The sequence below is a fragment of the Somniosus microcephalus genome, chromosome 18 (genome assembly GCF_052327205.1).
Source record: "Somniosus microcephalus isolate GS21.2 chromosome 18, FLI_Smic_1.0, whole genome shotgun sequence".
NCBI lineage: Eukaryota > Metazoa > Chordata > Chondrichthyes > Squaliformes > Somniosidae > Somniosus > Somniosus microcephalus.
Window position 1 is genome coordinate 78457721 of NC_141004.1, and position 72089 is coordinate 78529809.

Consider the following 72089-nt stretch of genomic DNA (forward strand, 5'->3'; position numbering starts at 1 on the left):
TGGCATAGTGGTTAGCACTGTTGCCTCACAGCGCCAAGGACCCGGGTTCGAATCCGGCCTCGGGCGACTGTCTGTGTGGAGTTTGCACATTCTCCTCGTGTTTGCGTGGGTTTCCTCCGGGCGCTCCGGTTTCCTCCCACAGTCCAAAGATGTGCAGGTTAGGTTGATTGGCTATGATAAATTGACCCTTAGTGTTAGGGGGATTAAATACGTGGGGTTACGGGGATCGGGTGGGATATGTGTCGGTGCAGGCTCGATGGGCCGAAATGGCCTCTATCTGCACTGTGGGGTTTCTGTGATTCTGTGATGTCATGAAACTCCAGTACGATTTGGACAGGTTGGGTGATTGGGCAGAAACATGGCAAATGCACTATAATGTGGATAAATGTGAGGTTATCCACTTTGGTGGCAAAAACAGGAAGGCAGATTCTTATTTGAATGGCAATTGATTGGGAGAAGGGGAAACATAGAAACATAGAAACATAGAAGATAGGAGCAGGAGTAGGCCATTCGGCACTTCGAGCCTGCTCTGCCATTCAATGTGATCATGGCTGATCATCCAAATTCAGTACCCTGTCCCTGCCTTTTCCCCATATCCCTTGATTCCTTTAGCCTCAAGAAATATATCCAACTCTTTCCTGAATATATTTAATGAACTACCCTCCACCGCCCTCTGTGGCAGAGAATTCCACAGGTTCACCACTCTCTGGGTGAAGAAATTCCTCCTCATTTCAGTCCTAAATGGCTTACCCCTTATCCTTAGACTATGACCGCTGGTTCTGGACTCCCCGGCCATCAGAAACATCCTTCCTGCATCTAGTCTGTCCAGACCTGACAGAATTTTATAGGTTTCGATGAGATCCCCTCTCAATCTTCTAGACTCCAGTGAGTATAAGCCCAATTGTCACAATCTCTCCTCATACGTCATTCCTGCCATCCCAGGTATCAGCCTGGTGAATCTTCGCTGCACTGCCTCCATGGCAAGAACGTCCTTCCTCAGGTAAGGTGACCAAAACTGCACACAATACGCAAGGTGCGGTCTCACCAAGGCCCTGTACAACTGTAGCAAGACATCCTTGTTCCTGTACTCGAACCCTTTTGCTACGAAGGCCAACATACCATTTGCCTTCTTAATCGCCTGCTGCAGCTGCATGCTTACCTTCAGCGACTGGTGCACAAGGACGCCCAGGTCTCTTTGAACTTCCCCTCCTCCCAATCTATTGCCATTCAAATAATAATCTGCCTTCCTGTTTTTGCCACCAAAGTGGATAACCTCACATTTATCCACATTAAAGTGCATTTGCCATGTTTCTGCCCAATCACCCAACCTGCCCAAATCGTACTGGAGTTTCCTGACATCCTCCTCGCAGCTTACCCTCCCGCCCAGCTTTGTATCGGCTGCAAATTTGGAGATATTACATCCAATTCCCTCGTCCAGATCATTAATATATATGGTGAACAGCTGGGGTCCTAGGACCGATCCTTGCGGTACCCCACTAGTCACTGCCTGCCACTCAGAAAATGACCCGTTTATTCCAACTCTTTGCCTTTTGTCCGCCAACCAGTTCTCTATGCAAGTCAATACCTTGCCCACAATCCCATGTGCTTTAATTTTGCACGCTAATCTCTTGTGTGGGACCTTATCGAAAGCCTTCTGAAAGCCCAAATACACCACATCCACTGGTTCTCCCCTATCTATTTTTCCAGTAACATACTCAAAAACTTCCAGTAGATTAATCAAGCATGATTTACCTTTTGTAAATCCATGTTGACTTTGTCCGATCCTATCACTGCTTTCCAAGTGCTCTGCTATTACATCTTTTATAATAGACTCTAGCATTTTCCCTACTACCGATGTCAGGCTTACCGGTTTATAATTCTCTGCTTTTTCTCTACCACCTTTTTTGAATAGTGGGGTAACATTAGCTACCCTCCAATCCATGGGTACCGTTCCAGAGTCTATCGTGTTCTGGAAGATGACCAGTAATGCATCTACTATCTCTAGGGCCACTTGCCTAAGTACCCTGGGATATAGACCATCAGGCCCTGGGGATTTATCGGCCTTTAGTCCCATCAATTTTCCTAACACCATTTTCCTACAAATACTGATTTCTTTCAGTTCCTCTCTTTCATCAGACCCTATGTTCCCCGGCATCTCTGGGAGGTTATTTGTGTCCTCCTTTGTGAAGACAGAACCAAAGTATGTATTTAGTTGGTCTGCCATTTCCTTGTTTCCCATTATAAATTCCCCTGATTCTGACTCTAAGGGACCTACGCTTGACTTCGCTAATCTTTTTCTCTTCACATATCTATAAAAGCTTTTACAGTCAGTTTTTATGTTCCCTGCTAGCTTACTCTCATATTCTATTTTCCCTTTCTTAATTAACCCCTTTGTCCTCCTTTGTTGAATCCTAAACTGCTCCCAATCCTCAGGATTATTGCTTTTTCTAGCCAATTTATATGTCCTCTCCTTGGATCTTATGCTGTCCCTAATTTCCCTTGTTAGCCACGGTGGATTCGCCTTTTTTGTTTTATTTTTATGCCAAACTGGGATGAACAAATTCTGTCGCTCATCCATTCGGTCTTTGAATGTTTGCCATTGCCTATCCACTGTCAACCCTTTGAGCGCCATTCCCCACTCAATCCTACCCAACTCGCTCCTCAGACCATCGTGCAAGTGCAAAGAGACCTGGGTGTTCTTGTGCACCAGTCGCTGAAGGTAAGCATGCAGGTGCAGCAGGTGGTTAAGAAGGCAAATGGTATGTTGGCCTTCGTAGCAAGAGGGTTCGAGTACAAGAACAAGGATGTCTTGCTGCAGTTGTACAGGGCCTTGGTGAGACCGCACCTTGAGTATTGTGTGCATTTTTGGTCACCTTACCTGAGGAAGGACGTTCTTGCCATGGATGGAGTGCAGCGAAGATTCACCAGGCTGATACCTGGGATGGCAGGAATGACGTATGAGGAGAGATTGTGTCAATTGGGCTTATACTCACTGGAGTTTAGAAGATTGAGAGGGGATCTCATCGAAACCTATAAAATTCTGTCAGGTCTGGACAGACTAGATGCAGAAAGGATGTTTCTGATGGCCGGGGAGTCCAGAACCAGGGGTCATAGTCTAAGGATAAGGGGTAAGCCATTTAGGACAGAGATGAGGAGGAATTTCTTCACCCAGAGAGTGGTGAACCTGTGGAATTCCCTGCCACAGAGGGCAGTGGAGGCCAGTTCATTAAATATATTCAAGAAGGAGTTGGATATATTTCTTGAGGCTAAAGGGATCAAGGGATATGCGGAGAAGGCAGGAACAGGGTACTGAATTTGGATGATCAGCCATGATCTCATTGAATGGCGGAGCAGGCTCGAGGGGCCGAATGGCCTACTCCTGCTCCTATCTTCTATGTTTCCATGTTTCTTTTTGCCTTCATAAAAATGATACCAAGTAAAGAGCGCCTGCTGTTACTCCATCTTTTATGATAAATTTAGAACACCTAGAGGAGAGACATGGTTCTCTAGTGACTAAGAATTGCAGGGTCAGCAGAAAAATGGCTAGAGATAATTAGCCTACATCAGCAGAAAACCTTAAAGGAATTACCAGTGGAACAGGGTATAAATATTGAACCATCAAATGGGATAGTAGACTCGCTTAAAGGGGCAAAGTGATTCTTGGCTTCAGAGCCAGCTCTGTAAGTCTCCAACTCTTTGTACCTTGGGGATCAAAGGTACTTTATTTGATTTTGGTGGATATCCTGAATAAAACTAGGAACTGTAAAACTTCAGCGAAGTTAAGATTTGAGAGTAGCTTCTCTGCCAATAAAATTGTAAGCTTTCTAGTTACAGTCTAGCTAAACTGATTAAAATTGCTATCTGGAGGATGATAACATTTTCAGGTTGTGTGACAGTATAATACATGGTGCGGGACAGTGTAATACACGATGTGTGGGACTGTAAAATAAATGGGGAGTGGGACAGTAAAATGCACAGGGTATGGGACAGTATAATACATGGGGTGCGGGAGAGTATAATGCACGTGGCATTGGACAGTATAATACACGGCATGTGGGACAGCATAATACACGGAGTGTGGGACAGTATAATACATGGGGAGTGGGACAATAGAATACACAGGGTGGGACAGTATAATACATGGGGTGTGAGACAGTATAATACATGGGAAGTGGGACAGTATAGTACACTTGTAATGGGACAGTAAAATACATAGGGTGTGGGACAGTATAATACATGGGGAGTGGGACAATAGAATACACAGGGTGGGACAGTATAATACATGGGGTGTGAGACAGTATAATACATGGGGAGTGGGACAATAGAATACATAGGGTTGGACAGCATAATGCATGGGGTGTGAGACAGTATAATACATGGGAAGCGGGACAGTATAGTACACTTGTAATGGGGCAGTAAAATACACGGGGTGTGGGACAGTATAATACAAGGTGCGGGACTGTATAGCACATGGGTGCATGACAGTAAAATACACGAGGAGTGGGACAATATAATACACGGGGAGTGGGACAGTATAATACATGGATTGTGGGACAGTATAATGCTCGTTGTGCAGGACAGTGTAATACATGGGGTATGGGACAGTTAATGTATGGGGCGTGGGATAGTATAATAGACGGGGTGTGGGACAGTATAATACACAGGGAGTGGTACAGTAAAATACACGGGGTGTGGAACAGTATAACACATGGTGTGTGGGACAGTATAATACATGGGGAGTGGGACAGTAGAATACATGGGGTGTGGGATAGTATCATATACAGGGTGTGGTTGAGTATAATACATGGGGAGCGGGCCACAAAATATATGGGGATTAGGACAGTATAATACATGGGAGTGGGACATTAGAATACATGGGGTGTGGGACAGTATAAGACACGGGGAGTGGGACAGTATAATACATGGGGAGTGGGACAGTATAATACATGGGGAGTGGGACAGTATAATACATGGGGAGTGGGACAGTATAAGACATGGGGAGTGGGATAGTATAATACATGGGGAGTGGGACAGTATAATACATGGGGTGTGCAACAGTATAATACATGGAGATTGGGACAGTATAATACATGGGGTGCAGGGCAGCATAATACATGGTGTTAGACAATATAATACATGGGGTATGAGACAGTATAATACACAGGGTGGGGGACAATATATTACATGGGGAATGGGACAGCTTAATACATGAGGTGTGGGACAGTATAATACATGGGGAGTGGGACAGCATAATACACGGGGTGCACGACAGTATAATGCACGTGGTGTGGCACAGTATAATACACGGGATCTTTTACATTTAATACACAGGGTGGGTGACAGTATAATACTCAGGGTTTGGAACAGTATAATACATGGGGTTTGGAACAGTATAATACCTGTGGTGTGGGACAGTATAATTCATGGGGAGATTGCCAGTTTAACACACGGTGTGTGGGACTGTGTATATCAAGGTGCAGGACAGTATAAAACATGGGGTTTGGAACAGTATAATACACGGGGAGTGTGTCAGTATAATATATGGGGTGCAGTCCAGTGTAATACACAGTGCGTGACAGTATAATACATGGTGCGGGACAGTATAAAATATGGTGCTGGACAGTATAATACACAGTGCGTGACAGTATAATACATAGGGCAGCACAGCATAATACATGGGGTGTGACACTGTATAATACACGGGGAGTGGGACATATAATACACAGGGAGTGATACAGTATAATACACATTGCGTGACAGTATAATACACAGGGCAGCACAGTATAATACATGGGGTGTGACACTGTATAATACACGGGGAGTGGGACATATAATACACGGGGAGTGATACAATATAATACACATTGCGTGAAAGTATAATACACAGTGCGCGACAGAATAAAACTCGGAGTGCAAGACAGTATAATACACAGTGTGGGACAGTATAATAAAGGGTGCACGACAGTATACTACATGGTGCGGGACTGTATAATACATGGGTTGTGGAACAGTATAATGCATGCGGTGTGGGACAGTATAATTCATAGGCTGTGGGACAGAATAATGCAAGGTTGGGACAGTATAATTCACGGGGTGTGTGTCAGTATAATACACGGGTTGTGGGAGTGTATAATACACGGGGTGTGGGACAGTATAATACACGGGTTGTGAGACAGTATAATACATGGGGAATGGGACAGTAAATTACACAGGGCATGGGACAGTATAATACAGGAGGTGTGTGACAGTATAATACAAGGTGTGTGGGAGAGTAGAAATACACGGTGTTTGGTTCAGTATATTACACGGGGTATATGACAGTATAATACACAGGGTGTGGGACAGTATAATACAAGGTGCAGGACAGCATAATACATGGGTTGTGAGACAGTATAATACACGGGGTGTGGGACACTAGAATACATGGGTTGTGAGACAGTATAATACACGAGGAATGGGACAGCATAATACATGGGGTGTGGGACAGTGTAATACACGGGGTGTGGGACAGTGTAATACACGGGTTGTGAGACAGTATAATACACGGGGAATGGGACAGCATAATACACGGGGTGTGGGACAGTATAATACATGCGGAGTGGGACAGTATAATACATGGGGTGCGGGCAGTACAATATATGGGATGCGGGACAGTATAATACATGGTGTGTGGGACAGTATAATACACGGGGTGGGTGACAGTATAATACACGGCATGGGTGACAGTATAATACACGGGGTCTGTGATAGTATAATACACGGGGTGTTGGTCAGTATAATACACATTTTATGGAAGAGTATAATACACGGGATGTGGGTCAGTATAATACATGGGGTGTGTGATAGTATAATATATGGGGCATGGTGCAGTTTAATACCTGGTGTGTGGGACAGTATAATACACGGTACGGGACAGTTTAATACATGGTGCGGGACAATATAATACAGTGCGGGACAGTATAACACACAGTGCGGGACAATATAATACACAGTGCATGACAGTATAATACACAGTGTATGACAGTATAATACATGGGGTGCGGGACCTTATATTACACAGTGTGGGACAGTTTAATACACACTGCATGACATTATAATACACGGGGTGCAGGACAGTATAATACACAATGCGTGACAGTATAATACACAGTGCATGAGAGTATAATACACAGTGCATGACAGTATAATACACAAGGCAGGACAGTATAATACACGGGGTGCAGGACAGTATAATACGCAATGTGGGGCAGTATAATACATGGTGCAGGACAGTATAAAATATGGTGTGAGACAGTATAGTACACTTGTTGTGGGACAGTATAATACATGGGGTGTGTGACAGTATAATTCATGGTTTGTGGGACAGTACAATTGACGAGGTATGGGCTGTATAATGCACGGGGTGTGGGAAAGCATAATATACGGGGTGTGGGACAGCGCAATAAACAGCTTGTGGGACAGTATAATACATCAGTTGTATGAAAGTATAGAACATGGGGGACAGTGTAATACACGGTATGAGACAGTATACTACATGGTGTGGGACAGTATAATTAATGGGGTGTGGGACAGTATAATACACGGTACGGGACAGTTTAATACATGGTACGGGACAGTTTAATACATGGTGCGGGACAGTATAATACACAGTGCGGGACAGTATAATACATGGGGTGCGGGACCTTATAATACATGGTGTGGCACAGTTTAATACACACTTCAGGACATTATAATACACGGGGTGCGGGATAGTATAATACATTGTGCGGGACAGTATAATACACAGTGTGGGACAGTATAATACACAGTGCATGACAGTATAATACACGGGGTGCGGTACAGTATAATACACAGTGCAGGACACTATAATGCACTTGTTGTGGGACAGTTTAATACACGGGGTGTGGGACAGTATAATTCATGGTTTGTGGGACAGTATAATTGACGAGGTGTGGGCTGTATAATACATGGGGTGTGGGACAGTGCAATAAACGGCTTGTGGACAGTATAATACATGGGGGGTGGGTCAGTATAGAACACAGGGGGACAGTGTAATACACGATAAGAGACAGTATAATACACGGTGTGGGACAGTATAATTAACGGGGTGTGGGCAGTATAATTCACGGGGTGTGGGAGAGTATAATATATGGGGTTGGTTCAGTGTAATACACCGGGTGTGGGACAATATAATGCACAGTGCAGGATAGTATACTACACGGTACGGGACAGTTTAATACATGGTGTGGGACAGTATAATACACGGGGTGCGGGATAGTATAATACGCAATGTGGGGCAGTATAATACATGGTGCAGGACAGTATAAAATACGGTGCGAGACAGTATAATACACTTGTTGTGGGACAGTATAATACACGGGGTGTGGTACAGTATAATACGCAATGTGGAGCAGTATAATACATGGTGCAGGACAGTATAAAATACGGTGAGAGACAGTATAGTACACTTGTTGTGGGACAGTATAATACACGGGGTGTGGGACAGTATAATACACGGGGTGTGGGACAGTGCAATAAACAGCTTGTGGGACAGTATAATACACGGGGTGTGGGACAGTGCAATAAACGGCTTGTGGGGCAGTATAATGCACGGGGTGTGGGACAGAGCAATAAACGGCTTGTGGCACAGTATAATACATGGGGTGTGGGTCAGTATAGAACATGGAGGGACAGTGTAATACATGGTACGAGACAGTATAATACATGGTGTGAGACAGTATACTACAAGGTCTGGGACAGAATAATTAATGGGGTGTGGGTCAGTATAGAACACGGGGGTACAGTGTAATACATGGTACGAGACAATATAATACATGGTGCTAGGCAGTATAATACAAGGTGCTGGACAGTATAATAAATGGGGTGTGGGAGAGTATAATACATGGGATGTGTGACAGTATAATTCACAGGGAGTGGGACAGTATAATACAAGAGGTGTGGGAGACTATAATGTATGGGGTTGGCTCAGTGTAATACACGGGGTGTGGGACAGTATAATGCACAGTGCAAGGCAGTATAATAAATGGGGTGCGGGACAGTATAATACACAGTATGGGACAGTTTAATACATGGTGTGGGACAGTATAATACACAGTGTGGGACAGGATAAGAGAGTGCAGGACAATATAATACACAGTGCATGACAGTATAATACACAATGCATGACAGTATAATACACGGGGTGCGGGACCTTATAATACACAGTGTGGGACAGTTTAATACATGGTGTGGGACAGTATAATACACAGTGTGGCACAGTTTAATACACACTGCAGGACAATATAATACATCGGGTGCAGGACCTTATAATGCACAGTGCGGGACAGTTTAATACACAGTGCGGCACAGCTTAATACACATTGCAGGACATTATAATACACGGGGTGCAGGACAGTATAATAGATAGTGCGGGACAGTATAATACACAGTGCTTGAGAGTATAATACACAGTGCATGACAGTATAATACACAATGCAGAACAGTATAATACACGGGGCATGGGACAGTATAATACACAGTGGATGACAGTATAATACACAATGCAGGACAGTATAATACATGGGGTGCGGGACAGTATAATATGCAATGCGGGGCAGTATAATACATGGTGCAGGACAGTACAAAATACTGTGTGAGAAAGTATAATACACTTGTTGCGGGACAGTATAATACACGAGGCGTGGGACAGTGCAATAACCGGCTTGTGGGACAGTATAATACACGGGGTGTGGGTCAGTATAGAACACAGGGGGACAGTGTAATACAAGGTATGAGACAGTTTAATACACGGTGCGAGACAGTATACTACATGGTGTGGGACAGGATAATTAACGGGGTGTGGTGCAGTATAATACAAGTTGCTGGACAGTATAAAACATGGGGTGTGGGATAATATAATACACGGAGTGTGAGACAGTATAATACATGGTGTGGGACAGTTTAATACACGGGCTGTGAGTCAGTATAATAGACAGGGTGTGGGACAGTATAATCCAAGGTGCGGGACAGTGTAATACATGCGGTGTGTGACAGTATAATACACGGGGTGTGGGACAGTGCAATACATGGGTTGTGGGACAGTATAATTCACGAGGCATGGGTCAGTATAATACACAGGATGTGGGTCAGTACAAAATATGGGTATTGTGACAGCATAATACACGGGGAGTGGGACAGTTTAATACATGGGGCATGGGACACTGTGATACACAGGGAGTGGGACAGTATAATACACAAGATGTGAGACAGTATAATACAGGGGGAGTGGGACAGTATAATACATGGGGAGTGGGACAGTATAATACATGGGAAGTGTGACAGTATAATACATGGGGAGTGGGGCAGTATAATACATGGGGAGTGGGACAGTATAATACATGGGGTGTGGGACAGTATAATACATCCGGAGTGGGACAGTATAATACATGGGGAGTGGGACAGTATAATGCACGAGGTGTGAGACAGTACAGTACACGGGGAGTGGGACATACAATATATGGGGTGTGGGGCAGTGTAATACATGATGTGTGGGCCAATGTAATACATGAAGTGCAGGACAGTATAATACACAGGGTGTGGGACTGTATAATATATGGGGTGTGGGACAGTATAATACACGGAGTGTGGGACAGTATAATACATGGGGAGTGGGACAGTGTAATACACAGGAAGTGGGACAGTATAGTACATGGGGACAGTATAATATACAATGTGGAGCAGTATAATACATGGTGCGATACAGTATAATACAAGGGTTGGGCCAGTATAATACACATGGTGGGGCAATATAATACAGGCTGGTGTTGGACTTCATCATCAATGTCTGCCCTTGTTGACAGTAGGCTCCCGAGCTGTGGAATGTTATCCACATTGTCCAAGGCCTTGTCATGCATTTTGATAATCAGGGGGCAGTACTGCATGGTGGGGGTAGGTTGGTAGAGGGCCTTTGTCTTACGGATGTTTAGTGTAAGGCCCATGCTTTGGTGAATGTGTTGATGATGGTTTGGAGTTTGAACTCCGAGTGTGTGCAGACACAAGCGTCGTCTGCTTACTGTAATTCGATGACAGAGGATGGGATGACCTTGGATCTGGACTGGAGGTAAGGGAGGTTGAACAGTTTCCCGTTTGATCTGTAGATTAGCTCCATTTCAGCAGTGAGCTAACTGAGGGTGAGATGGAGCATTGCAGCAAGGAAGATTGAGAAGAGCATTGGTGCGATGACACAGCCTTGCTTGACCCCAGTCCATATGTGAATTGGGTCCATGGTGGATCCATTGGTCAGGATCATGGCTTGCATGTCATTGTGAATCAGGCGGAGGATGATGACAAACTTTTGAGGGCAGCTGAATTTGAGGAGGACACTCCATAATCCCTCATGATTGACAGTGTTGAAGGCCTTTGTGAGGTTAAAGAAGGCCATGTACAGCGGTTGGTGCTGTTCCCTGCATTTCTCTTGGAGTTGACATGTGGTGAAGACAGTATAATACACAGTGCAGGACATTATAATACACGGGGTGCAGGACAGTATAATACATTGTGTGAGACAGTAAAATACACGGTGCGAGTCAGTATAATACACAGTGCAGCACAGTATAATACACAGTGCAAGACAGTATAATACCCGGGATGTGACAGTATGATACATGGTGCAAAACTGTATAATACACGGGGTGCGGGCCAGTATAATGCACAGGGTGGGACAGTATAATACACGGGGTGCGGGACAGTATAACACACATTGCTGGACAGTATAATACATAGTGCAGGACAGTATAATACAAGGGGTGCAGGACAGTATAATACACAGTGCTGGGCAGTATAATACATAGTGCAGGATAGTATAATACATGGTGTGCAGGACACTATAATAGACAGAGCTGGGCAGTATAATACACAGTATGAGACAGTATAATGCACATTGCTGGACAGCATCATACACAGTGCGAGACAGTATAATGCACATTGCTGGACAGTATAATACAGAGTGTGAGACAGTATAATGCACATTGCTGGACAGTATCATACACAGTGCGAGACAGTATAACACATGGTGCGGGACAGTGTAATACATGGTGCGGGACAGTATAATACATGGGTTGTGGGAAAGTATAATGCATGGGCTGTGTGACAGTATAATGCAAGCGGTGTGGGACAGTACAATAAACAAGGTGTGGGATATTATAATACATGAGGTGTGGGCAGTATAATTCACGAGGGGAGGAACAGTACAATAAATGGGGTGTGGGACAGTATAATTCATGGGGTGTGGGCAGCATAATACATGGGGCGTGGGACAGTATAATACATGGGTTGGGTGACAGTACAATACACAGGGTGTGAGACAGTATAATACACAGTGCGGTTATGTATAATACACAGTGTGTGACAATAAAACACACGGGGTGCAGGAAAGTATAATACATGGGGTGTGGGGCAATATAATACACGATGCATGGGACAGTATAATACCTGGGGTGTGGGACAGTATAATACATGGGGTGTGGACCAGCATATTTCACGTGGTGTGGGCCTGAATAATACAGGGTGTGGGCCAGAATAATACAGGGTGCGAGACAGTATAATACACAGTGTGGGACAGTAAAATACACGGTGCGAGACATTATCATACAGAGTGTGGGACAGTATAATACACGGAGGGGACAGTATAATTCATGGGGTGTGTGAGAGTATAATACACGGGGTGTGAGACAGTATAATACACGAGGTGTGAGAAAGTATAATACACAGGGTGTGAGACAGTATAATACACGGAGGGGACAGTATAATTCATGGGGTGTGTGAGAGTATAATACATGGGGTGTGAGACAGTATAATACACGAGGTGTGAGAAAGTATAATACACAGGGTGTGAGACAGTATAATTCACAGGGTGTGTGACAGTATAATACACAGGTTGTGAGACAGTATAATAAATCGGGTGCGGGACAGTATAATACACAGTGTGGGTCAGTATAATACATGGAGGGGACAGTATAATTCATGGGGTGTGGGACAGTATAATTCATGGGGTGAGACAGTTTAATACACGGGGTGTGAGAAAGTACAATACACAGGGTGTGAGACATAATAATTCACAGGGTATGTGACAGTATAATACACAGGCTGTGAGACAGTATAATAAACCGGGTGTGGGACAGTATAAAACACAGTGTGGGTCAGTATAATACATGGGGTGTGGAACAGTATAATACATGGTGTGTGGGACAGGATACTAAATGGGGTGTGTGACAGTATAATGAATGGGGTGTGGGACAGTACTATAAACAGGGTGTCGGACAGTATTATAAACGGGGTGTGGGCAGTAGAATTCACGGGGTATGGGACAGTATAATAAATGATATGTGGGGCTATATAATACATGGACTGTGGGGCAGTATAATACACAGGGGGGACATTATAATACATGGGGTGTGTGACAGTATACTACACAGGGTGTGAGACATTATAATACAGAGTGTGTGTGACAGTATTATACAAAGGGTGTGAGACAGTATTATACACAGGGTGAGGGACAGTATAATACAGAGTGTGGGACAGTATAATACACAGTTCTGGGCAGTATAATACATAGTGCAGGACAGTATAATACACGGGGTGTGGCACACTATAAGAAACAGAGCTGGGCAGTAAAATACACAGTGCGAGACAGTATAATACATGGTGCGGGACAGAATAATGCATGGGTTGTGGGAAAGTATAATGCACGGGCTGTGTGACAGTATAATGCACGGGGTGTAGGATAGTACAATAAATGGGGTGTGGGACATTATAATGCAGGGGGTGTGGGGCAGTATAATAAACAGGGTGACGGACAGTATAATACATGAGGTGTGTGCAGTATAACTCATGAGGGGTGGAACAGTACAATAAATGGTGTGTGGGATAGTATAATTCATGGGGTGTGAGCAGCATAATACACAGGGCATGGGACAGTATAATACACGGGTTGGGTGACAGTACAATACACAGGGTGTGGGACAGTGCAATACACAGTGTGGGAATGTATAATACACAGTGTGTGACAATAAAATACACGGAGTGCAAGAAAGTATAATACACGGGGTGCGGGGCAATATAATACATTGGATGTGGGCCAGTATATTTCACGGGGTGTGGGCCAGTATAATGCATGGTGCACGACAGTATAATACATGGTGCGAGGCAGTGTAATACATGGTACAAGACAGTAAAATACACAGGTCGTTGGACAGCTTAATACACACGGTGTGTGACAGTATTATACATGCGGTGTGAGACAGTGAAATACAGAGTGTGGGACAGTATAATACACAGTGTGGGACAGTATAATATATGGGGCGGGACTGTGTAATACATGTGGTGTGGAACAGTACAATACATGGGGTGTGTGACAGTTAAAGTACATGGTGTGAGACAGTATAATACACAATGCGGGACAGTATAATACATGAGGTGTGGGACAGTATAACACACAGTGTAGGACAGTATAGTACACAGAGGGGACTGTATATTTCATGAGGTGTGTGGCAGTATAATACATGGGGTGTGAGAAAGTATAATACACGGGTTGTGAGACAGTATAATACACAGAGTGTGTGACAGTATAATACACAGGTAGTGAGACAGTATAATAAACTGGGTGTGAGACAGTATAATACACAGTGCCGGTCAGTATAATACACGGGGTGTGGGACAGTCTAATACATGGGGAGTGGGGCAGTCTAATACATGGCGAGTGGGACAGTATAATGAATGGGGTGTGTGAAAGTAAGATACATTAGCGAGGGACAGGATAATACTTGGGGTGTGTGACAGTATAATGAATGGGGTGTGGGACAGTACAATAAACAGGGTATGGGACAGTATAATAAACGATATGTGGGACAATATAATACACAGGAGGGACATTATAATACATGGGGTGTGTGATAATATAATACATGGGTGGTACAGTATAATACACGGTGTGGGACAGTATAATACATGGTGCAAGACAGTATAATACACAGTGCGAGACTGTATAATACACATTGTGGGACATCATAATACATGGAGGGGACAGTATAAAACACGTGGTGCGGGAATGTGTAATACACGGTGCGAGACAGTATGATACACAGTGTGTGGCTGCATAATACATGGGGTGCGGGACAGTAAAATACATGGGGCATTGGACAGTATAATACACACAGGGTATGACAGTATTATACATGGAGTGGGAGACAGTATAATACACAGGGTGTGGGACAGTATAATACAGAGTGCAGGTCGGTATAATACACAGTATGCAACAATAAAATACATGGGGTGCAGGAAAGTATAATACATGGGGTGTGGGGCAATATAATACATGACGCATGGGACAGTATAATACCCGGGGTGTGGGACAGTATAATACATTGTGTCTGAGCCAGTATATTTCACGGGGTGGGCGAGTATAATACATGGTGCAGGGCAGCATAATATACGGTGGGAGACAGTAAAATACATGGGGTGCGGGACAGTAAAATGCATTCTGCAGGACAGTAAAATACACGGGTCGTTGGACAGTATAATACACACAGTGCATCACAGTATTATTCATGGGGTATCAGACAGTAAAATACAGAGTGTGGGACAGTATAATACACAGTGTGGGACAGTATAATATATGGGGCAGGACAGTATAATAAATGAGGAGTGGGACAGTATAATACATGGGTGAGGGACAGTATAATACACAGTGCAGGACAGTATAATATATGGAGCAGGACACTATAATACATGAGGAGTGGGACAGTGTAATACATGGGGGGTGACATTATAATACTTGAGGTGAGACAGTATAATACACAGTGCGAGACATTATAATACAGTGTGGGACAGTATAATACATGGAGGGGACAGTATAATCCATGGGGTGTGTGACATTATAATAGATGGGGTGTGAGAAAGTATAATACATGGGGTGTGAGACAGTATAATACACAGGATGTGTGACAGTATAATACACAGGGTGTGAGAGAGTATAATAAAACGGGTGTGGGACGGAATAATACACAGTGCAGGACAATATAATACACATAGTGTGTGACAGTATAATACACGGTGAGTGGGGCCGTATAATACTCGGGGTGTGGGGCAGTATAATACATGAGGTGTGGGACAGTATAATACATGGGTGGTACAGTATAGTACATGGTGAAAGACAGTATAATACACAGTGCAATACAGTATAATACACCGTGTGTGGCATCATAATACATGGAGGGGACAGTATAAAACATGTGGTGTGGGAATGTGTAATACACGGTGCGAGACAGTATAATACACAGTGTGTGACAGTATAATACATGGGGTGCGGGATAGTAAAATACATGGGGCGTTGGACAGTATAATACACGTGGGGTACGACAGTATTATACATGGGGTGGGAGACAGTATAATACACAGGGTGTGGGACAGTTTAATAAGCAGTGCGGGGCAGTAGAATAAACAGTGCAGGACAGTATAATACACAGTGTGGGATAATTAAATACACGAGGTGCAGGAAAGTATAATACATGGTGTGTGGGGCAATATAATACACAACGCGTGGGACAATACAATACCCGGGGTTTGGGGCAACATAATACATGGGATATGAGCCAGTATATTTCATGGGGTGGGCGAGTATAATACATGGTGCAAGACAGTATAATACAGGGTGCAAGGCAGTAAAATACATGGGGTGCGGGACAGTAAAATGCACAGTGTGGGACAGTAAAATACACGTGTCGTTGGACAGTATAATACACACGGTGAGTGACAGTATTTACACGGGGTGTGAGTTAGTGAAATACAGAGTGTGGGACATATAATACACAGTGTGGGACAGTATAATATATGGGGCGGGACTGTATAATATATGTGGTGTGGGAAAGTATAATACATGTGGTGTGGGAAAGTATAATGCATGGGGTGTGGGACAGTATAATACATGGTGCAAGACTGTATAATACAGTGTGGAACAGTATAATACACAGTGTGGGACATTATAATACGTGAGGTGTGGGACAGTATAATATATGGGGCGGGACTGTATAATATATGTGGTGTGGGAAAGTATAATACACAGTGTGGGACATTATAATACATGGGGTGTGGGACAGTATAATACATGTGGTGTGGGAAAGTATAATATATGTGGTGTGGGAAAGTATAATACATGTGGTGTGGGAAAGTATAATACATGTGGTGTGGGAAAGTATAATACATGGTGCAAGACTGTATAATACAGTGTGGAACAGTATAATACACAGTGTGGGACATTATAATACGTGAGGTGTGGGACAGTATAATATATGGGGCGGGACTGTATAATATATGTGGTGTGGGAAAGTATAATACACAGTGTGGGACATTATAATACATGGGGTGTGGGACAGTATAATACATGTGGTGTGGGAAAGTATAATATATGTGGTGTGGGACAGTATAATACATGGTGCAAGACTGTATAATACAGTGTGGAACAGTATAATACACAGTGTGGGACATTATAATACGTGAGGTGTGGGACAGTATAATATATGGGGCGGGACTGTATAATATATGTGGTGTGGGAAAGTATAATACACAGTGTGGGACATTATAATACATGGGGTGTGGGACAGTATAATACATGTGGTGTGGGAAAGTATAATATATGTGGTGTGGGACAGTATAATACATGTGGTGTGGGAAAGTATAATACATGTGGTGTGGGAAAGTATAATACATGTGGTGTGGGAAAGTATAATACATGGGGTGTGGGACAGTATAATACATGGTGCAAGACTGTATAATACAGTGTGGAACAGTATAATACACAGTGTGGGACATTATAATATATGGGGCGGGACTGTATAATATATGTGGTGTGGGAAAGTATAATATATGTGGTGTGGGACAGTATAATACATGTGGTGTGGGAAAGTATAATACATGGGGTGTGGGACAGTATAATACATGGTGCAAGACTGTATAATACAGTGTGGGAAAGTATAATACACAGTGTGGGACATTATAATATATGGGGCGGGACTGTATAATATATGTGGTGTGGGAAAGTATAATATATGTGGTGTGGGACAGTATAATACATGTGGTGTGGGAAAGTATAATACATGGGGTGTGGGACAGTATAATACATGGTGCAAGACTGTATAATACAGTGTGGAACAGTATAATACACAGTGTGGGACATTATAATACGTGAGGTGTGGGACAGTATAATACTCGGTGCAAGACAGTATAATACAGTGTGTGACAGTATAATACATGGAGGGGACAGTATAATTCATGGGGTGTGTGACAGTATAATACACGGGGTGTGAGAAGATATAATACACGGGGTGTGGGACAGTATAATACACAGAGTGTGTGATAGTATAATACACAGGGTGTGAGGCAGTATAATACACAGGGTGTGGGACAGCATAATACACAGTGCGGGACAGAATAATACAGTGTGGGACAGTATAATACACAGTGCGGGACAATATAATACACAATTCGGGACAGTATAATACACAGTGTGGGACGGTAAAATACAAGGGCTGCGGGAAAATATAATACACAGGGTGTGAGGCTGTATAATACATGGGGTGTGGGAAAGACTAATACATGGAGAGTGGGACAATATAATACACAATGCGGGACAGTATAATATATGGGGTGGGATACTATAATACACAGCTAGTGTGACAGTAAATACACGGGGTGTGGGACAGTATAATAAATGGGGTGTCAGACAGTAGAATAAACGGGGTGCGGATCAGTATAATGCATGGGGTGTGTGGCAGTAAATACACGGGTGTGGGACAATATAATGTGTTGTGTCTGTGTGTTGGTAGAGACACTGAAGACAGGAGTTGGTTCATAGGTGTTTACTAAGCAAAGTCTGGAGGGGAACTAACGGATATAACACAATATACAGGCTTATATAGCCCGAGTGGCCATTACCAGCATTACAGCACACATGGGGCTCTTAAAGGCACATACACTACAATTCCTCCCCTTTTAGCTAACCAGTACATAATATTTTAAGTAATTATTAATTACATATTATAAGAAAAATAATATACACATTGCTGCAGTTAATTAATTATAAGTCAGTCTCTCTGGATAACGCCTCGGTGGTGTAGTAGTTTCTGTTGGTGTAGTAGGTTCTTTTGGCAAGGCTGATTCGGCTTGAATGCCAGTGTCAGGTTCATCGGGTTCCAGTATCACCGGATCGGAGGTAGATATGGGTATCTCTACTTCATCGTTAGGCGTATAGAGTTGTGGTCTAGGTTGTCCCTTTTCAGATGACTCTATGACTTGGTCAGCATGGCGCCTTATTATGCTTTCTCCGATGTCCACGGTATACATCAGTGGTCCAAGTCGTGTGCTGATAGTTCCAGGCTGCCATTTCTTGGTACAGTAGTCCCGGGCCAAAACTTGTTGACCTATCTGGAAGGTTCTAGTTGGCCTTTCATTCATGCCTTGAAATTGCCGGTTCTCCACATCCCTTCTGATGTTGGGCTTGATCAAATCCAGCCGGCATCTTTGGCTTCTATTGAAGAACATCATGGCGGGAGTTTGGTTGGTAACCATATGCGTTGCATTCCTGTATGCGAACAAGAAGTTATCCACCTTGTGCTGAAGTTTTATGTCTTCATTACCCATGGCCTTTATGGCCTTCTTGAAGGTCTGGACAAACCTTTCAGCCAATCCATTGGTGGCGGGATGGTATGGGGCGGACATGTAGTGCTTAACCCCATTGTTTTTTAAGAACTTCCTGAATTCTTCGGACACAAATTGCGGTCCATTATCAGAACAGATCTGTTCCGGCAGCCCATTCCTGGCAAATATGGTCCTTAATACTGTGATGGTTTTTTCCGTGGTGGTGGAGGACATCTTTATTACCTCCGGCCACTTGGAGTGTGCATCAACCGCGATTAAGAACATTGAGTCCATAAATGGACCAGCAAAGTCGATGTGTACCCTTTGCCAGGGAGATGAGGGCCACTCCCATGGATGTAGAGGGGCTTGGGGTGGAGCGTTTTGGACCTTCTGGCATCCTAGGCAGCTCTTGGTCATTTCTTCTATGTCTCCATCGATACCTGGCCACCATACAAACGCTCTGGCTAGGTTCTTCATTTTCACTCAACCCAGATGCCCCTCGTGAAGCTCCTTTAGCACTTTATCCTGGAGTTTGGGTGGAATCACCACTCTGGATCCACACATCAAGGTTCCTCGGCATACTGACAGCTGTTCTCTTCTTTGCGAGAATGCTGGCAACAGTGGTTCGCCATGTGCTGGCCATCCCTTCACCGTTAAGTCGTAGACTCGTGAGAGAGTCGGGTCATTTCTCGTTTCCTTTTCAATGGCAGAATTTGCTACTGGTAGACATTCCACTATGGTTGAGTGGAACATCTCCACTGGGTCTACTGTAGCTGCCTCTTCTACCATTGGCAACGGTAGGCACGATAAACCGTCAGCATTCCCATGCTGTTTTGATCCTTTGTATTCTATGTTGTATTGGTGTGCCCCTAGAAAAAGGGACCACCTCTGTAGCCTTTGCGCTGTCACAATGGGAACACCCTTTTTAGGGTTGAATATGGAGATGAGGGGTTGATGGTCAGTCAACAAGGTAAATTTTTGTCCGTGTAGGTAATGGTTGAATTTCTTCACTCCCCATACCAGGCTGAGTGCTTCCCTGTCGATTTGGGCATAGTTACGCTCAGCTGAGTTCAATGAGCGTGATGCAAAAGCTATCGGCCATTCCGAACCATCAGGGAATTTATGCGATAATACTGCTCCTATTCCATAAGGGGATGCATCGCACGCCAGTCTGATTGGCAGTGATGGGTTGTAATGAGCCAAAACTTCTTTGGATGTGATTAAGTCTTTGCATTTATAGAAGGCACGTTTACAGTCTTCGCTCCATTTCCAAATTACTCCTGTTTGTAGCAGTTCATTAAGAGGGTGTAGAAGAGTTGATAAGTTCGTTAAAAATTAATGATAGTAATTTATTAATCCCAGGAACGACCTTAATTGTGAAACATTTTCAGGTGCTGGGGCTTTTATGACCGCTTCAATTTTTTCAGGTGACTTATGCAACCCTTCCTTATTAATTATGTGGCCACAATATGATATTTGATTTTGGAAAAATTCGCACTTGGTGCGATTTGCTCGTAGGCCCCGTTCTCTCAGCCTAGTGAGCACCTGCTCCAAATTGGCAAGGTGCTCATTGTCATTTTCTCCTGTTACAAGGATGTCGTCTAGGTAGCATTGAGTACCCGGAATCCCTTGGAGGACTTGCTCCATAGCTCTTTGCCAGATAGCTGGAGCAGATGCTACTCCGAAAACCAGTCGATTGTACTGGTACAGACCTTTGTGTGTATTTATCGTGAGATATTTTTTAGACGCCTCTTCAACCTCCATCTGTAGATATGCCTGTGCCAAGTCAATTTTGGTGAAACGTTTCCCTCCGGATAGTGAGGCAAAAATATCTTCTATCCTCAGAAGAGGACACTGTACTGTGTGAAGGATTGGGTTTACCGTCACCTTGAAGCCTCCACAGATGCGAATTTTTCTCTGTTCTTCAGATTTATCATTATTCAATGCTTTCTTCATGACTGGAACGATGGGTGTTGCCCACTCGCTCCAATCTATTTTGGATAATATGCCTGCATTTTCCAAATTCTCCAGCTCTGCCTCGACTGCTGGACGAATTGCGTATGGCACTGGTCTTGCTTTAAAAAACTTGGGAATTGCTGCATCTTCCACTTTTATTGAGGCGGTGATGCCTTTCAAGGTTCCTAGTTTCTCTTGAAACACTTCTTTGGCATTGGCCAAGATGTCTTTTAATCGTTCAGGTATGACGTTATCATCGTTTTTTTTCTTACTGGTCACCGTCAGTGCCTGAATGGAGTGCCAGTCTGAACGTATTTTCCTGATCCATTCACGTCCTAACAGCGGTGGGCCACCATCTTGTAGAATGTATAAATACAACTTTTGTATTTCCTTGCCGTTGTGTACAACAGGCACCCTTATTTTTCCTTTGGGGTATACTTTCTGCCCCGTATATGTTTTTAAGATAATGGATGTGTCTTTTAAAGGTATATGCGGAAATAGCCTCTCCTAATCCCGTCGATTTATTACGGTCAGAGCTGATCCTGTATCTAGCTCCATTTTAACTGGGGACCCTGCTATCGTGAGGGTAACCCAAATGGTCTGGTAATCATCTTTGGCAAGTACATTATGTAATTTGAGACAGCTTAGTCTCTTGTTTTCGGAGTCGCTATCGCTCTTCTGGTCTTCGGAGCTACTGTCCGTCATCATTTGTACCTTTCTGTACTTTTCTTTATTGATTTTTTTTTTCCTGTCTGTGGATTTATTTTGTCCAGATCGGCATACCCGTGCAATGTGTCCAATCTTTCCGCATTGCCTGCATGCTTTGTCCTTGAACCAGCAGTCCCTCTGGTCATGGGTGGGTCTGCCGCAGCGAAAACATCTCTCGAAACCCTGTGTCATTTCATGGGTGCCGAAGTCCTGTGTCTTTTGTTGTATTTCTGCAGCTCCTCTTGCGGCTGCTACATACGATACAGCCATATTGAAAGCCTTGTCCAGTGTTAAATCTTTTTCAGAAAGCAGCCTTTTCTGTGTTCCTTCACTTAAGAGACCGCAGACGAATTTGTCTCGAAGATAATCTGCTAGTCCTGTCCCGAATTGGCAGTGTTTTGATAGCTTTCTTAATTCGGTGAGGTAATCAGCGTTACTTTCGTTCTTGTGTTGATTTCTCTTGAAGAATTTGAATTGTTCCACTATCAGCAGCGGTGTTGGGTTTAAGTGTTCCTGTAGGGTATCCACAATTTCTTTAAAATCCTTGTCCTTTGGTTTGGCTGGAGTGATTACATTTCGTAACAGCCCGTATGTCTTTGCACCCATTAGATTCAGCAGTACTGAAGCTTTTTTTTCATCTTCTATTCCATTTGCAGTGCAATAGACCTCCACTCTTTCCACATATGTGGTCCAATCTTCTATCTCGCTATCCAAAGCATCAATATTGCCAGGCTTAGGCATCTTAGAAAAGATATGGCGCTTCCCGTGCTTTTCTTTCTTTTCTGCAGAAAAGATATGGTGCTTCCCGCGCTTTCCCGCCACTGCTGCCGATGACAACGCTGTTTCCCGCGGTTTCCGTTCTTTTTTTATTTATTTATTTACAGTTGGAGACTCGTTCCCACCGGACTTTCTCTCTAGGTCTGAACGCTGACCTTTTTGCAGCGCCGGCCATCTCCCGAGTGCTCCCTCCCCGTCTGTTATTGCTTGCCTCTGCTTTTGCTGCTTGGCCCAGCTGTAAAACCAGCCGCTGGAGCCCCAGCCTGACACCCAGGAAGGATTAGCACAGTACCTGCCACCAGCTTGGCCAGCTGGTGAAACCACAGATTTTTTCACTTTCTTGATTCTTCTGGACGCCAGAGGAATCGATGTCCTTGAGGTGCTGTCGAATTGCAGGAAAGTCCGTTTCCACTTCATTGCCACTGTTGTGTCTGTGTGTTGATAGAGACACTGAAGACAGGAATTGGTTCATAGGTGTTTACTAAGCAAAGTCTGGAGGAGAACTAACGGATATAACACAATATACAGGCTTATATAGCCCGAGTGGCCATTACCGGCATTACAGCACACATGGGGCTCTTAAAGGCACATACACTACATGATGCACAGGATGTGGGGCAGTGTAATTCATGGGGTGTGGGACAGCAAATAAAAAGAGTGTGGGACAGTATAATTCACGGAGTGTGGTACGGTACAATAAACGATATGTGGGACAGTATAATACACATGGTGTGCGACAGTATAATACACGGGGAGTGGGGCAGTGTAATACATGGGTGGTACAATATTATACATGGTACGAGACACTATAATACACTGCGAGACTGTATAATACAGTGTGGGACAGCGTAATACATGGAGTGGACAGTATAATACACTGGGTGAGGGACTGCATAATACAGGCTGTGGAACAGCATAATACACAGTGCGCGACAGTATAATACACATGGTGTGAGTGTATAATACACGGGGTGTGGGACAGTATAATTCACGGGGTGTGGGACGGTATAATACACCGGGTGTGAGACAGTATAATACGCAGGGAGTGGGACAGTATAATATACGGGGTGTGGGACAATATAATGCACAGTGCGGGACAGTATAATGTATGGGGCGGGATGCTATAATACACAGGTAGTGTGACAGTAAATACACGGGGAGTGAGACACTATAATACATGGGGTGTGGGACAGTATAATTCATGGGGTGTGGGACAGTATAACACACGGGGTCTGAGGCAGTATAATACACGGAGTGTGAGACAGTATAATACACGGGGTGTGGGACATTATAATACACGGGGTGTGGGACAGTATAATACACGGGGTGTGGGACAGTATAATACACGGGGTGTGGGACAGTATAATTTACAGAGTGTGGGACAGTATAATACACAGGGTGTGCAACAGTATAATACACGGGGTGTGAGACAGTATAATACACGGGGTGTGAAACAGCATAATACACGGGGTGTGGGACAGTATAATTTACAGCGTGTGGGACAATATAATACATGGGGTGTGGGATAGTATAATTCACGAAGTGTGGGACCCAATAATACACAAGCTTTCTGAAAGAATAATACACGGGTGTGAGGGTGCCGGGCAGTTCCTTCAGTAACCCCTAGATGGCACCTTCACTGGTTGGTTTCCCTTTGTTAATTGTTACTTATTTCTCCTCTTTTGGTGGGGCCAAATTTAAATTAGACAAATAAACTGTAAATAAACCTCTAAAAAGACTTTAACTAAACCTTAGTAAATCAAATTAAAATTTGGTTGTCCAACCCAACTATGCACTCCAGTCCCCGCGGCACCCACCGGTCACGGAAGTGCTTGAGCGCGCCGGCGGACACCGCGTGCTCCATCTCCAGGGCCACCCGGGTGCAAACATGGCCGCGGAAGAGATGGAGGCAATCTGGCTGGATGACCCCCTCGACCGCCCGCTGCCTGGACCAATTGATGGCTTTTTTCACCAGGCCCATGAGCAGACCCACGAGGAGGTCCTCCAACCTGCCCGCTCCCCTCCGCACCGGGTGACCGTAGATCAAGAGCGTGGGACTGAAGCGCAACCAAAAATTGAGGAGCAGCCCCTTCAAATAATGGAAGAGGGGCTGCAACCTCTCACACTCAACATAAACATGAAAAACGGACTCCTCCAGACCGCAGAACAAACAGGCGGTCTGGGAGTCCGTGAACCTATTTAACAATATGTTGCATGGGACTGCTCCGTGCAACACCCTCCAGGCCAAGCCCCCAATAGAACAAGGGAGGACTCCCGCATAGAGAGCCCTCCATTGGGGACCGCCGCCTCCGCCGGAAGGCAAAACGGCACGTCTGGACGGCAGGCGAAGATGACAAAGTGAAAAGTGTGCAGGAGCAGCCCGTACATGAAACCCCTCCGTGCGGAATGAAAAGGCATGGAGGGCATCTCCTCGAGGCGGCTCAAGTTGTGAGGCGTCGGTTCCCGAGGGGGGTTTCGGGGCAGGGCGCCGATAAGGAATTCCGTCCGAATGGGGGAAAGCTCAGACAGGATCGCCCCACGCACTTGAGCCGCTTCGATACACCTCGTGGCGCCGGGGTGCAGCGTCGCTTTCACCGACTCGATGGCATCGACCGCGAGCCGGACGTTGTCCCAAGACATGCGCCACGCCAACTCCTCCGGCACCATCCAGCCCGCTCCTCCGCCATCGAGTAGGTCCCTGACTCTAGTCACCTTGCCAGGCACAGCCCTGCGTTCCGCCAGCCACCCGAACTCGCGGACGTGGAGGTGCGGATTCCTGAACAGCGGCTTCCGAAGGACAGCCGCCATTCCTGACGGGGGAGAGCTCTGCCTGGAGGCGACATAGTTCCAAACACATAGCAGTTCCTGGTAGAAGACAGGCAGCTCCCGCAGGCTGGCACGCCTGCCGCCCACTTCCAAAAACAGGAGCTGCATGTCTTAATTGAGGCCGTGCAGCTGGTGGCAAAAGTACGTCGCCAGCGCACACCATCTCGGAGGATTCTCGACGTACAGGTATCTCTGCAGCGTCCGAAGACGGAAAGTCGCAGCCTGGGTGCGGAGGCACACCAACGCCTGACCGCCCTCCCTAAGCGGGAGACTCAGAACCACGGCAGAGACCCAGTGCATCCTTTTGTCTCAGAAGAAGTCAACGAGCTTCTTCTGTATCTTGGCGACAAACGCAGGGGGAGGGATCAAAGTGACGAACCGGTACCACAACATGGCGGCCACCAGTTGGTTTATAACCATCGCTCGACCCCTGTAGGACAACACTCGGAGCAATCCTGTCCAGCGTCCTAAACGAGTGGTGATTTTGGCCTCCAACTCTTGCCAGTTCGCCGGCCAGGCGTCCTCGGCAGGGCTGAGGTAGACTCCCAAGTAGAGGAGGTGCGTGGTGCTCCAGGCGAAGGGCCTGAACTCCTCCAGCAGGGAGTCCACCTGCCACTGACCCACCAGGAGTCCAGAACATTTCTCCCAGTTGATCTTGGCGGAGGATGCGTCCGAGTAAATCTGCTGGCATTCCCGCATCCTCCGCAAGTCAGCAGGATCTGTGACCGTGAGGAGCACATCATCAGCGTAAGCCGAGAGGACAACCTCCACGCCCGGCCCTTGCAGAGCCAGTCCCATCAACCTCTTCCGCAAGAGGCGCAGGAAAGGCTCTACGCAAACGGCGTATAACTGGCCGGACATGGGGCATCCCTGACGCACCCCCCTCCCGAAGCGAAGGGGCGCCATCAAGGACCCATTAACTTTAATCAGACACTCTGCGGCAGCGTACAGAAGTCAGATCCGGGCGACAAAATGCGTCCCGAACCCGAAAGCGTGCAGAGTCCCGAAGAGATACTCATGATCCACCCTGTCGAACGCCTTCTCCTGATCCAGGGAAAGGAAAGCGACTGACAGACCAGCCCTCTGGGAATGGTGGACCAGGTCCCGGACCAGATGGATGTTATCGTGGATGGTCCGGCCCGGGACCGTGTAGGACTGGTTGGGGTGGATCATGTGGGCCAGCACGGCGCCTAGGCGAGCAGACATAGCCCTGGCAAAATTTTTATAGTCCGTGCTGAGGAGGGAGACCGGGCGCCAGTTCTTAAGGAGGTGGAGATCGCCCTTCTTAGGCAGCAGGACAATAACCGCCCTGCGCCAAGAGAGGGGCATCTCCCCGATCGCCAAACTTTCCCCCAGGACCAGTGCGTAGTCGCCCCCCAAGACGTCCCAGAATGCCCCGTGGAACTCCACGGTCAGACCGTCCAGTCCCGGGGACTTTCCCCTGGAGAGCTGGCGGAGGGCACCGGTCAGCTCCTCCAGACTCAGAGGAGCGTCCAATTTTTTGGCGCCCTCCAGGCCGACCTTCGGCAGGTCCTCCCACAAAACTCTGCATGCAGCCTCGCTGGACGGATCAGGAGAGAACAGAGCCCCGTAATAGGCGCGGGCCTCCGCACTGATTCCCTCCGGATCTGAGACCAGAGATCCATCGTCGGCCAGCAGCCCCAAGAGCTGCTTACGGACCCCCTGTCTTTTTTCCAGCGAGTAGAAGAAGGAGGAGCCGCGGTCCAGGTCCCGCAGGAACTGGATCCGCGACCTCATGTATGCGCCTCGGGACCCGACAAGCTGCAGGTCCTTCAGCGCGCCCTTCTTCTCTTCATACACCATCCGCAGGGCCGGGTCCTTGAAGACTTGACCGAGACGGGACTCCAGGTCGAGCACCTCCTTCTCCAACCGCCCGAACCGGGCCTCCCGCCTCTTGGTCGACCCCTTCGCATACTCCTGACAGAAGAGACGGACGTGAGCCTTGCCCACATCCCACCATAGCCTCAAGGAGGGGAAGCCCCCCCGCTTCCTTCTCCAGTCGGCCCAGAACCGGCGAAACGAATCCTGGAACCGCGCATCCTCCAGCAGCCGGTTATTAAAATGGCAGTACGCGGACCCCCCCAGCGCGCGCAGCGGAGCGAGCTCCGCCCACACCAGGTGGTGGTCCGTGCACGGCACCGGCCACATGGAAGCTGCTGGAATGCAGGAGATGTACGCCCGGGAAATATAAAGGCGGTCGATTCTGGACCATCCTCCTCCAGACCTCACGCTAGTGAAGGCGCTGTAGTCGGCGTGGAGATGTCGCCAGACGTCCACCAAGTCGAAGGACCCAACCAGGTCCCTCAACTTCTCCATCGCTGCCGGGCATCGCTGGGGGGCTGGATGGTCCCTCGCCTCGAGGGTGCAGTTAAAATCCCCCCTGAGGGTGACGCACTCGCCCACGTCAATGGAGCCTAGAAGAGCGGACACTTCTTCAAAGAAGCGCACTTGCTACGCACCGGCCTGAGGGGCGTACACGTTCACTAGATGGAGCGGCACGCCCCCCAGGCGCACAGTGACCTGGAGCAAGTGGCCCGGCACGAGCTCCTTGACCCCCAAGATCTCCGGCTGAAAATGCGGTGCCAGCAAGATAGCCACCCCGCTGGAAACACTGGGGAGGGGATTCATGCTGACCCCTCCTTGTCACTCCAGGAGCCACGTGGCCTCGTCTCCCAGAACGGTGTGGGTTTCTTGCAGGAAGCACACCGCATACTTCCCATCCCGAAGGACCGAAAGGTTATTAAATCTGCGGCGAGCCTCCCTGCTGCCGTTGATGTTGAGGCTGGCTATGGTTATCTTCATCTCAGAAGCATAGTGCAACCTCTACCTACAACTAACGGGGGGAGGGAGCGCAGCCGCTAGTCGACCGCCACTCCCTCAGCAGCCCAGTGAGGAACGACCTGAGCTGACGCAGCTCGAGTGGGCTCACGTTCGTGTCCGCGCCCACGGCCTTGACGGCGGCGCGGACTGACCTGATGAGCAGCGCCAGCTCCAACCACCTGGCGAGGGTCAGCTGGGTCGCATTCTGATGACCCTGGCATGCGGCCACAAAATCCCGGAGTTCCCTGATGGGAATGAGGGGGGACTCGGCGAGGGGCACGAGGTCATCCATCGCCCCGTCGGCGATGGAATCCAACTCGTCCTCCATGCCCATCACCGAGTCCCCATCCTCCTCCGGGGTTCATCGCCGGCGGCCGACCCATCCGTCGTGCAGTGCACAGCGAAAGGCTCGGCCGCAACAGCCGGCCCCGTCTCTGCCCAGACCCCACCCCCAGGATCGGTGGCAGAGGAATCCTCCCTGGGCTCCTCTGGGGGTGCCGGGCCAGAAGACGGCGGCGGTTCGAAGCCCCCCTCCGCCTCAGATGCCTCAGACGCCAGAGGAATCGGGGAAAAAACAAAACCCAACTCCTCCAAGATGTCCGGCGCTGGAGACACAGTCAGAGGGCCCTCCTCTTCCCCGCCGCCGGCCTCCGACCCAGCAGATGGGGTGACCTCGGCCAAAACCTCGACCAGGTCGAGCAGCCCCTGGGAAATGTCCGGGTCGCTTTTGGCGAGCTTACTTCCATCAAACTCGCCCGGCCCAGACCCCAGGCCGCCCGACCCATCGAGGGGTAACGGCACCGAGAGATAATCTACTTCTGCCGCGGGTTGTTCCGCGACCCCCCCCACAGGCAGGGTCTCGTCCCCATCCCCGGGAGGCGCGTGCTGGACAGACACATCTGCCTCAGCCTCCCGAGGGACAGGCGACCCCTGCCAAATGCCAGAGATGGTGACAGCGGGGGGGGGGGGTGCGCAGTACCCATGGCAGGCGACGACTCCCCCTGTTCGGAGGGACCTTCCTCCTCCCGGTCCTCCTCCTCATCCAGGGGGTCGCGCCTTCTTTTTAATGTGGAGGGAGCGAGGGAGACCTCCATGCCTGTAGAGGCCCCATCCCCTGCTCCCTCCAGCGGGGCAGGTTCATCAGGTGCCTCGGGCCCGAGCCCGGCCGCAGGTATTAACGTTTCCGCATCGGCGGCGGCGGCCACAGGCTCAGGCACGAGGCCCCTCCCACCGTCATCTGCCCCGACCAACTCCGCAATGCGCGCGGGTGTCAAGGGCTCTAAGTCCAGGGGCACGCCTTTTTTCTGCCCGGACGCACTCCCTCCCCCCCGCCGGAGGCCTTGATGGCATCGGCGTCCGACGACGACCGGGCATCAGTTGTTTGGGGGGCGCGGCCAGACCCGGGGAGAGGAGCGGTGGCGGCACCAGCCTCGGCCACGCCAGACGATCTGGCGGCCTTGGAGGCGGGGCAGTTCTTTCTAATGTGCCCCACCTCCTTGCAGGCATGGCACCGCACACCGTCCGACGTCCAAAAGGCACGGTAAGCGGTCATGGAGGATGACAAATGCCCCATCGGTGTCCTTCTCCCACGCCAGCTGGATGTAGACCTGCCGCCGGAAGGAGAAAACGTGCCGAAGGCTGGCTTCCCGGCAGCCGAGCGGGATAGACGCAATCCCCAACCTCACCTCCCCAAGTTGGCGCAGGTGGGGGAGGAGGAGCTCGCCAGAAATGTAGGGCGGGACGTTGGAGATCACGACCCTCCGCGCGGTGGCCTCAAGAGGATCCACCGGCAGGAATGTCCCACCCACGGCGAGCCCCTTGGCGATGGCCAGGGACACCGCCCGCTCTGACCCCAGGAAGAACACAGCCTTCCCATACATTTTTGAGGTGGCGAGGATGGCTGAAGGGCCGACAACCCCAGCCATGGCCTTAACGCAAGCCTCAATTGTCATGTTGGGGTGGGTGTAGCTCTTCAACCCAAGCTTTTTGGTAATAAGTTTAAAAGGTGATGGGGCAGCAGAAGAAGCGGGAGCGGCTGTGGCTGTGGCTGCCACTCTCATGTATGACCTGGCTGACCCCGCCACCGGCGAAGATGTACTTGCCATTATGGGGTGGTTCTTTTTTTTTTAAAAGAGAAAGCTACACTCCCCCCAAGTCACAGGCCTGAAGGTGTTAAAAGGCCTCCGGAAAATTAAAGTCTTCCCTTGAGCAGAGGGAGCTGTTAAACTAAAGGCCCGCCTCTCCCCTTGTTAATTGGAATTGGGAGAGGGGCCTTCACCCCTCTGCTCAAGTGGCAATTAGTAAAAAGTTTTGAAACAGAGGTGCCTCCTGAGAGACAGGGAGAGAGACAGAGAGAGGGAGAGGGGGGGTGCAGGAAGGAGGGAGGCCGCAAAGGCAGGGGCACCACTCAGGATGGCAGGTGGTTGGGTGTCGGCAGGGGGTGCACTCCCCGATGGAAAAATAAAGTCTCTTGTGGGTGGTCTTCGGGCAGGGGGAGAAGCTGTCTTCACCTGGGAAAGCTGGAGAAAAGCCCAGGCTCAGCCCCACACGAGGTCTTCGTGATGTACTGAAAAGGCTTCACCTGGGCAGCTCCAGCTAACCCAGGCCAGGCAATGGAAGGGGCCTTTGACACCCCTTGGTCTTCCGGCCCGGTCTTCTTTCCTCCCCCTACCCACAATACAAAGTCTTTGGGGAATGCACCGAATGAGACCCCCCTGCAGAAGTTCAAATAGAAAAGAAGTTGCTCCTACCCTCCTTCCAAGCAGTTGATGTTGAATGCCGCTCCTCTCCCCTTTATCCCTCTCCTGGAATGAAGGCCAATCTGGGGAGGCAGTGATGTAAAGGCCTCTCCTGTTGTAAATGCTGGCCTCCTTTTTCCCTCTCCTCCTCTCTCCCCAGGCACCTCGGTAGATGAAGTTGGTACATGGTTGAAGGTAGTGGTGGACTGGGGTCTCTCCTTCCCCTCCACTCCCTGGTCAAGGAGTCCACCACTTTCCCCTCTGCTGCTGCAGCACAACCTGCTCCACAGAGAGCAAGGTCTGGAATGAGTGTGGGGGTGCCAGTCAGTTCCTTCAGTAACCCCTAGATGGCACCTTCACTGGTTGGTTTCCCTTTGTTAATTGTTACTTATTTCTCTTGTTTATTACTTAACTGCCTTTCATCTGGTTTATTGCTTTCACCTGTTTTTGCTTGTATTTAAGTTCTGTGGTTTCTTCCCTCTGGGTTCAGTCCTGACAAGGGAGTTAGTCTTGACAAGGTGCTCTGTCTTGACTAGGTGTTCAGTCTCGACAAGCCTGTTGCCCTGTGCTAGCTTGCCTTGACAAGTCGGTTGCCTTAGTGGTTGCTTGTCTTGAGCTCCTATGTCTATAACTGTTTATCTGTGTTATGTTTTGCTTGTATTTAAGTTCTGTGGTTTTTCCCTTTGTTCTCGGTCTTGACAAGGTGCTGACAAGTTGCTCTGTCTTGACTAGGTGCTCAGTTTTGGACAAGCTCGTTGCCCTGTGGTAGCTTGTCTTGAGCTCAGTTTGGACAAGCCGGTTGCCTCACGGCAGCTTGCCTTGAGTTCCTATCTTGACAAGCCGGTTGCCCTGGGGTAGCTTGTCTTAAGCTCAGTCTTGACAAGCCAGTTGCCTCATGGTAGCTTGTCTTGAGTTCCTATCTTGACTAGCCATTTGCCTATGTGGTAGCTTGTCTTGAGCTCCTATGTTTCGTAACTGTTTACCTGTGTGATTCTAGTAAAGTACTGTTATTTAAGACTGCGTATCTGCTTCTCGCCTCATCTGTCTGCACTTGGGTCCAGAACCAGCCTCGCCCGGACAGCACGGCCCCGTGTCTACACGGCCCCATGACAGTCAGCCATGACAGTCAACCTTGACAGTAGGACTGAGCCAGTATGGACCCAGCAGCGATGGAGGAATTTTGTTCTATTCTCGTCCGTTAAGGTACTTTCCTCACCCTTCTTGTGTCCCTTCGGGATATAATCCATTGAGCGTGCTAACGCTGGAAAATGATGGCTCTGTCACTTACAAAGAGTATGATCATATGATCGCCATGACATGTACCTGCCGCTAGTGGATGAGGAGGATGATTCTGTCTTGAGATTTCTGAACATCTGCAGTTCGTGATCAGTCGGAATGGGAAATATTATTGCTTGAAAAGTCAAGAAAATTCGCTATGTGTACTAATACAGACTTTTTCATTTTTGACTTCTAGTTTTAAATGCCCAGGAGGGTGTCTGGCTGGTTACTGTTGTACACGTGTGACTGTGACTTCAGATTTATCAAGTTTGAGCCTTTTAAGTCTTTTCCCCCCTTGGGTATCCATACCACTATAATACAGAAGTGTGGATAATTTAAGCATATGCTCTATTTTCATTTAAATGATTATTCTGTGCCTTATGTCTTTATAATGAAACGAGGGCCATTTTATAATTGTCTGTTTCTGGTTATGTGCTTTATGGTTTGTTTTGAGCAATTTTTTGCTGCTTGCTTGATCTCATGTTGCTGGATACCCAAATTGCAGGAGGTGTAGTGGCCATTTCACCACTGCTCTTGCACAGCTAGCTTTCTGGTTTTTTTTTTTGTTTTGCTAAATGTGCTCTTGGTAGTTCTGTTTTGAGTAATAGAAACAGAGAAACATAGAAGATAGGAGCAGAAGTAGGCCATTCGGCCCTTCGAGCCTGCTCCGCCATTCAATGAGATCATGGCCGATCATCCAAATTCAGTACCCTGTCCCTGCCTTCTCCCCATATCCCTTGATCCCTTTAGCCTTAAGAAATATATCCAACTCTTTTTTGAATATATTTAATGAACTGGCCTCCACCGCCCTCTGTGGCAGAGAATTCCACAGGTTCACCACACTCTGGGTGAAGAAATTCCTCCACATTTCATTCCTAGATGGCTTACCCTTTATCCTTAGACTATAACCCCTGGTTCTGGACTCCCCGGCCATCATAAACATCCTTCCTGCATCTAGTCTGTCCAGGCCTGACAGAATTTTATAGGTTTCGATGAGATCCCCTCACAATCTTCTAAACTCGAGTGAGTATAAGCCCAATCGACACAATCTCTCCTCATATGTCATTCCTGCCATCCCAGGTATCAGCCTGGTAAATCTTCACTGCACTCGTTCCATGGCAAGAACGTCCTTCCTCAGGTAAGGTGACAAAAACTGCACATAATACTCAAGGTGCGGTCTCACCAAGGCCCTGTACAACCGTAGCAAGACATCCTTGTTCCTGTACTCGAACCCTCTTGCTATGAAGGCCAACATACCATTTGCCTTCTTAACTGCCTGCTGCACCTGCATGCTTACCTTCAGTGACTGGTGCACAAGAACACCCAGGTCTCTTTGCACTTACCCTTCTCCCAATCTATTGCCATTCAAATAATAATCTGCCTTCCTGTTTTTGCCACCAAAGTGGATAACCTCACATTTATCCACATTATAGTGCATTTGCCATGTTTCTGCCCAATCACCCAACCTGTCCAAATCGTACTGGAGTTTCACGACATCCTCCTCACAGCTTACCCTCCCACCCAGCTTTGTGTCGTCTGCAAATTTGGAGATATTACATGCAATTCTCTCGTCCAGATCATTAATATACATTGTGAACAGCTGGGGTCCTAGGACTGATCCTTGCGGTACCCCACTAGTCACTGCCTGCCACTCGGAAAATGACCCGTTTATTCCAACTCTTTGCTTTCTGTCTGCTAGCCAGTTCTCTATCCAAGACAGTACCTTATCCCCAATCCCGTGTGCTTTAACTTTGCATGCTAATCTCTTATGCGGGGCCTTATCGAAAGCCTTCTGAAAGTCCAAATACACCACATCCACTGGTTCTCCCTTATCTATTCTACCAGTTACATCATCAAAAAATTCCAGTAAATTAGTCAAGCATGATTTACCTTTTGTAAATCCATGTTGACTTTGTCTGATCCTGTCACTGTTTTCCAAGTGCTCTGCTATTACATCTTTTATAATGGACTCTAGCATTTCCCCCACTACCGATGTCAGACTTACCGGTCTATAATTCCCTGTTTTCAATCTACCACCTTTTTTAAATAGTGGGATTACATTAGCTACCCTCCAATCCATGGGAACTGTTCCAGAGTCTATAGAATTTTGGAAGATGACCAGCAATGCATCTACTATTTCTAGGGCCACTTCCTTAATTACCCTAGGATGTAGATTATCAGGCCCTGGGGATTTATCGGCCTTCAATCCCATCAATTTCCCTAACACCATTTCCCAACAAATATCGATTTCATTCGATTCCTCCCTCTCATTAGACCCTATGTTCCCCGACATCTCTGGGAGGTTATTTGTGTCTTCCTTTGTGAAGACAGAACCAACGTATGTGTTTAATTGGTCAGCCATTTCTTTGTTCCCCATTATAATTCCCCTGATTCTGACTGCAAGGGACGTACGCTTGACTTTACCAATCTTTTTCTCTTCACATATCTATAGAAGCTTTTACACTCAGTTTTTATGTGCCTTGCAGGCTTACTCTCATAATCTATTTCCCCCCTCTTAATTAATCCCTTTGTCCACCTTTGCTGAATCATAAACTGCTCCCAATCCTCAGGTTTGCTGCTTTTTATGGCCAAATTATATGCCCTCTCCTTGGATCTTATGCTATTCCTAATTTCCCTTGTCAGCCACGGTTGAGTCAACTCTTTTGTTTTATTTTTATGCCAAACTGGGATGAACAAATTCTGTAGCTCATCCATTCGGTCTTTGAATGTTTGCCATTGCCTATCCACCGTCAACCCTTTGAGTGCCATTCCCCAATCAATCCTTCCCAACTCGCTCCTCAGACCATCATAGTTTCCTTTATTTAAATTGAGGACCCCAGTCTCCGAGTCAATTACTTCATTCTCCATCTTAATGAAGAATTGAATCATATTATGATCGCTCCGACCCAAGGGGCCTCGTACAACAAGATTGCTAATTAATCCTTTCTCGTTACATAATACCCAGTCTACGATGGCCTGATCTCTGGTTGGTTCCTCGACATATTGGTCCAGGAAACCATCCCGTAAACACTCCAGGAATTCCTCCTCCACAGTATTGTTACTAATTTGGTTGGCCCAATCTATTGATCTCGTGTTGTGTTTTTTTTTAAATGTTTGAAGCTGAGTGTTTTAAGGTGGAGGCAATGACTGTGCTAAATGACGCTTTTTTGGCCGTACAGGCATGGAGTTTTGTACACCAGGACCAGGAGTACTGCATTATCAGTCCTTTGGTTCCTGCTTCCAGACCTCTCCCTCCCCCCCACCCTGCATGATTGAAGATCAGCAAGCCTATACTGTTCGTCGCCTCCTTGATAGTCGCTGGGTTAGGAGTAGCATTCTATAACTGGTTGACTGACTGGGAGGGTTATGGTCCTGAAGAGTGTTCCTGGGTTTCGGCCCGGGACATTTTGGATCCTGAACTCATCAGGGATCTTTGCCGTCACCACCCTGATCGTCCAGGAGGAACTTCAGGAGCCGTTCCTAGGGGAGGGGGTCCTGTGAGGGTGCCGGCCAGTTCCTTCAGTAACCCCTAGATGGCACCTTCACTGGTTGGTTTCCCTTTGTTAATTGTTACTTATTTCTCTTGTTTATTACTTAACTGCCTTTCATCTGGTTTATTGCTTTCACCTGTTTTTGCTTGTATTTAAGTTCTGTGGTTTCTTCCCTCTGGGCTCAGTCCTGACAAGGGAGTTAGTCTTGACAAGGTGCTTTGTCTTGACTAGGTGTTCAGTCTCGACAAGCCTGTTGCCCTGTGGTAGCTTGCCTTGACAAGCTGGTTGCCTTAGTGGTTGCTTGTCTTGAGCTGCTATGTCTATAACTGTTTATCTGTGTTATGTTTTGCTTGTATTTAAGTTCTGTGGTTTTTCCCTTTGTTCTCGGTCTTGACAAGGTACTGACAAGTTGCTCTCCCTTGACTAGGTGCTCAGTTTTGGACAAGCTGGTTGCCCTGTGGTAGCTTGTCTTGAGCTCAGTTTGAACAAGCCGGTTGCCTCACGGTAGCTTGTCTTGAGTTCCTATCTTGACAAGCCAGTTGCCCTGGGGTAGCTTGTCTTAAGCGCAGTCTTGACAAGCTGGTTGCCTCACAGTAGCTTGTCTTGAGTTCCTATCTTGACTAGCCATTTGCGTATGTGGTAGCTTGTCTTGAGCTCCTATGTTTCGTAACTGTTTACCTGTGTGATTCTAGTAAAGTACTGTTATTTAAGACTGCGTATCTGCTTCTTGCCTCGTCTGTCTGCACTCGGGTCCAGAACCAGCCTCTCCCGGACAGCACAGCCCCATGTCTACATGGCCTTGTGACAGCTAGCCTGACACACAGGTGGGGCAGTATAATACTCAGGATGTGAGACAGTATAATAAATGGTGGGTGGGACAGTATAATACATGGGGTGTGTTAAATGTTTTAATACATGGATTGTGGCAGTATTTAATAAATGCAGTGCGGGACGATATAATACATGAAGGGTGGGACAGTATAATACACAGGGTGTGGGACAGTTTAATGAACGGGGTGTGGGACAGTATAATACTCGGGGTGTGAGACAGTATAATACGTGGTGCCTGGGAAAGTATAATACATGGGGTGTGATAAACAGTATAATACCTGGTGGGTGGGACAGTATAATACTCGGGGTGTGTTAAATATTATAATACACGGATTGTGGCACAGTATAATAAATGCAGTCTGGTACAGTATAATACACGGAGTGTGTGACAGTATAATACATGGAGTGCGGGACAGTATAATACACGGAGTGTGGGACAATATAATACACTGTGTGTGTGACAGTACACCACATGGACTGTGGGACAGTATATTACATGGTGGATAGGACAGTATAATACACGGGGTGTGGGGCAGTACAATACACGGGGTGTGGGGCAGTCTAATTCATGGGGTGTGGGACAGTATAATACATGGGGTGTGGGAAAATTTAATTCACGGAGTGTGGGACATTAAATTACATGCGGTTTCTGACAGTAAAATACATGGTGGCTGGGACAGTATAATACATGGGGTCATAGAATCATAGATAGAGTCATAGATTTATACAGCACAGAAAGAGGCGCTTTGGCCCATCGTGTGCACACCGGCCATCAAGCCCTATCTATTCTAATCCCATTTTCCAGCACTTGGTCCATAGCCTTGTATGCTATGGCGTTTCAAGTGCTCATCTAAATGTTTCTTGAAATTTGTTAGGGTTCCTGCCTCTACCAACCTTTCAGGAAGTGAGTTCCAGGTTCCAACCACCCTCTGGGTGAAAAAGTTTTTCCTCAAATCCCCTCTAAACCTCCTGCCCCTTGCCTTGAAACTATGGCCCCTGGTTATTGACCCCTCTACTGAGGGGAAAAGTTCCTTTCTATCTACCCTATCTATGCCACTCATAATTTTGTACACCTCAATCAGGTCTCCGCTCAGCCTTCTCTGCTCTAAGGAAAACAACCCCAGCCTGTCCAGTCTCTCTTCATAGCTGATGAACTCAAGCCCATGTAACATCCTGGTGAATCTCCTCCGCACCCTCTCCAGTGCAATCACATCCTTCCTATAGTGTGGCGACCAGAACAGCACACAATATTCCAGCTGTGACCTAACTAGCGTTTTGTAAAGCTCCATCATAATCTCCCTGCTCTTATATTCTATGCCTCCGCTAATGAATCCCATATGCCTTTTTAACCACCTTATCTACCTGTCCTGCTGCCTTCAGGGATCTATGTACATGCACACCAAGGTCCCTCTGATCCTCTGTCCTCCCTAGGATCCTACCATTCATTGTGTATTCCCTTGCCTTGTTAGTCCTCCCAAAATGCATCACCTCACACTTTTCGGGGTTAAATTCCATTTGCCACTGTTCTGTCCATCTGAGCAACCCATCTATATCGTCCTGTAGCCTGAGGCTTCCCTCCTCACTATTTACCACTCCACCAATTTTTGTGTCATCTGCGAACTTACTGATCATACCTCCTACATTCATATCTAAATCATTAATGTACACTACAAACAGCAAAGGGCCCAGCACTGATGCCTGCAGTATACCACTGGACACAGGCTTCCAGTCACAAAAACAACCTTCGACCATTACCCTCTGCCTCCTGCCATTAAGCCAATTTTGGATCCAATGTGCCAAATTGCCCTGGATCCCATGGGCTCTTACGTTCTTGACCAATCACCCATGCGGGACTTTGTCAAAAGCCTTACTGAAGTCCATGTAGACTACATCAACTGCACCACCCTCATGCATACACATCATCACCACCTCGAAAAATTCAATCAAATTGGTCAGACATGATCTCCCCCTGACAAAGCCACGCTGACTATCCTTGATTAATCCTTGCCTCTCCAAGTGGACACTATTTTTGTCCCTCAGAATTTTTTCCAATAATTTCCCTACCACTGATGCTAGTCCCACTGGCCTGTAATTCCCTGGTTTATCCCTACTACCCTTCTTGAATAATGGTACTGTGTTAGCTGTCCTCCAGTCCTCTGGCACCTCCCCTGTGGCCAGAGAGGTTCTGAATATTTGTGTCAGAGCCCCTGCAATCTCCACACTTGCCTCAAACAGCAGCCTGGGATACATCTCGTCTGGGCCTGGGGATTTATCCACTTACAAGCCTGCTGAAACCGCTAGTACCTCCTCCCTCTCAATACTAATTTGTTCAGGTATATCACAATCCCCCTGCCTGATTTATATGCCTACATCGTCCTTTTCCATAGTGAACGCAGATGCAAAATATTCATTTAAAACCTCACCCACATCTTCCGGCTCTACACACAGATTGCCGCTTTGGTTCCTAATGGGCCCTACTCTTTCCCAGTTATCCTCTTGCCCTTAATATACTTATAAAACACCTTGGGATTGTCCTTTATTTTGCCCACCAGTGTTTTTTCATGCCCCCTCTTCGCTCTCCTAATTTCTTTCTTAAGTACACCCCTGCACTTTCTATACTCCTCTTGGGCTTCCACTGTTTTTAGCCCTTTTTAGCTGCCAAAAGCCTCCCTTTTTTCCCTAATCCATTCTTGTATATCCCTTGACATCCAGGGTTCCTTGGGGTTGTTGGTTCCACCTTGACCTGTTGGTGTAGTACTCTCTCTGTTTCCTTTCTGAAAGACTCCCACTGCTCTGATGTGGATTTTCCGACAAGTAGCTTATCTCAATCCACTTTGGCCAGATCCTGCCTTATCATATTAAAATCGGCCTTCTCCCAATTTAGAACCTTTATTTCCAGTCCATCTTTGTCCTTTTCCATGACTACCTTAAATCTCACCGAATTATGGTCACTGTCACCAAAATGCTCTCCTACTAACACTTCTGCCACTTGCCCGGCTACATTCCCTAGAATTAGGTCCATACTGCCCCCTCTCTTGTAGGACTTTCTACACGATGGCTCAAACAGTTCTCCTGGATGCACTTTAAGAATTTTGCACCCTCTAAGCCTTTCACACTCTGACTATCCTAGTTAATATTGGGGAACTTGAAATCCCCTACTATTATTACCCTATTATTTCTACACTTCTCTTAGATTTGCCTACATATCTGTTCTTCTATCTCCCCCTGACTGTTTGGGGGCCTATAGTACACTCCCAGCAAAGTGCTTGCACCCATTTTGTTTTTAAGTTGGCCTCATTAGAGGAACCTGCTAAGATATCATCCCTTCTTACAGCAGTAATTGACTCCTTAATTAATATTGCGACACCCCTTCCTCTTTTACACCCTCCTCTGTCTCACCTGAAGATTCTATACCCCGGAATATTGAGCTGCCAGTCCTGCCCCTCCCTCAACCATGTCTCTGTGATAGCAACAATATCATACTCCCATGTGTTCATCAACACCTTCAATTAATCTGCCTTACTCGCAAGACTCCTTGCATTAAAATAAATGCCATCCAGCCTTGCCATACTCCCTCATGCCATTGCATATTTGCTCTGCCTTCCAGGCTGACTTGCTTTTTTCCTCTATATTTGGCTGTGCATCACCCCCTACTATAGCTCCACTCTGTGACCCATCCCCCTGCCAGGTTCATTTAACCCCCCCACCCCGCAACAGTACCGGTTCAGGTGCAACCCGTCTGACTTGTACAGGTCCCACCTTCCCCAGAAGCAGACCCAGTAATCCAAGAAACTAAAGTCCTCCCTCCTGCACCAACTCTTTAACAGCGCATTCATCTGCTCTATCTTCCTATTCCTATATTCAGTAGCACGTGGCACCGGGAGTAATCCAGAGATTACAACCTTTGAGGTCCTGCTTTTTAATCTGCTACCTAGCTCCCTAAATTCTTGTTGCAGGACCTCATCCCTCTTTCTACCTATGTCATTGGTACCAATGTGAACCACGACCTCTGACTGTTCGCCAACCCCCTTCAGAATGCCCTGCAGCCATTCAGTGACATCCTTGACCCTGGCACCAGGGAGGCAACATACCATCCTGGAGTCATGTCTGTGGCCACAGAAACGTCTATCTGTTTCCCTTACGATAGGATCCCCTATCACTATTGCTCTCCCACTCTTTTTCTTCCCCTCCTGTGTGGCTGAGCCACTCGTAGTGCCACAGACTTGGCTCTTGCTGCATTCCCCTCAGAAAGCATCTCCCCCCGCAGTATCCAAAACAGAAAACCTGTTGGAGAGGGAGATGGACCCAGGGGGCTCCTGCACTACCTTCCTGGTTCTGTTACTCTGTCTGGTGGTCACCCATTCCCTGTCTGCCTGTGCACTCTTTACCTGCAGTGTGACCACGTCGTTAAACGTGCTATCCATGAAGATCTCAGCTTCGCGGATGCACCACAGTGACTCCAGCCGCAGCTCCAGCTCCAAAATGCGGATTTCGAGTAGCTGCAGCTGGAGACACTTCCTGCATGTGTGTTCGCCCTGGACACTGAAAGTGCTCCTGACTTCCCACATAACACAGGAGGAGCACTCCATGCTGCCGAGCTGCCCTACCATGTCCTAACATTAACTTACTGCCTTTACTTCCTTTAAATTAAAGAATATTAAATACACTAGGGATCTTACTTACTTTAAACACTACTTACTCTGAACTAGAGACCTTACTTTTACTTCAAAACTGGACTGTAGAAATACTCACCAGGCCCTACTGACCATTCAGCTCCTTCCCTGGTTGTGACGTCACTTTAGCATTGTCACAGTTATTGTTGTTTGACTGCTCCCGCTCTCAGACCCTTGCCCAACTCGCAGTGCTCCTTTATGGCCGCTCTGCCTTCTCTCAGGTCCCACTACTGCTCCCACACAGGTCCGCTTCCTCCGGTGTCGGGCCTCCTTTGCCTGGGTATGTTAAACAGTATTGTGGGACAGTATAATACACGGGGTGTGAAGCAATATAATACACGGGGTAATACACGGGGTGTGGGATAGTATAATACACGGGGTGTGAGACAGTATAATACACGGGGTGTGGGTCAGTGTAATACACGTGGTGTGGGACAGTATAATACACGGAATGTGGGACAGTATAATACACGGGGTGTGGGACAGTATAATACACGAGGTGTGGGATAGTATAATACACGGGGAGTGGGACAGTATAATACACGTGGTGTGAGGCAGTATAATACACGGGGTGTGGGTCAGTGTAATACACGGGGTGTGGGACAGTATAATACACGGGGTGTGGGACAGTATAATACACGGGGTGTGGGACAGTATAATACACGGGGTGTGGGACAGTATAATACATGGTGGGTGTGACAGTATAATACACGTGGTGTGGGACAGTTTAATTCATGGAGTGTTGGATCGTACAAGACATGGAGTGTGGGACAGTATAATACACGGGGTGTGTGATCATATAAAACACGGAGTGTCAGACAGTATAATACACGGAGTGTGTGACAGTATAATACATGGGGTGTGAGGCAGTATATTATAAGGAGTGTCGGACAGTATAATTCACGGAATGTGGGACCGTATAATGCATGGGGTGTGCGGCAGTATATTATAAGGAGTGTCGGACAGTATAATTCACGGAATGTGGGACAGTATAATTCATGGAGTGTGGGACAGTATAATTCATGGAGTTTGGGAACGTATAACACACACTGTGTGGGACAGTATAATACACGGGCTGTGTGACCATATAAAAACGGGGCATGGACCAGTATAGTACATGGGATGTGGTGCAGTATAATACACGGGTATTTGACAGTACAGTTCACGGGGTGTGGGACAGTATAATACATGGAGTGTGGGACAGTATAATTCATGGAGTTTGGGACAGTATAATTCATGGAGTTTGGGAACGTATAACACACACTGTGTGGGACAGTATAATACACGGGCTGTGTGACCATATAAAAGCGGGGCATGGACCAGTACAGTTCATGGGATGTGGTGCAGTATAATACACGGGTATTTGACAGTACAGTTCACGGGATGTGGGACAGTATAATACACGGGTATTTGACAGTACAGTTCACGGGGTGTGGGACAGTATAATACACGGGTATTTGACAGTACAGTTCACGGGGTGTGGGACAGTATAATACACGGGGTGTGGACCAGTATAGTACATGGGATGTGGTGCAGTATAATACACGGGTATTTGACAGTACAGTTCACGGGGTGTGGGACAGTATAATACACGGGTATTTGACAGTACAGTTCACGGGGTGTGGGACAGTATAATACACGGGTATTTGACAGTACAGTTCACGGGATGTGGTGCAGTATAATACACGGGTATTTGACAGTACAGTTCACGGGATGTGGTGCAGTATAATACACGGGTATTTGACAGTACAATTCACGGGGTGTGGGACAGTATAATACACGGGTATTTGACAGTACAGTTCACGGGGTGTGGGACAGTATAATACACGGGTATTTGACAGTACAGTTCACGGGGTGTGGGACAGTATAATACACGGGTATTTGACAGTACAGTTCACGGGGTGTGGGACAGTATAATACACGGGTATTTGACAGTACAGTTCACGGGGTGTGGGACAGTATAATACACGGGTATTTGACAGTACAGTTCACGGGATGTGGTGCAGTATAATACACGGGTATTTGACAGTACAGTTCATGGGATGTGGTGCAGTATAATACACGGGTATTTGACAGTACAGTTCACGGGGTGTGGGACAGTATAATACACGGGTATTTGACAGTACAGTTCACGGGGTGTGGGACAGTATAATACACGGGTATTTGACAGTACAGTTCACGGGATGTGGTGCAGTATAATACACGGGTATTTGACAGTACAGTTCACGGGGTGTGGTGCAGTATAATACACGGGTATTTGACAGTACAGTTCACGGGGTGTGGTGCAGTATAATACACGGGTATTTGACAGTACAGTTCACGGGGTGTGGGACAGTATAATACACGGGTATTTGACAGTACAGTTCACGGGGTGTGGGACAGTATAATACACGGGTATTTGACAGTACAGTTCATGGGATGTGGTGCAGTATAATACACGGGTATTTGACAGTACAGTTCACGGGGTGTGGGACAGTATAATACACGGTTATTTGACAGTACAGTTCACGGGGTGTGGGACAGTATAATACACGGGTATTTGACAATACAGTTCACGGGGTGTGGGACAGTATAATACACGGGTATTTGACAGTATAGTACATGGGATGTGGTGCAGTATAATACACGGGTATTTGACAGTACAGTTCACGGGGTGTGGGACAGTATAATACACGGGTATTTGACAGTACAGTTCATGGGATGTGGTGCAGTATAATACACGGGTATTTGACAGTACAGTTCACGGGGTGTGGGACAGTATAATACACGGGGTGTGGGACAGTATAATACACGGGTATTTGACAGTACAGTTCACGGGGTGTGGGACAGTATAATACACGGGGTATTTGACAGTACAGTTCACGGGGTGTGGGACAGTATAATACACGGGTATTTGACAGTACAGTTCACGGGGTGTGGGACAGTCTAATTAATGGGCTGTTGGACTGGACAATACATGGAGTGTGGGAAAGTATAATACACGGGGCATGTGACCAAATAATACAAAGCTGGGTGGGCGTGTGTGCTGTGAGGAGGATGCAGATACTCCAGTATGATTTGGACAGGTTGGGTGATCGGGCAGATGCATGGCAGATGCAGTATAATGTGGATAAATGCGAGTTTATCCACTTTGGTGGCAAAAACAGGAAGGCAGCTTATTATCATAACAGCAATAGATAGGGAGAAGGGGAAGTGCAATGAGACTTGGGTGGCCTTGTGCACCAGTCACTGAAGGTAAGCACGCAGTTGCAGCAGGTGGTTAAGAAGGCAAGTGGTATGTTGGCCTTCGTAGCGAGAGGATTCGAATACAGGAGCAAGGATGTCTTGCTGCAGTTGTACAGGGCCTTGGGGAGACCACACCTTGAGTATTGTGTGCAGTTTTGGTCGCATTATCTGAGGAAGGATGTTCTTGCCATGGAGGGATTGTAGTGAAGATTCACCAGACTGATACCTGGGATGGTAGGAATGATGTATGAGGAGAGATTGGGTCGACTGGGCTTGTATTTGCTGGAGTTTAGAAGAATGAGAGGGGATCTCATTGAAACTTATAAAATTCTAACAGGACTAGACAGACTAGATGCAGGAAGGGTGTTCCTGAAGGCGGTTGAGTCCAGAACCAGGGGTCACAGTCTAAAGATAAAGGGTAAGCCATTTAGGACTGAGATGAGGAGGAATTTCTTCATCCAGAGAGTGGTGAACCTGTGGGATTCTCTACCACAGAAGGCAGTTGAGGCCAATTCATTAAATATATTCAAGAAGGAGTTATATATATTTGTTAAGGCTAAAGGGATCAAGGGATATGGGGAGAAAGCAGGGACAGGGTACTGAATTTGGATGATCAGCCATGATCTCATTAAGTGGCGGAGCAGGCTCGAGGGGCCGAATGGCCTACTCCTGCTCCTATCTTCTATGTTTCTATGTTTAATACATGGGTTGTTGGACAGTATAATACACTGAGTGTCGGACAGTATAATACACAGAGTGTGGGACAGTATAATACATGGGGTGTGAGGCACTATAATAAATAGAGTGTGTGACAATATAATACACGGGTTGTTTGACAGTATAATACATGGTGTGTTGGACAGTATAATACACGGAGCGTGGGACACTATAATACACGTGGTGTGATGCATTATAATAAATCTAGTGTGGGACAGGATAATTTACGGGTGGTGAGGCAGTAAAATACACGGAGTGTGAGACAGGATAATTCACGGGGTGTGGGACAGGATAATGGACGTGGTGTGGCACAGTATAATTCACGGGGTATGGGACAGTATAATTCACGGGGTGTGGGACAGTATAATACACGGGGAGTGTTAAACAGTATAATACATGGGGTGTGAGACAGTATAATACACGGGGTGTCAGACAATATAATACGTATGGTATGTGACAGTATAATACATGGAATGTGGGAAAGTATAATATTCGTGGTGTGAGACAGTATAATATACGGGTAGTGGGACTGCATAATACACAGAGTGAGGGACAGCGTAATGCACGGAGTGTGGGACAATATAATACATGGTGGGTGGGACAGTATAATTCACGGCGGTGTTAACAGTATAATTTACGGAGTGTTGGTCAGCATAATAAACCCAGTGTGGGACAGTATAATACTAGGAGTGTAGGACAGTATTATAGACGGAATGTGGGACAGTATACCAGACAGGATATGTGACATTATAATACATGGAGTGTGGGACAGTATAATACACGGGGTGTTGGACAGTATAATATTCGGTGTGTGAGACAGCATAATACATAGTGTGTGGAACAGTATAATACACGGGTTGTTGGACAGTATAATACACAGTGTGGGACAGTATAATACACGGGGTGTGAGACAGTATAATACACGGGGTGTGGGACAGTATAATACACGGGTTGTTGGACAGTATAATACAGTGTGGGACAGTATAATACACGGGGTGTGAGACAGTATAATACACGGAGTGTGGGACATTAACTTACATGCGGATTCTGACGGAATAGTACGCGGGGTGTTGGACAGTATAATACACGGGGTGTGGGAGAGAATAATGCACGGGGTGTGGGACAGTACAATACTCGTGTGCGAGACAGTATAATACATGATGGGTGGGACAGTATAATACACGGGGTGTGTTAAATATTATAATACACGGGGTGTGTTAAATATTATAATACACGGAGTGTGAGACATTATAATACACGGGGTGTGAGACTATAGTACACGGAGTGTGAGACAGTATAATACACGGGGTGTGAGACAGTATAGTACACTGGGTGTGATTCAGTATAATACACGTTGTCAGGGACAGTATAATACAAGGGGTTCGTGACCATATAATACACGGGACATCGGTAAGTTTAATACATGGGATGTGGCGCAGTATAATACATGGTTTGCTGGACAGTATAATTCACGGGGTGTGGGACAGTCTAATTCACAGAGTGTTGGACCGTACAATACACGGAGTTTGAGACAGTATAATACACGGGGTGTGGGACAGTATAATACATGGAGTGTGTGACAGTATAATACACGGGGTGTGGGACAGTATAATACATGGAATGTGGGACAGTATAATGCATGGAGTGTGGGACAGTATAATACACGGGGTGTGGGACAGTATAATACATGGAGTGTGTGACAGTATAATACACGGGATGTGGGACAGTATAATACATGGAATGTGGGACAGTATAATGCATGGAGTGTGGGACAGTATAATACACGGGGTGTGGGACAGTATAATACATGGAGTGTGGGTCAATATACTACATGGTGTGTCGGACAGTAAAATATACACACTGTGGGTCAATATAATACATGGAGTGTGGGACAGTATAATTGACGGGTTGTGAGGCTGTATAATACACCGGGTGTGGGACAGTATAATACATGGGGTGGGGGACAGACTTATTCATGGAGTGTGGGACAGGAAAATACACAGGGTTGTAAAGGAAATGCCATATTTCAGAAAGAGACACCATCCTATGAACAGAATTCTGACCTTATTAAAACATGACATACTGGGTTTAAAAATCTAAAAAGCCTCAACGACACAAGCTGTGAATGCAGGCTTCTGTGATAAGATGAACTATTAACACAAAAGTTGTAAACACCATACAATCTTTTGAAATGGGAATTGATTGTTGATACTGAGACAAAGGCTCTATTGAAGAAGCAAAGGCTTGCTTCCAAGGAGTCTGCAGTTTGGAACCAACACAATAGTGATACCCAGTTTAAAGTGTTAAAGACTGACACTTCGAACAGAAACACAGAACATTAAAGAACCATGTGCCTTCGATAAATATGGCATCAAATGAAACTGGAAGTATGATTATATTTACAACCAATTGAAGTAGCTAAAAATGCAAAGGACACCCTAGATGAAGTGTTTTTAATTTACATGTTGTAAAAGATACCTACAGAACACTTTGAAGATATGATATCAATAGATGACACCAAGCAATCACATGGTTTTTGTATTGAAAATGAAACAGTTAGGAGACACAACGTCTGATTATAACCAATTTAGCCAATATTAAGAATTGAATTGAAGTCCTTCGTAAGAATGGCATCAAAGAGATAAATCTGTAATAACCATTTTATATGGTAAGTTTTGAAACACCGATACAGCAGACAGGATTCTGAAAGTTAACAGCTGAATTGACAATAAGAGTAGAAAGAAGTAAACAGAGAATGACTAGAGATAATTAGCTTATACCAGTAGAAAACTTCAACGGATTTACTACTGCAAAAATGATATAAAATATGGAGCTTTCAGATAGAAAGTCAGAAGTCACTGGAAAGGGCAAGCGCTTCTCAACTTCAGAGGCAGGCTCTGTAAGTTTTTAACTCTTTGAGTCTCAGGGATCAGAGCTGGTATAAAAACCGGAGAGAGGCGAGGCCCGAGACCAGTCGGGACCAGCGGGAGCAGCGAGGAGGAGCTCGGGAGAAAACCCGGCGACCAGCGAGGCCCGAGACCAGTCGGGAGCAGTGATTCAGAGCCGGTATAAAAACCGGAGAGAGGCGAGGCCCGAGACCAGTCGGGACCAGCGGGAGCAGCGAGGAGGAGCTCGGGAGAAAACCCGGCGACCAGCGAGGCCCGAGACCAGTCGGGAGCAGTGATTCAGAGCCGGTATAAAAACCGGAGAGAGGCGAGGCCCGAGACCAGTCGGGAGCAGTGATTCAGAGCCGGTATAAAAACCGGAGAGAGGCGAGGCCCGAGACCACAGCTGGGGCAGTCGGGAGAGCAGGAGGCCAGTAACTGCTGGGGCAGTCGGGAGAGCAGGAGGCCAGTAACTGGTGAGTTTAAAAGCTCACCTTTCGCGGGCTTTTTCTTTCACAGCTGGTGCAGTCGGGAGAGCAGGAGGCCAGTAACTCTTATATAGGTGGAGCTGTTGCTAAACCCGAAACACTACAGTGTAGTGTCTCCCACCCTTCCACCTCCTCTAACCTTTTAGGGGTTAGGGGAAGTTGAAAAGGTAGGTTCAATTTATTTTATTTCAGGAGCCTAACCGAGGTGGAGAAGGTTCCAGGACAGGAGGCGGCAGTGAAAATACAACACCAGAAAACAGGTAGGTGACTGGTTGGTGAGTACTTTCACAAACTTATTCTAAGTAGAATTCAATAATTAAGCTAAATCGTAGTAAATAAAAGGGTATTGTAAGGGTTAAGTCATGGAAGGGCAGCTCGGACCCGTGTCATGCTTCTCCTGTGCCATGTGGGAAATCAGGTACACTGTCCCTGACAACTATGTGTGCAGGAAGTGTGTCCAGCTGCAGCTCCTAGCAGACCGCATGGCGGCGCTGGAGCTGCGAATGGACTCACTCTGGAGCATACGCGATGCTGAGGATGTTGTGGATAGCACATTCAGTGAGTTGGTCACACCGCAGGTAAAGGCTAGCTCAGACAGTAAATGGGTGACCAAAAGGCAGGGTAAAGGCAGGAAGGTAGTGCAGGAGTCACCTGCGGTCATCTCCCTCCAAAACAGGTTTACCGTTTTGGGTACTGTTGGGGGAGATGACTTATCAGGGGAAGGCACCAGCAGCCAGGTTCAGGGCACCATGACTGGCTCTGCTGCACAGAAGGGCGGGAAAAAGAGGGATAGGGCTATAGTGATAGGGGATTCAATTGTAAGGGGGATAGATAGGAGTTTCTGTGGCCGAGACCGAGACTCCAAGATGGTATGTTGCCTCCCTGGTGCAAGGGTCAAGGATGTCTCGGAGCGGGTGCAGAGCATTCTGAAGGGGGAGGGGGATCAGCCAGTTGTCGTGGTACATGTAGGTACCAACGATGTAGGTAAAAAGAGGGTGGAGGTCCTACAAGCTGAATTTAGGGAGTTAGGAGCTAAATTGAAAAGTAGGACCTCAAAGGTAGTAATCTCTGGATTGCTACCAGTGCCACGAGCTAATAAGTTTAGAGAGAGTAAGATAGATAAGCTAAATACGTGGCTTGAGCAGTGGTGCAAGGGAGAGGGATTTAAATTCTTGAGGCATTGGAACCAGTTCTTGGGGAGGAGTGACCTGTACCAAGGGGACGGTCTACACCTGAACTGTGAGGGAGCTGATGTCCTCGGGGTAATATTTTCTAGGGCGGTTCGGGAGGATTTAAACTAATTTGGCAGGGGGATGGGAACCTAGATAGTGGAAAAGAGGGAAGTCATATGAAGTCAGAAATAGATGGTAGAAAGGTGAGAAGCAATAAGCAAAGGAGAGAAACACAAAGGGCCAAACTAATTCATAATGAGAGTGTGAAAAAAGCAAGCCTGAAGGCTTTGTATCTTAATGCTAGAAGCATTAGGAACAAGGTGGATGAATTAGTTGTGGAAATAGAGGTAAACAAGTATGATTTGATTGGGATTACAGAAACGTGGCTGCAGGGTGGGCAAGGCTGGGAACTTAACATCCAGGGATATACAATATTTAGGAAGGATCGGCAAAAAGGTAGGGGAGGTGGGGTAGCATTGCTGGTAAAGGAGGGGATTAATGCAATGGAAAGGAAGGATATTAACTCGGATGAAACGGAATCTGTATGGGTAGAAATGAGAAATAGCAAGGGGAGGAAAACGTTAGTGGGTGTGATATATAGGCCTCCAAATAGTAATATGGAGGTGAGGGAAGGCATAAAAAGGGAAATTAGAGAAGCGTGCGATAAGAGCACAGCTGTCATCATGGGTGACTTTAATTTACATATTGATTGGACTACCCAAATTAGTAAAAATTCTGAGGAGGAGGAATTCCTGGAATGTTTTCGGGATGGTTATCTGGACCAATATGTCGAGGAGCCGACTCGAGATCAGGCCATTTTAGACTGGGTATTGTGCAATGAGAAGGGACTTATCAAAAATCTTCTTGTACGAGGCCCCTTGGGTCAGAGCGATCATAATATGATCGAGCTCTCAGTCGAGATGGAGAGTGAGGAAATTGAATCAGAGACTAAGGTCCAGAACTTAAATAAAGGGAATTACGAGGGTATGAGACGGGAATTGGGTAAGATTGATTGGGTGGTGTTTCTGGGGGGATTGACAGTGGATAGACAATGGCAAGCATTCAAAGATAGAATGGAAGAATTCCAGAACATGTTTATACCGGTTTGGCATAAAAATAAACCTAAAAAGGTGGCTCAACCGTGGATAACGAGGGAAATTAGGGACAGCATAAAATAAAAAAAAAGGGCATATCAACTGGCAAAAAAAAGCACCAGACCGGAAGATTGGGGGCAGTACAGGATACAGCAAAAGAGGACAAAGGGATTAATCAGGAAGGGGAAAATAGAATACGAAAGTAAACTTGCAGCAAACATAAAGACAGACTGCAAAAGCTTTTATCGGTATATCAGGAGGAAAAGACTGGTAAAATCCCAAGTCGGTCCCTTGCAGTCCGATTCGGGAGAATATATAATGGAGAATAAGGAAATGGCAGACCAATTAAACTCATACTTTGGTTCTGTATTCACAAAGGAGGACACAAATAACCTCCCAGGAATATCGGCAAACATAGGGACTAATGAGAGGGAGGAGCTGACAGAAATTAGTATCTCTAGGGATATGGTGTTGGGTAAGTTGAGGGGACTGAAGGCCGACAAATCCCCGGGGCCTGATAAACTACATCCTAGGGTACTTAAGGAGGTGGCCCTGGAGATAGCAGATGCTCTAAGGATCATCTTCCGGAACTCCATTGACTCGGGAACAGTACCCGTGGATTGGAGGGTAGCTAATGTTACCCCAATATTTAAAAAGGGGGGTAGAGAGAAAGCAGGGAATTATAGACCAGTAAGCCTTACATCGGTTGTGGGCAGAATGCTAGAGTCCATTATTAAGGATAAAATAGCGGAGCACTTGACAAATGGGGAAAGGATCGGACAGAGTCAACATGGATTTACAAAGGGTAAATCGTGTTTGACTAATCTGCTGGAATTTTTTGAGGAAGTAACTGGTAAAATAGATGGGGGAGAGCCAGTGGATGTGGTGTACCTTGACTTCCAGAAAGCCTTCGATAAGGTTCCACACAAAAGATTATCATGCAAAATTAAGGCTCATGGGATTGGGGGCAAAGTATTAACGTGGATAGAGAACTGGCTGGTGGATAGAAAACAGAGAGTTGGAATAAACGGCTCGTTTTCGGAGTGGCAGGCAGTGACCAGCGGGGTGCCGCAAGGATCTGTCCTGGGACCCCAGCTGTTCACAATATATATAAATGATCTGGATCAGGGAATTGGATGCAATATTTCCAAATTCGCTGACGACACTAAACTAGGAGGAGGGGTGGGCTCTGATGAGGATGTCAGGAGGCTACAGTGCGATTTGGACAGGTTGGGGGAATGGGCGGATACGTGGCAGATGCACTATAATGTGGATAAATGCGAGGTTATCCACTTTGGGGGTAAAAACAGGAGGGTAGATTATTATCTAAATGGCAATAGATTGGGAGATGGGGAAGTGCAGAGGGACCTGGGTGTTCTTGTGCACCAGTCACTGAAGGAGAGCATGCAGGTGCAACAGGCGATTAAGAAGGCAAATGGTATGTTGGCCTTCATATCAAGGGGGTTCGAGTATAGGAATAGGGATACCTTACTACAGCTGTACAAGGTGCTGGTGAGACTGCATCTGGAGTATTGTGTACAGTTTTGGTCGCCCCATCTGCGGAAGGATGTTCTTGCCATGGAAAGAGTGCAGCGGCGATTCACCAGGCTGATACCTGGAATGGCGGGAATGACCTACGAGGAGAGATTGAATAGTTTGGGCTTGTACTCACTGGAGTTTAGAAGATTGAGAGGGGATCTCATCGAAACATATAAAATTATGGCAGGCCTGGACAGGCTGAATTCAGAGAGAATGTTTCCAATGGCAGGGGAGCACAGAACCAGGGGCCACAGTCTAAAAATAGCGGGCAAATCATTTAAAACAGAGATGAGGAAGAATTTCTTCACTCAAAGAGTGGTGAGCCTGTGGAATTCCCTGCCACAGAGGGCTGTGAAGGCTAATTCAATAAATATTTTCAAGAGAGAATTGGATATATTTCTGAAGGCTAAGGGGATTAAGGGTTACGGAGAAAAGGCGGGGACGGGGTACTGAACTGGTAAGATCAGCTAAGATCTCAGACGAAGATCAGCCATGATCTCATTGAATGGCGGAGCAGGCTCGAAGGGCCGAATGGCCTACTCCTGTTCCTATCTCTATGTTTCTATGTTTCTATGTAATCTTATTTGATTTTGGTGGATGTCCTGCATTATAAATAATAAGAAATGTATAAATGTAACAAAGTTAAGATTTGAGAATAAAGATCTCTGAGCATAAGAAATGTAAGCTATTTGTATTTTGAACTGTTAAAATCACGATTGACTCACCAGCTGTTAACTGCAAGTCGGTTCTTTAATAAATCTATATATTTTTAGAATTGCCTCAAATAGTATTTCTGTATCAAACTTGCAAACTCAATCTCTGTACATTCTTTGGTGAGGCATTGCAGAATTCTGGGGGGGTGGGTATTCTGGACCCTCATAACATCTGGAAGGTTACAGTCTAGTTAAACTTATTAAAAGTGCTATCTGGAAGATGGTAACATCTTCAAGTCATTCCTTTCCTTTAGCGAGAGATAGCCTGGACCTTTACACCCAATTAAGCATATTATAGAATTCGGCTATCTCTAACTTTAGTTGAAGGTGAACGTCTGGGGAATACACTTGATCTGGGGTAGCCCAAAAAGGGCTAGGACTAGTAATTATCCCTTCAGTTGGCGCCCAATGTGTGTGTTAACGAGTTGATACAGAACCTATATTTATATTTATATCTATACCCATGTTGTAGATTGTTAAGTATAGAAGGAGTGTTTTACTGACAGTGGTACTAAGATCCAGATTTAAGTTTCTAGAGATGACAAGACCCTGATCAGGCCTTGTAGAACTTAAATCAGAACTCCCTCAATATACCATTGCGGTCTAGAAGCTTCTTATACAGCTCATATTAAACCCTAACCGAGGTTAGGGCCTGACGAAATATTAAACCCTAACCAAGGTTAGGTCTAGAAGAAACGGCAAACCCTTTCAGAATTGGCCAAGTCTTTTTATTAGAAAATTCAAACGATTGCTTTATTAGGGGAAATAATCCTATCCCTGTATCTCCACAAAATCAAGTGATCATTTTTTAACTAGAAGGCTTTGATGCCAAAGGAGCCGTTAGAACTCATGGCATGATTAATGTTGATCACCAGAACAAGGGGATATGGAATATCCAGTGGGATAATCAAACAAATACTCCAAATCCACTAAATTCCTTAATGATAAGGTGCACACCTGCACAATTGGGAGGCCTAATGAACGGTGCCCAACAAGGTGGTGACAACCATGGCCGAGTAGCAGGAGCTGGAGCAGCCTATGCTCCTAGGGGCCATGGATTCTTGTTAAGGTGGCAAGCTCATGATGAAATAAATGACAAAAATCTTCGAGAAAACCGAAATTGGGATCAAAAAGTTTCCCGGCAAAACCAACGTCCACCTCAACAGGAGGATCATCAAGAAAATAAATGGTCCGACAAACCCCCTCTGTGATCTGGAAAACATGAAACCCCCAAGAGGGAGGAACAAAAATCAGTTAAAATAATTAAAGATAAAGCAGCAAGTGAAGCTCAGGATCTTGAGGGTGAACAATCCCAAGATTGAAGGCCTGGCACCCAGCCAGGGCCTCTTGAATTTCCCTATGCCTTGACAACCTTGCCCACAAATACAAGTGAAAGCCCTGTTTGATACGGGAGCAGATTACAGTGTAATAGATCCTGCAATTATAAAAACTAAGTGGACAGGTTTGGGAAGCCCAATGAGTAAAAAATCATTAGGGGGATTCACACTAGACAAAACCAAAATAATTAATTTTTACAAAATACCTATTACTATATCTGGAATAACGGTGACCCTAGATGTAGGACTGGTACCACAATTGGCCTGTTCCCTCATTATAGGACAACCAGACATGAAACATTACCTTAAAATTTCAGCCAGACCTGTAGAAGCATCTACAGACCAGGATGACAGGGAAAAACATGTTCAAGCACAGCTTGATCGAACTTGCCTAGAGGGGGAAGGCAAAGACCTCCTCGAGCAACACATTAATAGATACTACCCTTATCTACAACGCCATCCAAATCAATGTGGAAAGAAAGACATCAAACCCCACCCACTTGATGCTGGCTGGCACAAACCTAAAAAACAATGGCTTATTCAAGACCACAAGGAAAAATAGATCTCCTAACAACGCTCAAAGAACTAACAGAACAAGGTGTCTTAATCAAAATGGCATCTAGGACTAATTCACCATTGTTTGGTGTTGCTAAACCAGATGGGAGGTGGAGATTTGTGGTCAATTATACAGCCATAAGTAAGGCAACGGCCCCACATACTACACAACAGCAAAATTCCACAGCCCTTCTCTCTGGAATCACGAAGGAAAAATATAAATCTTGTATTGATCTAGGAAACGGCTTCTGGTCACATCCAATCGAAAAAGCTGATTGACCTTGAACTGCAATGACTGGAACCGATGGTCACCAGTACTGCTGGACCAGATTGCCCCGAGGATTTCAAAACAGCCCCGTTCTCTTTTCAGTCCACATCATTGACCTTTTAAAAGACCTACCTAACGTCAATTCTTATGTGGACGATATATATCTGTCACATGACAATCTCCAAGAGCACTTGAAAGCGCTTTATCCAGACTTACAACTGCTGGGTACTTAATCAACATAAAAAAGAGTCAACTAGTTAGGGAAGTGGTAGATTTTCTGGGCCTGCGAATAACTGGAAACAGTAGAGGATTAACTCAATTCTATAAAGAAAACTTAGCCACCGTTCAATATCCTAAAACTCTGAAAAATCTGCAAGCCAGTTTAGGACTCCTGAATTTTGCTCGATTCTTTACGCCAACCTTTGCCGAGCTCTCAACACCCCTGTATGCTAGAGCGGGCGAGGCAGCAAAAGGACCATTCATATTTTCACCAGATGCTAACTCAAAATTGCAACAATTATGCCGAGAGGTACAAAAAGCCATAGACCTGGAACAGAGGAACGTACAAGTTCCCCTCAATATTCATCTCGGGTCATCACCTAAAGTGGCAGTTGCAGTTTTCTATAATGGAAAGAGCATAGTGCCCATTCAGTTCCATTCTTATAACTTTTCCAATGTCGAAAGGAGGTACATTAAAAAGAAAGGATCATGACTATGGTAATCCAATGCCTCATCAAGGCATGAACCCTTCAAGGGAAATACCCCATTACCATTTACACTGAGATTCCCGATTTAAGATCAGTATTGAGGATGGCTTCTGATGAAAAAAGAGCCACCCAGATCTGATAGGATAAATGGGCATCATTCTTGACTGATCCAACACTCATTTTTAAATTCCTCCTCCCAGAAATGGACTTCGAGCATTTCCCCATCATGGAGGGTGATGATACGGAGGAGGGAATCAGACCAATACCTATGAGACTGCTTACAGAACACCATCAAGTTATTTACTGTGATGGATCGTCAATGATGATGAAAAAAGAGACATCCCAACAATCCTCAGCTGGGATGGGGATAGTAGTAGGGACTTTTCGAGATTCCTATTCTTTTAATCCTGAAGAATTACTGTCCCCTTGGCCATAAGACAGCGCAATATGCTGAAGCCACAGCATTACGGTATGCTTTAGAGAAAGCAGACCCTATTAAACCCACACTAATCTGCACGGATAGTGACTATTGTAAAAGAGAATATAACCAAGATCTAGTTTGCTGGGAACAAACAAATTTTACCAATCATAAGGGTAAACCCATAAAACATAAGTCATTGTGGGAAGATATTCTCCGTTCGAGAATGGAGAAAAAGAATTGTCAGGTGATTCATGTAAAGGGGCATACCACTGGGACAGTACACTCAGAAGGAAACAGCCTTGCAGGCGAACAAGCAAAATGTTCGGTCTGCATGACACCCCATCGAGAGGGGCCTGCCAATGTTAGTGTAATCACTAGGGCAGAATGGGCAGCTAATCAGGATGAGGAACTGATTCAGCTATTAGACCCGACACATGATAACCCACCAGGATGTCCACCAAAGTACTTTTACTCAGAAAACCCTATGGGTATTGTACTAGTTAAGTTGCCCAAGGGAAACCAAGAGGTACCCCTGAGACGCAAACGAGAACAGCTTGTAAAAGAAGCTCACGAGGGCATAAGTCAAGCACATTGTGGTGCCAGAACAACATTCTGCAAATTGATACCTTTATATTGGTGGCCAGGCATGCTTAAAGCCTGTAAAATATACGTGGCAAACTGTGAGCCATGCTATTTAACCAATAAGTCATCACTAATTAAGCCACCACCATTGGCTCCTGTGAAAGCTGATGAACCAATGGGAAAATTCTTTATTGACTTTATTGGACCACTTCACCCATCCTTGGGATATAGACATGTTCTCGTTTGTGTAGATGGTTTCACTTCCTTCTGCTGGTTGGTCCCCACAAAAACTGTTTCAGAAAACGCACTTGCCAGGGCTATTTCTGATGTAATTACTGTAGCTGGTGCACCCAAAATCTTACACTCCGATCAAGGCAGAGCCTTTGTATCTAAGGCCTTCAAAGACTACTGCGAACAAAGGGGGATTGCCTTAGAGCACAGCACGCCAGGTCATCCGCAATCAGCGGGGCTGGTGGAACAAACAAAGCAGGAAGTAAAAAAGCTATTGGTCAAACTGTTGAGAATCAGGTGAAATAAGTGGACCACCGTCATTCCGGAGGTGCAGCTATCACTCAATAATGTGCCCACATCTGCATCAGGTACAGTGTCCCCTAAAACTCCAAATTATCTGATGTATGGGGTTGAGATGCATACACCGCTTACCCATAGTTCTTTTTTGCCTCTGCACAATCTGAGTCCTTGATGCGACAGCGACAGTTAGATTTTAAAAAAGAAGTACCAGAGGAAATTCATCAAATTGATCAGAGGATAAGGGAAGCAAATAGGCAGCAAACCATAATAGGAGAATGGGTACAGGAAAAGAAGTTCGAGCAAAAACCAGGTTTAAGACCGAAGGGGAAAAAACCTGTTCAAATACATCCTGTTATTAATGAAAGAACAGTTAAAATACATATTAATCAGCTGAATGACAAGCATATTCTTGAAACTTTCTCCATAGACAATATCAAAAGATGTCCTGCGGGATACCTAAAGGAGGAACAATACAAGGTGCAGTCGTACACTGTCTTTCAAGACCCAGCTTGGAGCATGACACAGGAAATGGATGTGATCGAATAACTAATGATGGTCAGTCAGACGGTGTTGCCAGCTCTTCCACACGTTGCTTGGCAATACATCAGGAATTGGATTTGTGAAAAGCAACGAGTGAAACAAAGAAAGCTCAACGAGTTATTTCAGCGAAGGAGGAAGACGTCATGGATAAAGAAGGAATCAGCTGAGTGCCTGGCAAGGCCTTTACAACAACACACATCCGAACACACGCCGGATCAAAGGAACAGCGTGTCAAGCTTCAGCTAGTTTCAACTGACGTCTCCTTGACTCATATGAATAACTCACCTCTACGGAACGTGCATCTGCCAATTGGATATTATAAACATATGTTGTTTTGCTAATTGCATGACTATGTACTTATCATCCTTTTAAATTGTGTTCAATTTAAAATAAGGCAAAACATTGTCCTAGGATGAATTAAAAGGAATTTTCATGTAGTACATGATTGTGCATCTCGTTAAATTAATATGCAATTGTAACCTCATGAGGAATATTGACCAAACTCTGTCTAGATATTCTAGCTCATTTTTTGGGCAAGAAGGGGGTGTAATGGAAAACTAATATTTCAGAAAGAAACACCATCCTGTGAACAGAATTCTGACCTTATTAAAACATGACATATTGGGTTTAAAATCTAAAAAGCCTCAATGACACAAGCTGTGAATAAAGGCTTCTGAGATAAGATGAACTATTAACACAAAAGTTGTAAACACCACACAAGCTTTTGAAATGGGAAGTGATTGTTAATACTGAAACAAGGGCCCTATTGAAGAAGCAAAGGCTTGCTTCCAAGGAGTCTGCAGTTTGGAACCAACACAATAGTTATACCCAGTTTAAAGTGTTACAAACTGACACTTCGAACAGAAACACAGAACATTAATGAACCATGTGCCTTTGATAAATATGGCATCAAATGAAACAGGAAACATGATTATATATACATCCAATTGAAGTAGCTAAGAAATGCAAAGAACACTCTAGATGAAGTGTTTTTAATTTACATGTTGTAAAAGATACCTACAGAACACTTTGAAGATAGGATATCAATAGATGACACCAAGCAATCACATGGTTTTTGTATTGAAAATGAAACAGTTAGGAGACACAACGTCTGATTATAACCAGTTAAGCCAATATTTTGAATTGAAGTCCTTCGTAAGAATGGCATCAAAGAGATAAATCTGTAATAACCATTTTATATGATAAGTTTCGAAACACCGATACAGCAGACAGGATTCTGAAAGTTAACAGCTGAATTGACAATAAGAGTAGAAAGAAGTCAGCAGAGAATGACTAGAGATAATTAACTTACATCAGTGGAAAACTTCAAAGGATTTACTACTGCAAAAAGGATATAAAATATGGAGCTTTCAGATAGAATGTCAGAAGTTGCTGGAAGGGGCAAGCGATTCTCAACTTCAGAGGCAGGCTCTGTAAGTTTTTAACTCTTTGAGTCTCGGGGATCAAGAGATATTCTTATTTGATTTTGGTGCCTATCCTGGATTATAAATAATAAGAAATGTATAAATGTAACGAAGTTAAGATTTGAGAATAAGGATCTCTGCGAATAAGAAATGTAAGCTATTTGTATTTTGAACTGCTAAAGTCGCGATTGACTCTCCAGCTGTTAACTGCAAGTCGGTTCTTTAATAAATCTATATATTTTTAGAATAGTCTCAAATAGTATCTCTGCATCAAACTCGCGAACTCAAACCCTGTAAACTCTTTGGTGCGGAGTTGTAGAATTCTGGGGGGTTTTCTGGACCCTCATAATATCCAGAAGGTTACAGTCTAGTTAAATTTATTAAAAGTGCTATTTGGAAGACGGTAACACCTTCATGTCGTTCCTTTCCTTTAGAGAGAGATAGCCTAGACCTTTAGACACAATTAAGCATTTTATAGAATTCGGCTATCTCTAACTTTAGATGAAGGTGAACATCTGGGGAATACAAATGATCTGGGGTAGCCTGAAAACGGCTAGGACTAGCAATTATCCCTTCAGGGTGTGTGACTGTATAATATGTGGGTTCTTGGACAATATAATACACGGAATGTAGGACAGTATAATACACGGGTTGTGAGGCAGGATAATACACGGGGTGTGAGACAGTATAATACACGGGGTGTGAGACAGTATAATACACGGGGTGTGGGACAGTATAATACACGGGGTGTGGGACAGTATAATACACGGGGTGTGGGACAGTATAATACACGGAGTATAATAAAGTATAATACACGGAGTGTGATACAGTATAATACACGGGGTGTGAGACAATATAATACACGGGGTGTGGGACAGTATAATACACGGACTGTGAGACAGTATAATACACGGAGTGTGATACAGTATAATACACGGGGTGTGAGACAGTATAATACACGGGGTGTGGGACAGTATAATACACGGACTGTGAGACAGTATAATACACGGGGTGTGAGACAGTATAATACACGGGGTGTGAGACAGTATAATACACGGGGTGTGAGACAGTATAATACACGGACTGTGAGACAGTATAGTACACGGACTGTGAGACAGTATAATACACGGGGTGTGAGACAGTATAATACACGGGGTGTGAGACAGTATAATACACGGAGTGTGAGACAGTATAATACATGGGGTGTGAGACAGTATAATACACGGAGCGTGAAACAGTATAATACATGGGGTGTGTTAAACAGTATAATACACAGAGTGTTGGGCAGTATAATACACGGTGTGTGGGACAGAATAATTCCGGGAGTGTGCGACAGTATAATACACGGGGTGTGAGACAGTATAACACATTTTAGGTGAGATAGTGTAATACCCGGGGTCTGTTAAACAGTATAATACACGGAGTGTGGGATAATAAAATACACGGGGTGTGGGACAGTTTAATGCATGGGGTGTGGGACAGTATAATTCACGGAGTGTGGGACAGTATAATACATGTTGGTTGTGACAGTATAACATATGGTGTGTGTTAAACAGTATAATACATAGAGTGTAGGACAGTATTATACATGGAGTGCGGGATCTTATTATACTCGGGCGTGAGACAGTATAACATATGGTGCATGGGACAGGATAATGCAAGTGGTGTTGGACAGTATAATATTCGGGATGTGAGGCCATATAATACAAAGTGTGTGGGAGAGTATAATGCACGGGGTGTGGGACAGTATAATATTTGGGGTGAGAGACAGTATAATATATGGTGGGTGGGGCAGTATAATAAACGCAGGGTTTGACAGTATAATACACGGGGTGTGGGACAGTATAATACACGGGGTGTGGGACAGTATAATACACGGAGTGTGGGAGAGTATAATTCACGGAGTGTGGGAGAATATAATACACGGAGTGTGAGACAGTATAATACACGGGGTGCGAGACAGAATAATACATATTGGGTGGGACAGTATAATACAATGGGTATGTTAAACAGTGTAATACACGGGGTGCGAGACAGTATAATACATGCTCGGTGGGACAGTATAATACACACAGTGTGGGACAGTATAATACACGGAGTGTGGGACATTATAATGCATTGTGTGTGGGACAGTATAATACATGGGGTGTGTTAAACGGTATACTACACAGTGTGTGGGACAGTATTATAAATGCAGTGTGGGACAGTGTAATACTCAGGATGTGTGACAGTATAATACACAGATTGTGGGACAGTATAATAAACGGGGTGTGGGACAGACTAATTCACGGGTTGTGGGACCATATAATACACAGGGTATGTGACAGTATAATGTGGGAAAGTACAATATTCGGGGTGTGAGACAGTGTAATATATTTTGGGTGAGATAGTGTAATACACGGGGTCTGTTAAACAGTATAATACACAGAGTGTGGGCGGTATAATAAACACAGTGTCTGACAGTATATTCTATGGAGTGTGAGACAGTATACTACACGGTGGGTGATACATGGGTTGTGTTAAACAGTATAATACGCATTGTGTGGGACAGTATAATAAATGCAGTGTGGGGCAGTATAATACACGGGGTGTGGGACAGTATAATACACGGAGTGATGGATTGTATAATACACAGGGTGTGTTAAAAGTATAATACATGGAGTGTGGGACAGTATAATAAATGCAGTGTGGGACAGTGTAATACATGGATTGTGGGACAGTATTATAAATGCAGTGTGGGACAGTATAATACACGGAGTGTGGTACAGTATAATATACACAGTGTGGGACAGTATAATACACGGAGTGTGGTACAGTATAATATATACAGTGTAGGACAGTATAATTCACAGGTTGTGGAATGTCAGAACCTATAATATTCGGGATGTAAGACAGTATAATACATTTTGGGTGGGATAGTGTAATACGCGGGGTCTGTTAAACAGTATAATACACAGAGTGTGGGACAGTATAATTCACGTGGTGTGGGACAGTATAAAACACGGAGTGTGAGACAGTATAATACATGGGGTGGGAGACACTATAATACACGGGGTGTGGGACAGTATAATACACGGGGTGTGGAACAGTATAATACACGGAGTGTGGGACAGAATAATACACGAGGTATGGGACAGGATAATTCATGCTATGGAACAGTATAATACATGGGGTGTGGGACAGTATAATAAATGGGGTGTGTTACAGTATAATATACACAGTGTGGGACAGTATAATACAGGGAGTGTGGGACATTATTATAAACACAGTGTCGGAAGGTATAATACAGGGGTGTGGCACAGTATAATACACGGAGTGAGGGACAGTATAACACATGAGGTGTTGGACAGTATAATACATGGAATGTGGTAAAGGATAATATTCGGTCTGTTAAACAGTATAATACATGTAGTGTGTGGCAGGATAATACACGGAGTGTGGGACAGTATAATAAATGGACTGTGGTACAGTATAATACACGGGCTGTGTGGCAGGATAATACACGGTGTGTGGGACAGTATAATACACGTGGTGTGGATCAATATAATACACAGAGTGTGGGACAGTATAATTCACAGGTTGTGTGACAGTATAATACACGGAGTGTGGGTCAGTATAATACAAAGGGTGTGTGACAGTATAATACATGGAATGTCAGAAACTATAATATTCGGGGTGTAAGACAGTATAATACATTTTGGGTGGGATAGTGTAATACACGGCGTCTGTTAAACAGTATAATACAGAGAGTGTGAGACAGTATAATTCACGTGCTGTGGGACAGTATAATACACGGAGTGTGGGACAGTATAATACATGGGGTGTGGGACAGTATAATAGACATTGTGTGTGACAGTATAATACATGGGGTGTGGGACAGTATAATTAACGGAGTATGGGACAGTATAATAAACACAGTGTGGGGCAGCATAATACACAGAGTGTTGAACAGTATAATACATGGTGTGTGACAGTATATTACACGGGGTGTGGGACAATATAATACACGGAGTGTGGGACAGTATAATACGCAGGGTGTGTGACAGTATAATACATAGAATGATCGACTGTATAATACACAGTGTGTGGGACAGTATAATACACAGGGTATGTGACAGTATAATACATAGAGTGTGGGACAGTATAATACACGGGGTGTGCGACAGTATAATGCACGGAGTGTGGGACAGTATAATACACGGGTTGTGGGACAGTATAATACACGGGTTGTGGGACAGTATAATACACGGGGTGTGGGACAATTTAATACACAGGGTGTGTGACAGTATAATACATGGAGTGTGGGACAGTATAATATACGGGCTGTGGGACAGTATAATACACAGTATGTGGTACAGCATAATAAACACAATGTGGGACAGTATAATACACGGAGTGTTGGACAGTATAATACACGGGGTGTGTGACAGTATAATACAAAGAATGTTGGACTGTATAATACACAGTGTGTGGGACAGTATAATACACAGGGAGTGTGACAGTATATTACATGGGGTGTGGGATAATATAATACACGGAGTGTGGGACAGTATAATACGCAGGGTGTGTGACAGTATAATACATAGAATGATCGACTGTATAATACACAGTGTGTGGGACAGTATAATACACAGGGTATGTGACAGTATAATACATAGAGTGTGTGACAGTATAATACACGGGGTGTGGGACAATATAATACACGGGGTGTGCGACAGTATAATGCATGGAGTGTGGGACAGTATAATACACGGGTTGTGGGACAGTATAATACACGGGGTGTGGGACAGTATAATACACGGGTTGTGGGACAGTATAATACACGGGGTGTGGGACAATTTAATACACAGGGTGTGTGACAGTATAATACATGGAGTGTGGGACAGTATAATACACGGGCTGTGGGACAGTATAATACACAGGGTGTGTGACAGTATAATACATGGGGTGTGGGACAGTATAATTAACGGAGTATGGTACAGCATAATAAACACAATGTGGGACAGTATAATACACGGAGTGTTGGACAGTATAATACACGGGGTGTGTGACAGTATAATACATAGAATGTTGGACTGTATAATACACAGTGTGTGGGACAGCATAATACACAGGGTGTGGGACAGTATAATGCACGGGGTGTGGGACAGTATAATACACGGAGTGTTGGACAGTATAATACACGGGGTGTGTGACAGTATAATACAAAGAATGTTGGACTGTATAATACACAGTGTGTGGGACAGTATAATACACAGGGAGTGTGACAGTATATTACATGGGGTGTGGGACAATATAATACACGGAGTGTGGGACAGTATAATACACAGGGTGTGTGACAGTATAATACATAGAATGATCGACTGTATAATACACAGTGTGTGGGACAGTATAATACACAGGGTATGTGACAGTATAATACATAGAGTGTGCGACAGTATAATACACGGGGTGTGGGACAATATAATACACGGGTTGTGGGACAGTATAATGCACGGGGTGTGGGACAATTTAATACACAGGGTGTGTGACAGTATAATACATGGAGTGTGGGACAGTATAATACACGGGCTGTGGGACAGTATAATACACAGGGTGTGTGACAGTATAATACATGGGGTGTGGGACAGTATAATTAACGGAGTATGGTACAGCATAATAAACACAATGTGGGACAGTATAATACACGGAGTGTTGGACAGTATAATACACGGGGTGTGTGACAGTATAATACATAGAATGTTGGACTGTATAATACACAGTGTGTGGGACAGCATAATACACAGGGTGTGGGACAGTATAATGCACGGGGTGTGGGACAGTATAATACACGGAGTGTTGGACAGTATAATACACGGGGTGTGTGACAGTATAATACATAGAATGTTGGACTTTATAATACATGGAGTGTGGGACAGTATAATACACGGAGTGTGGGACAGTATAATACATAGAATGTTGGACTGTATAATACATGGCGTGTGGGACAGTATAATACACGGGGTGTGGGACAGTATAATTCATGGAGTGTGGGACAGTATAATACATAGAATGTTGGACTGTATAATACATGGAGTGTGGGACAATATAATACACGGGGTGTGGGACAGTATAATTCATGGAGTGTGGGACAGTATAATACACGGAGTGTGGTGCAGTATAATATACGGAGTGTGGGAGAGTATACTACATGGAATGTGGGAAAGTGTAATATTTGGAGTGTAAGATAGTATAATACATTTTGGGTGGGATTGTGTAATACACGGGGTCTGTTAAACAGTATAATACACGTAGTGTGGGACAGTATAATTCACGAGTTGTTGGACAGTATAATACATGGGGTGTGGGAAAGGATAATAGATCAAGCGAGTGACAGTATAATACACGGGGTGTGGGACAATATAATTCATGGGGTGTTAGATAGTATAATACACAGAATGGGACAGTATAATATGCATGGTGTGAGACAGTATAATACACGAATTGTGGGAAAGTATAATTCACAGAGGTTTTGACAGTATAATACATGGAGTGTGAGACAGTATAATTCATGCGGCGAGAGACAGTATAATACATGGATTCTGGGACAGTATAATACACAGGGGTGGGAAAGTATATTTCTCGGGGTGTGAGACAGTATAATAGATGATGGGTGGGACAGTATAATACATGGGGTGTGTTAAGCAGTACAATACACACGGTGTGAGACAGAATAATGCACGGGGTGTGGGACAGTATAATACATGGGGTGTGGGACAATATAATACGTGGTGGGTGGGACAGTATAATACACAGGGTGTGTTATACTGTATAATACATGGAGAATGGGACAGTATAAACGCAGTGTGGGTCAGTATAATACACGGAGTGTGGGACAGTAAAATTCACAGAGTGTGAGACAGTATAATTCACAGAGTGTGAGACAGTATAATACACGGGGTGTGGGACAGTATAATACACGGGGAGTGGGAATGTATAATTCTCGGGGTGTGAGACAGTATAATAGATGATTGGTGGGACAGTATAATACATGGGGAGTGGGTCAGTATAATACATGGAGTGTGGGACAATATAACAAATGCAGTGTGGGACAGTATAATATATAGAGTGTGGGACAGTATAATGCATGGAATGTGGGACAGTATAATAAATGGAGTGTGGGACAGTATAATACATAGAGTGTGGGACAGTATAATAAACGGAGTGTGGGACAGTATAATACATGGAGTGTGAGACAGTATAATACATGGTGGGTGAGACATTAAAATAAACAGAGTTTGTTAAACAGTATAATACACGGAGTATGGGACATTATAAGAAACACAGTGTGGGTCAGTATAATACACGGGGTGTGAGGCAGTATAATACACGAATTGTGAGACATTATAATACCCAGGTTGTGGGACAGTATAATAAGGGAATGTGTGACAGTATAATACAATGGGTATGGGACGGTATAATACACAGGGTGTGGGACAGTATAATACATGGGTTGTGGGACAGTATAACACACGGGGTGTGAGTCAGTGTAATACACGGGGTGTGTGCCCTTATAATACATGGGGAGTTGGTCTGTATAATACATGGGATGTGAGACAGTTTAATAAATGGGTTATTGGAAAGTATAATACACGGTGTGTGGGCCAGTACAATACACCAGTTGTGAGGCAATATACTGCACCGGGTGTAGGACAATATATTTCACAGGGTGTGAGGCAGCATAATTCATGGGGTGTGGGACAGAATAATACACGGAGTGTGGCACAGTATAATTCACGGGGTGTGAAGCAGTATAATACATTGGGTGTGGGATAGGATAATACATGAGGTGAGGGACAGTATAATACATGGGGTGTGGGGCAATAACATTCATGGGGTGTTGAATAGTATAATACACAGAATGGGACAGCATAATACGCACAGTATGAGACAGTGTAATACAAGGATTGTGGGACAGTATAATAAACAGGGGTGGGAAAGTATATTTCTCGGGGTGTGAGACATTATAATACATGGGGTGTGGGACAGTATAATACATGGTGGATGGGACAGGATAATACACAGGGGGTGTTAAACTGTATAATACACGGAGAATGGGACAGTATAATTCACAGAGTGTGAGACAGTATAATACACGGGGTGTGTGACAGTATAATACACGGGGAGTGGGGAAGTATAATTCTCGGGGTGTGAGACAGTATGATAGATGATTGGTGGGACAGTATAATACACGGAGTGTGGGACAGTATAATACACGAGGAGTGGGTCAGTATAATACACGGATTTATCCACTTTGGTGGCAAAAACAGGAAGGCAGATTATTATTTGAATGTCAATAGTTTGGGAGAAGGGGAAGTGCAAAGAGACCTGGGTGTTCTTGTGCACCAGTCGCTGAAGGTAAGCATGCAGGTGCAGCAGGCAGTTAAGAAGGCAAATGTATATTGGCCTTCGTAGCAAGAGGGTTTGAGTACAGGAACAAGGATGTCTTGCTACAATTGTACAGGGCCTTGGTGAGACCACAGCTTGAGTATTGTGTGCAGTTTTGGTCGCCTTACCTGAGGAAGGTCGTTCTTGCCATGGAAGGAGTGCAGCGAAGATTCACCAGGCTGATACCTGGGGTGGCAGGAATGATGTATGAGGAGAGATTGTGTCGATTGGGCTTATACTCACTGGAGTTTAGAAGATTGAGAGGGGATCTCATCGAAACCTATAAAATTCTGTCAGGCCTGGACAGACTAGATGCAGGGAGGATGTTTCTGATGGCCGGGGATTCCAGAACCAGGGGTCATAGTCTAAGGATAAGGGGTAAGCCATTTAGGACTGAAATGAGGAAGGATTTCTTCACCCAGAGAGTGGTGAACCTGTGGAATTCTCTGCCACAGAAGGCGGTGGAGGCCAGTTCATTAAATATATTCAAGAAAGGGTTGGATATATTTCTTAAGGCTAAAGGGATCAAGGGATATGGGGAGAAGGCAGGGACAGGGTACTGAATTTGGATGATCAGCCATGATCTCATTGAATGGCGGAGCAGGCTCGAAGGGCCGAATGGCCTACTCCTGCTCCTATCTTCTATGTTTCTATGTTTCTATGAATGTGGGACAATATAACAAATGCAGTGTGGGGCAGTATAAAGCAACGAGTGTGGGTCAGTATAATACATGTGGTGCGGGACAGTATAATACAAGGGTTGTGGCACAGTATAATACATGGTGTGTGGGACAATATAATTCACGGGGTGAGAGGCAGTATAATACACCGGGCATGGGAGAGTATAATACACGGGGTGTGGGACAGTATAAAACACGGGGTGTGTGACAGTATATTTCACGGGGTGTGGGACAATATAATTCACGGGGTGTGGGACTGTATAATACATGGGGTGTGTGACAGTATAATACACGGGGCGACTTAAACAGCATAATACACAGAGTGTGGGACAATATAACAAATGCAGTGTGGGACAGTATATTGCACGGAATGTGAGACAGTATAATACACGGAGTGTGTGACAGTAAAATTCACGGGGTGTGGGGCAGTATACTTCACGGAGTGTGGGAGTACAATACACAGGCTGTGGGACTGTATAATACACGGGGTGTGGGACAGTATAATTCACGGGGTGTGGTTCAGTATAATACATGGGGTGTGGAACAATATAATACACGGAGTGAGGCAGTATAATGTACGGGATGTGGAATTGTATAATTCATGGGGTGTGGGACAGTTTAGTTCAGGGGTGTGGGACAGTATAATACATGGGTTGTGACACAATATAACACACGGGGTGTGGGACAGTATAATAGATGGGGTGTGACACAGTATAATACACGGGGTGTGGGACAGTATAATACACGGGCTGTGACACAGTGTAATACACGGGGTGTGGGACAGTATAATACACGGAGTGTGGGACAGTATAATACACGGGGTGTGGAACAGTATAATACACGGGGTGTGGGACAGTATAATACACGGAGTGTGGGACAGTATAATACACGGGGTGTGGGACAGTATAATACATGGGGTGTGGAACAGTATAATGCACGGAGTGTGGGACAGTATAATACACGGGGTGTGGAACAGTATAATACACGGAGTGTGGGACAGTATAATACACGGGGTGTGGAACAGTATAATGCACGGAGTGTGGGACAGTAGAATACACGGGGTGTGGAACAGTATAATGCACGGAGTGTGGGACAGTATAATAGAGTGTGGGACAGTATAATACATGGGTTGTGGAACAGCATAATACATGGGGTGTGGGACAGTATAATACATGGGGTGTGGGACAGTATAATACACAGAGTGTAAGACAGTATAATACATGGGGTGTGCGACAGTATAATACACGGGGTGTGGGACAGTATAATACACGGGGTGTGCGACAGTATAATACACGGGGTGTGGGACAGTATAATACATGGGGTGTGGGACAGTATAATACATGGGGTGTGGGACAGTATAATACACAGAGTGTGGGACAGTATAATACATGGGGTGTGCGACAGTATAATACACAGGGTGTGGGACAGTATAATACATGGGGTGTGGAACAGTATAATACACGGAGTGTGGGACAGTATAATACACGGGGTGTGGAACAGTATAACGCACGGAGTGTGGGACAGTATAATACATGGGGTGTGGAACTGTATAATACACGGAGTGTGGGACAGTATAATACACGGGGTGTGGAACAGTATAATACACGGAGTGTGGGACAGTATAATACACGGGGTGTGGAACAGTATAATGCACGGGGTGTGGGACAGTATATTACACGGGGTGTGGAACAGTATAATACATGGAGTGTGGGACAGTATCATACACGGGGTGTGGAACAGTATAATACATGGAGTGTGGGTCATATAAATCACGTGTTGTGGGACAGTATAATACATGGAGTGTGGGACAATATAATACATGGGGTGAGTTAAACGGCATAATACACAGAGTGTGGGACAGTATACTACACGGAGTGTGGGAGTATAATACACGGGGTATGGGACTGTATAATACATGGGGTATTGGACAGTATACTACACGCAGTGTGGAACAGTATAATACACGGAGTGTGGTTTCGTGTAATACATGGGGTGTGGAACAATATAATACACGGAGTGAGGCAGTATAATACACGGAGTGTGAGACAGTGTAATACACGGGGCGTGGGACAGTATAATACATGGGGTGTGGGACAGTATAATACTCGGAGTGTGGGACAGTATAATACACGGTGTGTGGGACAGCATAATACATGGGGTGTGTGACAGTAAAATACACGGGGTGTGTTAAACAGCATAATACACAGAGTGTGAGACAATATAACAAATGCAGTGTGGGACAGTATAATACCTGGGGTATGGGACAGTATAATACACAGAGTGTGGGTCAGTATAATTATCATGTTGTGGGACAGTATAATACACGGGGTGTGGGACAGTATAATACACAGAGTTTGGGAGAGTATAATACACGGGGTGTGAGGCAGCATATTAAATGGAGTGTGGACAGTATAATACATGGATTGTAGGACAGTATTATACATGCAGCGTAGGACAATATAATACAAGGGGTGCATTAAAAAGTATAATACATGGAGTGTGGGATAGTATAATAAACCCAGTGTGGGACAGTATAATAAACGCAGTGTGGGGCATTGTAATGCACGGTGAGTGGGACAGTATAACATTCGGGGTGTGAGACAGTAGGATAAATGGATTGTGGGACATTATAATACATGGGCTGTGAGGCCATATTGCACACGGAGCATGGGAGAGTATAATACATGGATTGTGGGACAGTATAACACACAGAATGTCGGACAGTAAAATAAATGCGGTGTGGATCAATATAATACACGGAGTTTGGGACCGTATAATACACGTGTTGTTGGACAGTATATTACATGGGGTGTGGAACAGTACAATACATGGGGTGTGGGACAGTATAATACAGGAAGTGTGGGACAATATAATACGTGGGGTGTGTGACCGTATAATACATGGGTTGTTGGACAGTATAATACATGGGGTGTGGGACAGTATAATATATGGGGTGTGTTAAACAATATAATACATGGA